This window comes from Periplaneta americana, chromosome 1 (assembly GCF_040183065.1).
Source record: "Periplaneta americana isolate PAMFEO1 chromosome 1, P.americana_PAMFEO1_priV1, whole genome shotgun sequence".
Classification (NCBI taxonomy): Eukaryota; Metazoa; Arthropoda; class Insecta; order Blattodea; family Blattidae; genus Periplaneta; species Periplaneta americana.
In genome coordinates, this window is record NC_091117.1 from 78,090,141 (window position 1) to 78,162,229 (window position 72,089).

The 72,089-nt window shown below is 34.8% G+C and overlaps 2 protein-coding genes across 5 annotated transcripts in view; both read right to left on the reverse strand.

The window, feature by feature from the left end:
- Window positions 1-11,845: 11,845 nt before the first annotated feature.
- On the reverse strand, window positions 11,846-45,605 carry mr (anaphase promoting complex subunit morula). 4 transcript variants are annotated; one of them, XM_069822622.1, is made up of 15 exons: window positions 45,390-45,605; window positions 44,201-44,636; window positions 43,484-43,501; window positions 39,568-39,673; window positions 36,673-36,811; window positions 33,492-33,663; window positions 30,345-30,570; window positions 28,690-28,877; window positions 26,598-26,772; window positions 23,970-24,210; window positions 23,692-23,821; window positions 21,446-21,531; window positions 17,940-18,095; window positions 15,153-15,380; window positions 11,846-14,810 (listed from the first exon to the last, which is right to left on the reverse strand). In XM_069822622.1, exons 1-14 carry the CDS (start codon window positions 45,468-45,470, stop codon window positions 15,174-15,176), a joined length of 2,361 nt encoding a protein of 786 aa, XP_069678723.1. In that variant the 5' UTR covers window positions 45,471-45,605; the 3' UTR covers window positions 11,846-14,810; window positions 15,153-15,173. The 4 variants fall into 4 exon arrangements, with proteins under 4 accessions (XP_069678723.1, XP_069678738.1, XP_069678731.1 ...); XM_069822637.1 differs by lacking the exon at window positions 43,484-43,501; XM_069822630.1 differs by lacking the exon at window positions 11,846-14,810 and having other exon boundaries at window positions 14,948-15,380.
- A 13,817-nt stretch (window positions 45,606-59,422) lies between these two features.
- The window catches only part of LOC138697058 (anoctamin-7-like), a 496,507-nt gene continuing 483,840 nt past the window's right edge, over window positions 59,423-72,089 (reverse strand). The window contains exon 19 of the mRNA XM_069822679.1: window positions 59,423-70,289. Coding sequence (XP_069678780.1) covers window positions 70,245-70,289 — 45 coding nt within the window. The 3' untranslated portion in view covers window positions 59,423-70,244. The remainder of the gene's footprint in view (window positions 70,290-72,089) is intronic.

The following is a 72,089-nucleotide window of genomic DNA, read 5'->3' on the forward strand; positions in this document are numbered from 1 at the left end:
TAATAAAATGTCAACCAATTTAAAAATATTAAAATAACTACAGTACTATGATGTTACATTATTTTATCAGACCGTTGCATGGGGTTTCCCTCTCAGTTGTAACTGCAGATTATTACATTTGGGGTTAAGATAATTTTTAATTTGAAGGAGGAAATTCTAAGCGAAATAAAAGGATATTAAATTGAAAAGAGAGGGACTAAATTAATGCAAATATTCATTCCAGCTTCTTATTTCATAAACCTAGTTGTCTTCTCATTTCTGCTTCGTTAGCAAATTATGCATGCATAGCAAATTATATTTAATTAAATCTGATTGAAGGAGTGGCGGACAGTGGGTTTGAAAGTTGAGGAGGCCAAGACGTGACTCATGAGAGTTTGTATTAAAATATAAGGCCTATGACGTACCTCATTACCAAGTGCAGAATTTATAGGTTTTAAGAAATTAGGATCTGTGTTTCAGGATTTTAAATCTTATGTTTAGGAATTTATATGATTCTACGGGAAAAAAATAAACAACGTACTGTTAATATATTACAATACTCTTAGGGCCGTATTCATAGACATTTTTAGAGCGGGCTTTCGGTGGATGATCACGTTTTTCGTATTCATAAACCAGTGTTAGCAATAGGATATAATATGAATTCTGTACAAGTAACCAGTGGATAAACGGGGCTAGCTTAGTACGCTCGTAGCGCGTGCTGCGAAATGTCTATGAATAGCACCCTAAGAGTTACATTCAAATATCCGTTATTATAGGCCTAACATTATAAATCTAAAAAGTAACCTGATGATTCACGTGGTGATGATGGAATGTTTTATGGAACTATTTACCAATTTTATTACATATGAATAGTCTATTATGTTTACAACACTGTATCTTTATTAAATATTATTACACCCTCAAACCACTCATTTAAGTAGTGTTCCTAATATGAATTATGTCTCTTTATGCCATTTTAAGTCCTAAACTACGAATTAGGTCTTTTTAGATCATATTAAATTTACGAATGTTATTCGTTGCTACATAAAACGAGTAAGAAAAGCAATATTTCGAGAGTAATGAGATAGCAATAAAATTACATAGCCTACTTGTACAGCAAATTCACTCGACGGTCTCCTTTCTTCGCAAAACCTATCAATTAGGCTCACTCACAACATAAATTACTGAACAACTGCTACTAGAAAAAGCTAGAGACAAGTCTGCATTTGTTTCTAAACTCTCGATATATTTAATATACTGTATAAATAAATATATCTCGTAACACAAAAGAACAAAATAACAGGAACACCCGCAAACAAGAAAAAAATCCATCAACATAAAAGAAAACTTTTACGTGGGGAGAGAAAACTAACAACACGTGACTCAATTTTCTAAAGAAGAAAGAGAGAAAGAGAGAGAGAGAGCACTTGCCAATTATACAAGACGAAAACAGCCGTGACTAACAGCTAGCAGTACAGTTCTGTAGCGCTCGGAAAAAGTGGCACAGGTCAAAAATGTTAATTTTACCGGAGACGGAAAAAAAAAACTGTCTTCACACTGGTTTATGTGGATTTGATTTTCTTCTGTATCAATTATTGTAATAGGAGAAATACTTACTGTATGTCTCTTTTCCCAAGCGAGCAGATGTTCCTTAAGTTGTCAATAAATTATTAAAAAATGTTTATGGAAACTGACTTATGCCACTTTTCCCAAGCGCTGCAGAGTTGTCAGCGGCGGGTAGGACGTCTCCAAATCAAGAGGACCTTTCTGGATGCAAGAATTAACATCGACGTAGAAAATTCCGAAACACTTTCTGTAAGTCTCTAGCTGTGATTTCACTGTGTGAGTTTTACAGAGCTGCAATGGTCGCCATGGTAACAGTGAGACCATTGGTCAGAGAGTGAGATTCAAGTAAAATGAGTGAGACAACGAATTTCTTTTATAGGTCTATACTTATCCATTTATTTCATAATTAATCATTAGGAAACCGTAATTTTTTTTATAATGCAAGTAATTTTTATGTAATTTTCATTAGTTTCGTGGAAAACAAGAGAACACAAAATAAATATATTCCAAATGTTGCATTTAATTGTAAATGACACAAAACTCACTCTTTATTGCAATGTGTTTTATTATACTAATGCGTTGCTTTCTTAATATTAGCCAGCACTTACTTCTTTTGATGGTTCGAAGGTGTGGCATGGCTCAGGAATGACCATTTCCATGGTCAAAACAGGTGGTAATGTACCATCCACGTTCAATGGAGGTCTAAAAGCTGTTTCATAGAAAAAAATACGTTCTTCGCCAGCATTAGAAGTTGAATTATCAAAACCAATTTTGCAACCTTAAATAGCCTCTTGTACATTATTTCTCCATTTGCTCGTTTCATCCGAGATGAATATGCCCAAATTACATCCATTCGGTAAATGTACCGACATACTTGCTCATCTTGGACTTTAATACTTTCCCATACATCTTCAGGGATACTGTCTTGTATTAAAATTTTGTAGGCTCTAATCCACAAATGCGTGAAATTTCAGCTCGCGGCGTGTGAGCGTGAGATCGGCCTCGAATCAGTGTGTCTCACGCACAATGCGTGAAACTAGATTTAGCAGGTCTGGTTTTATCTGAGGGGGGATTTAAAACGGAATGTGGCGAAATGAGTTTCCTAATTTTGACGAATGCAATAATTGTACAACATTATAAACGTGTTCTTGTACAAATATATAGGCCTACAACAACATTAAAAAGTAATGAATAAAGAAATATAATATTAAATTTGCAATGATGGGTAGTTTGATATCATGGTCTATGAACAAATGGCTTGCTATAACAATAATAGTGTATTAAATACATTTTCTTTTACTAGTGACGGGTGTTTGACTCTTCGTCATTCACCTACAGGTGCTCAACTTTATATTCGGTCAGACTTTAAATTGAATATTTCAAAACTTTAATAAATTATTTGAAGCTAAATAAATACATTATTACGTATAAAACAAAAATATTTGTACTTCATACAAAGTAAACAATGTAATACATTTTTCCAAATTGAATCTGACATTACAAAAATCAAACTATTTATTCTTTTATCAACATAAACAAAAATATCACAGTCAACTTAATATTCGGTCAAAAGTTTGGAAATCAAAAATATATTTCTTCATAATAACAGCAACAGAAAATTAATATTTTGTTGGGCATCCATTCTGCTGGATAACATGCTGCAACCGTCTGGGCATAGTGATTACAATCCTGCTTGTATATGCTCTATCAATACGACTTCATTCCTCTTCCAGTCGTCTCTTTAACTCTTCTTTTGAAGAAACTGACACTTTTCTTAGTCTTCTGTTCAGTTCATTCCATAAATTTTCAATAGGGTTGCAGTCGGAAGATTGGGGAGGCGTATCGACAACTTTTGGACAGTTACACAGTACCCAATTGTGCACAATATACGACTTATGTTTGGGGTCGTTGTCTTGGTAAAATTTGAATGTATTACGTATTCCCAACTTTTCAGCACGTTTGTGTAAATTTTCTTTCAGGATTTGGAGATACTGTTCCTTGTTCATGTTACTGTCAATGAAGACGAGCTCCCCTATTCCAGCAGCTGACATGCAGCCCTAAACCATAACCTTTCCACCACCATGCTTCACAGTTGGCTGCAAGTTTTCGATTTTCATGTCTTCTTTCACCTTACGCCACACCATCATCCGACCAGCCTGACCAAAAACGCTAAATGGACTTCCGTCTACAAAAATGACGTCATTCCACCATGCTTCATCCTTGTCAATATTGTTGTTTGCAAACTCAAGTCTTTTCTTTGTGTTAACTTCAGATATCAGAGGTTTTTCCCTAGCCACTCTTCCATGGTAACCACTCATACTTAACATTTTTCTAATTGTTTCACGGTGCACAGTCTTTGAAGATTATTTTGCTAGTTGTGGATCATTTATTCGAGGGTTCTTATTAACTTTCCTGATGATCAAACGTACATCTCTGTCTGTTAACTTCCTTGGTTGCCCTCTCTTCGGCACATATTCAATCCTGTCTTCATTCTCATATCTTCTAATTATGTCCCCGGCTGTACTCCTCATATTGAACATTTCGGCGGTCTATCTATGTGTACGTCCCTTCGCATGGTGAAAAATAACAAGCTGTCGTTTTCCAAACTAGTATTCTTGCCTTTGCGCCCCATTATTACAATGATCTTGCAAAATAGGACTACAGGTCTGCAAGTGCTAACACCAAGAAGACAACTGAAGCATACCACTCCCACCACCCTTCACTGTGCAATGCTTGCAGACGACATAGTAAACACAGTGAAAAGGGGACCGTATCACACTGACCGAATATTAAAGTGTATACATTTTTTTTTTTTAATATTTAAAAATACAAATTATATGATATATATTAATTCTGAATCAATAAGTGTTTGCTCAATATTCTTCTATCGTGTGCTTGAATTTATTAATTACACTTTTTTAAGTTCTTTGCACTTACTGACTCAAGTTAGAAAGTAATGAAATTTAAAGCCTGGCCGAATATTAAGTTGAGTACCTGTATATGAAATCAGTTGTGTAGATTAATTTACCGATAGAATCGTTGCTCAGGATGCGCCATAGGAGGCTGTTTACGGTGATGAGATGATGGAGATTTGTTGGGACGCCATAGGGAAACCGGAGCTCCCGGAGAAAACCTGTTACCTGGCCACAGGCTTGCCAAATACAAGGTACGCCAAGGATCGAACCCGGGTCCACAGGATTATAAGTCCATCTCTCTAGCCACTAGACCACTGTAGCGGCTGTATTTGCACGGCAAATCGTTTCATAATACCTATTAACTTAATGGCACAAATTATGCCGTCATAATAGAAATCATGACGTTTTTGGCATGGTAATATTTCTATTTACTTTTTAACTTCGCTCTAGAATATGTCATTAGGAAAGTTCAGTATAACACAGAGGGTTTGAAATTGAACGGGTTACATCAGCTGCTTGTCTCTGTGGATGACGTGAATATATTAGAAGAAAATCGACAAACGATTAGGGAAAACACGGAAATTTTACTTGAAGCAAGTAAAGGGGTAGGTTTGCAAGTAAATCCCGAAAAGACAAAGTATATGATTATGTCTCGTGACCAGAATATTGTACGAAATCGAAATATAAAAATTGGAAATTTATCCTTCGAAGAGGTGGAGAAATTCAGATATCTTGGAGCAACAGTAACAAATATAAATGACACTCGGGAGGAAATTAAACGCAGAATAAATATGGGAAATACCTGTTACTATTCCGTTGAAAAGCTTTTGTCATCTAGTCTGCTGTCAAAAAATCTGAAAGTTAGAATTTATAAAACAGTTATATTACCGGTTGTTCTGTATGCTTGTGAAACTTGGACTCTCACTTTGAGAGAGGAACAGAGATTAAGAGTGTTTGAGAATAAGGTATTTAGGAAAATATTTGGTGCTAAGAGGGATGAAGTTACAGGAGACTGGAGAAAGCTACACAACGCAGAACTGCACGCATTGTATTCTTCACCTGGCATAATTAGGAACATTAAATACAGACGTTTGAGATGGGCATGGCATGTGGCACGTTATGGGCGAATCCAGCAATGCTTATAGAGTGTTAGTTGTGAGGCCGGAGAGAAAAAGACCTTTGAGGAGGCCGAGACGTAGATGGGAGGATAATATAAAAATGGATTTGAGGGAGGTGGGGTATGATGATAGAGACTCGATTAATCTTGCACAGGATAGGGACTAATGGCGGGCTTATGTAGGGCGGCAATGAACCTCCGGGTTCCTTAAAAACCATTTGTAAGTAAGGTAATATTTCTACAGTACTAATACAATTATCATTCATTTTAATTTCCACAATTAGCTAATTTTATCCAATATACGCAATGATTATTTCGATATTTAATTAAATTTAGCTTTATTCACCGAAATAGTGAAGTTTATTTTTACTGCCAGTTATTTATCAGCGCCTGCTTAATTTACGAATACAGTAATAGATCTAAATAAATTATATTACATTCGTATTGCGTTCTGCCATTGTAATGCAATGCTATCGTCTTGTAGCCTATATCTATAATCAGAAGTGGATTGATTTGATTGTCTTAACGAGATCTCGAGCCTTATACTTAGGCCGTTTAGGCCCGCTGTACGCCCTACATGTTATGATTGTCTAACATGTTAGTCTGACCATATCCAAATTACGCGTGGTCTAAGGCAGACCATTCAACACAGCGTTTGCGGGCTAGGGAGCCTGGATACTGTCCTGTGTCTGCCCAGGGAGGACTCCATTCCTCTCTGTGGTGGTGTATGAATGCATGCGAACATCAACTCCTCCCCTCGTCTGTTCGATGATATTCTTCAGGCATTGCTGGATTATGCGTTCCGTCAGTCAGTCAGTCATATGGTTTGTGCTTAACTGTTGTGAACAAGAATGAAGAGAAGTGCGTCGACAGTCGGTTAAGGATTTAACCCCTCTTGGGAGGTACTATATCTTGATTCTTGTTCAATCTGATGACAACAATGTTCAATGTTTAATATGCCATATCAATGTACGGGCAAAAACGTACAGCATAAGCGTCACTTTGAAGTTAAACATTGATACCCACGCATCGGCGAAGAGAGGAAGACATTAATAACGAATCTAAAGGCCGAAATGCAGTCTTCTTACGACGAGATACATATTATATTATCATTTCAACTAATTAAGTACTCTTAAAGGCAATAGGCCTATAATTAAATTATAGTAAGTTTATTTCATATAGAGTGTTAGTTGGGAGGCCGGAGGGAAAAAGACCTTTAGGGAGGCCGAGACGTAGATGGGAAGATATTAAAATGGATTTGAGGGAGGTGGGATATGATGATAGAGAATGGATTGATTTTGCTCAGGATAGGGACCAATGGCGGGCTTATGTGAGGGCGGCAATGAACCTCCGGGTTCCTTAAAAGCCAGTAAGTAAGTAAGTAAGTAAGTTTATTTTGAACTGTTGCCAACAATGTTTTAGAATTATTATAAAAACGTTTGTTAAACTGTTAAAAGGTTTTCTATCCTTTTAACTATGTATGTACTTTTTGTACAGTGACAATGTCATTTTTTTTAAATTTCATTTTCCCTTTCTTTCGCAGCACATTGAGCCAAGTTCCGAAAGAGCTGTCCATGCAAATATCGCCAAAAGTAGCGGCCTTTTACGGATGGAATGTTTGTTAAAGAGTGCATAATTTCAACTTCAGAGATATTGTGTCCTTCCCTGGTGATGTTATTTGAGTCAATAAGTTTCTCTCTACAATCTCTCGCCACGTGCAGGAACTTGAACATTTTTATGACGCCCTTTTCTGTAAAAGTTGAGCAGGCTCCAGTAAAATTTCAAAGAGAACTGATAAGGCTTCAATGTCACACAATTTTGAAAGATAGATATTACAATATTCCAGGCGCCCTCATTGCGTTTTATAAGCATTTGGAACAAAAAGAGTTCCCGCGTATCCACGCATTGACATGCAAGTTAATTTCCATGTTTGACTCTACATACCTTTGCAAACACATATTCTCAGTCCTGAACCTGAATAAGAGTAAAACTAGGTCATGTTTGTCCGATTTGCATTAGAAGCAGTGTTACGCATTCACTCTGCTAAAACAATTTTCCGTGACATAGTAACTAAATTGGTGAAATCAAAGAAATGTCAGGTGACTTCCTAACTACAGGAAAAAAAGGGCAATTTTATTTTGTTGCAATATTTTATAAAGGCTGATTGTTGTAATTTTTGGCGTGTCTCCAGTGGCGGTTCTAGCTGCTTAAAACGGGGGGGGGGGGGATTGGAACAGAAAGCAAAGGATGTCCAAGTGCAAGAACAATTTAAAGATTGGCCAAAGAGTATGCAAAATTAAAAAAAATAAATAAAATAAAATTGTAATTTCGCACTTCTTCACAGAAGCTCCTATACTTCGCATTTTATCGCGGATTAGAAAACCACCGTAAGGTATGAAATTTCCTCTCCAAGGCACAATTACGTGATTACGTCGCATTTGAAAACTTTTCGCATTTATCGCGACTGCTAAAATCTACCATCTCTAATAATTATTATCAACGACAAATATTATGGGGTCAGAAAGACCCCAGATAAGTAGCATGAAATAGTAGAATAGTTAAGTTGTGAGGGTTAATAAATTGTAAAATTTCAATAAAATTCGCTTTATTATTATCTATCACTATCGTCATCCGAAACAATTTCGCGATGGCCTCTAAGTCTATGTACAGCTACTTTCACTTTCCAGAAAACTGTTTCATTTTACTATTGAAGATTTATTTGCAATGGCGGCTCGTGACCAAATTATTTTGCGGGGCACAACTTAAAACACTGATATTGGATTAATTGAACCCATAGGTTCCTCACTACACGAACATAGGCTTGCCATACTGAATAATTGCTGAAAATTTCAATAGCAAAATGTAAATATAAAGAAAGCATATACCGGTACACTAACCTTTCTATTTATAGATGAAGTTCATTCTTCGATCCTCAGTTCGAACAAATACTTCGATAACTCGCTGGTTGAAATTAGGAATCAAACGCACCATTTTACTTTCAATTGAAAGCATTGCTAATGCCGGCTAATGCTGTCAGTCTTTCTTGGCGCGAACTCTGCTGTCGAAATCTAATTGCCTTCCAATTAGTTCACTAACTTTATTCATATTGAAATGAACAAGTACACAAGCACACAACGAACATTAATGTAACTAACTTCACACTTAAAAATAGAATGGAAAAGAATTATTAATAACACTAAAAAAAAAATAGCCTATCATAATTTTGAATATAGCTGAACTCTGTGGCGGCTCGTGAACTTTTGGATTGGGAGAGCTGCAGTAGATTGTGGTACATACAAATTTCACTTCTTGATACCATTACTAATAAGTATGGGACAAAAATAAATGCACTACATACCGAAAAACCAAAACTTCCTGATTTAGTTGGGAGATGTCTGTGGCATCATTTGCTTAAAAAAAAAAAAAAAAAAAAAAAAAAAAAAAAAAAAAAAAAACCGTCGATTTCAGTCTGAATTTCTGATCGGCAGACACTCAACTTGCAATCTACCAGTTCATTCTGAATTGTCTTAGAATTACCTTTAAACACTGGCATGTTCCAAATGATTTTTGAGAGGCTCGTTTAGATTACTCACGGACTGTAGCAACCCACGAAATACACCAGGGTTCTTCGAATCGTTTTTTCATCATGTCCAGTAAGGGGAAGTTCATATTGGCCACAAAATTTGATTCAATCAATATTTTTAAAAATAATTTCACGATTTTTTCTCACTTCTTGATTATGCTTGAGAATGTTTGTTCTGTTCGTTTCACTTAATTGCGCAGCAATATTAGTTTTGCCTAACATAGCCAATGAAACAACATTTTTCAGGTGAGACTGCGAAGATTCGTGCATTTTGCTTTTTAGGGGCAAATGTCCTAAATGTGTCACACCACTCCTAGTCCATGCAGCATCACCACCGAAGAGGAGGCAAGGAAAACAAAATACAGATTTTTTTTTTGTTCACATCCACGTAACCACAAATGCTTAGCGTAAATATCATTGTTATACTTCCTTACATATATGCACTATTTCAGCTGGATGAAGCTGGAGTAAGATTTAAGTCGAGTAACGGACGACCATTTAATTTCACTTCATTACATCAATCTTCTCCGCAAGGGAAAGTTGAGAAAAATAAAATTAATATTCTGTAATTCACACACACTCATGCTTGCAAATTTGCACTGGTTAAGTTACGGTACTAAGACGTCACACCAAAGTAACACTCATATACTTACTGATGGTCAACAATTTTCTAAAACTGGAAAAGAAGTCTCTTTCGTATGTTACGTGCTATATCAAAAGGATTCTACTCGTGCAATCATTTTGAGTTAAGGCAAATATTAGGTTCTGCTGGAGGCTGAATATATACGTAATAATAAGGCAAAAGAGAATATTAATTTCGTTATATTAACTCAATAAGATTCTACAACAATAAGTATGTGAAAAGAAAATAAAAATTTTGTCATTAAGTTTCAAGGGAATAGAGAATCCATTTGACGCAGCATTACAATAGCGGTGTGGGAGGGGAGGAAAGATCTTCCCTTGTAGCCTGGCTCTGCAAGCCACTGCAGCGAAATATGGGTTTTAAACAGCGGCAGTTTCCCTCTGCTTCCCTTCACCTCTCTACCCCCGACCAAGCAAGACACACACCCTGTCCCACCCTGCAAGGACGACTTTGAATGCAGTATATCAATTCCAATACAGTCGACGCGCAAAAAGATTATGCATAAGATAATAGTACATATTCCCGGCCAGATGAAATATAAAGCAATTTACCAATAAAAGCTGTAACAATTCTTATTTTCCTGTCAAAGCAGGGAGTGCTGTAGCTCCGCAGCTCTTATGGACGAGCCGCCCCTGGCTGAACTTCTATATTAACAATGTTAAACGGTTTAATTTTAGTAGCTAAATTAATCGAAAAACATAGTAAAGCATTGCCTCTGACATGAAATATAGCAATTATAGTAACTAATTTAAAAAAAAGTCGCCCTCTGTAGCGCAGTTGGTATAGCGCTGGCCTTCTATGCTCGAGGTTGTGGGTTTGATCCTGGCCCAGGTCGATGGCATTTAAGTGTGTTTAAATGCGACAGGCTCATGTCAGTAGATTTACTGGCATGTAAAAGGACTCCTGTGGGTCAAAAATTTCGGCACACCGACGACGCTGATATAACCTCTGCAGTTGCGAGCGTCGTTAAATAAACCATAATTTGATGCACTGATATCAAATGGTTCGTCTATATTAGAAACATTTGCACTCACCTTTAGGCCACGGAGCTGGGGAGTATCGATGCTTTAATACCACATTGAGGTTTGTCTGCATTTGAAAAATTTGAACTTGCATTTAAGTCACAAAGTTGGGGGGTGGGTTTAAGACATTTTGGTTCACTGGCTTCACATACAGTTTTATCGCACTTGCACTTATCATGGGAAAAAAATTTCAAAATATTACACTGTTTAGGCAAATGCAACTAATATAAGAAAACTACTAGCATCAGTGACTAATCATTTGCTACTGAAAACTGTTGCGAAACGACGAATTCTTTCTGTGATTGTTAGAGTAACTGACAGATATTTTGAATGAAGACAGCATTGTTGGTTGTATAGAAATATCTAAAAATGTTGACTGTGGTGCGCATGTACTGGATACACTATCAGAGACTTTGGTACTATGCATGTTAAAAATATTACGTTTAAACTTCATTTTGTTATATTTTTTAAACAGAATAAATAAACTGTATGTCAAAAATAGTATATCGTTATCTTAATTCCAAAACTTCATATCTCGCTTGGATGTCGATTTTCACTTTTTGCGCGTTTTTTAAAGTATATCACAGATCCATCTACTGACAAAGCAGTGAAGCTTAATTTAAAATACTAGCGCTAATATTGGGCTACATCGAAACCACCTAATTTCTTTCTCTGTGAATACAGTTTCAAAACGCGCAAAAACTGAAAATCGACATCCGAGCGAGTTACGAGGTTTTGGAGTTAAAGTACCGATATATAGAATAAATAAGACTTTAAAATTAATGTGAATTATTAAATTCATGAGTTTGCTTTATATAAAGTAAGTAACCAATATATTCAGAAATAATTAAGGAATTTTAAAATAACTAATTCATTAAAATGGGGATCCCGGTCCTCCCCCCCGGCCCCTGGCTAGAACCGCCTCTGCGTACCTCTCTCTCAGCACTGGTATCCCTCTCTTTCCCACTCACACACTCACTCACACACACACTCTCTCTCTCTCTCTCCTCTCAGGGGCTCACTGACTTCGACACAGCTCCCATGAACCCAGAGCTGCCATGCAGCATCACGGTGGTCTAGGCTAAAACTTAACCGTCGGCTTACTCACCTCTACCTTAATCGATTTGTGAAATGAAAAACGAAAGGCACAAACTAAGTTATACAAGGTGTTTCAAAAGTAATGGTAAAAAATTTAGGAGTTTGGAGTAAAAACGAAGAAAAACAAAAAAAGTTCCAGTAAACATGGTTCCACAAATTAACCGTTTATGAGATAATGCCATTTTGTGCTGATTGGGGCCTGCCAAATACTAAGTACTAATTCCAACAAAAGCAGTGGCAATTTTATTTAGTTTACCAATCACGAGACAATAAAATTCATAATTTTGGCTTCAACACCACAGAAATGTGACAAACATACACAAAATAAACTTTTTTTGTTTGAACAACAGTAAAGTTTATGAATAAACAAGGTAATACAGTATAGTATGAACACGTTACCTGAAGAATTTTACAGCAGGTGTTTAAAATGCTGACCATCCACTTGAATGCATCTCTCTAGTTTTCTCTGCAAAGACACAAGAATACGCTCGAGCAATCCTGGGTCATTCTTCACTTGCTGGAAGACGTCAACAAACCGATGCTGGAATTCTTCAGGTGTGGTGATGTCTGCTGTGTAAACTAGGCTTTCTGCATAACCCCATACACAAACATCCACAACATTTAAATCCAGTGATCTAGGTACAGGTTCTCAGCTACCTATCCACTGTTCACCATATTGTCTGTTTAGATATCATCTCACGCTTAGAAGAAAATGAGATGGGGAGAGTGCAGCATACATGCTAAGCATGAATGTTGCTGCTTTATCTTATCCTGCCAAATAAAAAATTGCATTATATTGTATACGGTTAATTTGCGGAACCATGTTTACTGGAAATATTCTAGGAGCTACCTCAAACTGAGTACACAAAGAACAGCAGGGCAGCTGAGAAGGGGGGGCAAAGGGGGGAGTGCATATGGGCCCGTGAGCAATAAGGGCCCGTCAGATGAAGTGAGTCTGATTACTTCTTATTATCATGATACATACAAGTACTATAAAATTTTGTAAGAACATTTGTTACATAAATTTTGACATATTAACTCTACAATAGTAGAATTAATACAAATTACCACTTCATATGTAAATATTCGATTTTTATATAATACAATATTGTTCCCTGCATTAACGTTCACCGACACGACACTTGAAGGCCCCGGCATTTGCCTGAACTATGTTCCTGTCACTTGTACAGAACATGTACAATTATTTATTGGCTTGTCCTTTTTAACTACCATCGCTGGCCCACCACAATATAGCAATATGCTAGTGGACGCTCCAAAACAGAATTCGCAGGATCACATTTCCTTTTCAGTACATTGTATGTTTAGTGTCGAAACTTTCGTCTTTTCGTTGTCGTTTGTCTAGTAAATTCTGTTCATTAGTGTTACCGGTTATAGTTTAACTGCACAATGGATAAGTACAGGCATAAGTAGGGAGCTGAGAAGCACAAGGAGAGACAGAAAAAATTGGAAGATATTAATTTGGGTGCTAGACTGCGTGAAAAATATTATGAAGACATTTACAAAGAGATCAGTGATGAGCCGAAATATTTAAAATCAGCCTCTAATTTAGGGCCAACTCCACTGAAACCTATGAATCTCCTAAATAGTCTGAGGGAATTAAAACTGGACAGTTTATTTCCAAATATTTGTATAGCCATTAGAATATTCTGTATAATTCCTGTGACAGTTGCTGATGCTGAAAGATCCTTCAGCAAAATGAAGGAAATGTATTTAGATAAACAATGTGTCAAGAACGACTGAGTAACCTTGGCCTCCTTAGTCTGGAGAGCGAACTTGCTAAGTCTTTAAATTTTGATGATATAATTGATGATTTTCATCAGTGAAGTCAAGGAGAGTTGTTTGTTGATGTTGGACTGAAAGTTAAAAATTACAGGTGTTTAGGAATATAATATATTCTGCTAATGTGAAATTTTGCTAAAAGTTTTCAATGTAATAAAAGTGTATCTTTTTAGGTTCGTATCTGTGTATGGGGTTATCTTTTATTTATTTTGCAAATAATTATTATGGTTAGAATAACTGGTAACTTGTAATTGGTACTTTTTTCAACGAATTCTAAATTCTAACTTTTTTTTTCCGAGTACAGTATTGCATAGGGACCCATAAATTCTGTCAGCAGCCCTGAAGAATGGTGTAATTAAAATTCCACTCGTTGTGAGGAGACTGCCAGTAAATGCGTCCTGGACCCTATTTCACGAAGTGACGAGTGTGACAAAGTGACAGGTGATGGAGGAATAAGGGACAGGTAAGTATGGTTTGCATTTCACAAACATTTTCGTAGGAGTTGTCAGTATTCATAACCTGAGTGACAAGTACACAAGTTGAAGCATAGCAAGGGAGGAAAGCTTCCCAGTCCACATTTTCCTTCCCTTCACGCGCAGGTAGGTTTCACAAGATATCGAATGCCCCATATTTTGGCGAAATGAGATCAAGGATTCGCCAAGGATTACCTGTGACATTTGCCTTGTAGTTGGAGAAAAAACAAAATATCACCAGGTAAATAGTTCAAGTGGGATTCAAATCCATGCTCCTGTGCAGCCTCAAATCAGAAAATCAGCTCCCTACTTGTAAGCTAGGCTGCTGGCACTAAGGTTTTTCATACAGCCACACTGTATCATATAGGCAGATAAAATATTTGTTTAATTTGCTTTGGCAGAGTGTACACAATTACCGATAATAAAATGGTTAGAGAATCAGTTCTACTCTCTAGAAGAAGTACATTTCGTCGTATCACTGCAAACAACAACAACAGCAACAACAACCACCACCACCACCGCCACACCTGCTGCCACCACTATCATCCTCATCACAATTACTGTTCCTTGATGCAACACTTATTCACTTCATCAATCTGGTTCACCACAGGCATCTAAAACAGTAAAGCCAACTAAATATGTGACACATTGACCCTACAGACATATGTTTAGGATAGAGCATCATGGTCTATGTTGTCAGTAGTTAATGGGAACATACTGTAAGAGTAAATAATATATTCTAGGAGATAAATTAAGTTAAATTCATATTAATTTTTATTTACTATGATAAACCTTAAATATAGCTTACATGCTTGCAAATAAGTTACTTTCTTATACATTATATACATAAATTAATACTATTCTCACACCATATTAAAACAATATACAAAACAAGGTTTATATTCCAGTAAACCCCACAATACAAAGCTTGCATACAAAATCACGACATAACTTACCAAGTTGAGATTAAGTAACATTCAAGACTTTGGAAGACGGTAGAAACCTCCACTGAATAAGAGCTTGTGCTCTCTAACCTTCCTGTCCAGGAAGTGACGCAGTTCTTGAAGACTACACTCAACAGCTGTTGGCCCTTGAGATGCGAACATCTTCAACATTTGATGTATTCGTTCCAGTGGCATTGAGTCCAGATTTGTTAGCATTCCAACAATATATGACCAGAAAACCTAAAAACAAAGTTTGCCAGAATATAGCTTTTAGTGACAACTTTGTATGTAGACTGCTGAGTGGGACATCTGAAGATTGAAGTGAAGTTATGCAGCCCTGAAATCAGTGGCGGCTCCTGCATATTTCTTAAGAGGAGGAAAGAAGTTAACAGCGCAAAATGACACCTTTTTGAGAGAAACATGCTACAAATTAGCCTACATGCATACATGTAAGACCAGGTAGTGTTAGGGTTGGCCTTCCATTTTGTATAGAACTAATCTGTTTTTGTAAACTGGGTTTCCTAAATTGTCCAAAATGTAATATGTTTTCACTTTCATTCATTGTTGAATAATTGCACAAATTAACAATTACAAGGAAATTCACAACCTCGGAGCATTTTTCATGCACACTACAGCATCACAGGTAACTGGAACCATTTTACGGAAATGGGAATGAGAAATAATCTATTAGGAAAGTGAGAACACTGCACCTACCCATGTGGTCTGTGGCAAATGTACATTTTACAAGTTCAGTGTCACATGCTTTTGAAGAATGTCAGTTCTTGTAAAGTCATACTACCATTATTGTTCAAAGCTGTGGTGTCCGATTAATTTTTTATGTTAAAAATAATGTAGTTTGGAGTACTTTCAATTTCAAATATATTTGTACAAAACTGACAACTTGGTTGTTGTCCTGTATAGTAGATAATGAATGGAGGTGAATTTCTGGGGCCAAAAAGATCTGCGATACTAATGTAGAACTATTTCCTCTTTGTTTTATATAAATCCAATTTCAACTTTCAGATATCCTCGAAAGTTTCAAACCATGAATAGTAGCTTATATAAAGTGCAATGAATGATATATTTTGATTTATAATTTTAAAAAAGTTTATATGGTGTCTTTCATAGCTTTGTGTTAAAACTGTTTTTATTGTGTCTCCTCCTAGCTGACGTGTTTCAGTCTGGTTGAATGCAGTATCGTTAGATGGCAGCGGTAGCAAGCTTGCTGCAAGACTAGTCGGTTTCTATTTCCTGCCCATGCGCTGATACAGAGGAGGATCTTCTCCCTATCTGTTCATTTACTTGCTTTAAAACTCTGCTTCTTTCTCTGGCGGTTAGCATGCTGTTATCTATGTGTGTTAACTGCAGTAAAGAAACAATCTCGCATCCTTCTCACAGTTTTCTAGCAGCACATGAATGTGTGTCGTTTAAAACTCAATCAACCGAGGTTTTCTTATAGCTATGAACTTAAAAATTATCGAATCTTCCTCGAATTTCAAAGCATATATTTCATTTGGTATTTACTTTCAAAAGAAGAAAAATGTGAGGAGGACATTCCTCCCTTCCCTACCCTGAGGAACCACCACTGCTTGAAATTGATGTCACTCTAGGTACACTATATAGGTATATACAAATTGGCTGGTTCATAACAAAAAGTATCCTACCTTCTGTTTCACTTCAAGAAATGAAGCCAGGTATTACATTTGTACATTACAGTAAACAGTTGTCTCATACTTAGTTTTTTTTTTTTTAAGTTTATCGTAAAGGTATCCTTACAGTTACAGAGTCTGAACTTGTACTAAAGTATTAACTAAATGTATTGTAAATTCTTTCAGTATTCTGCTTAACAGTGATGTATCAATGCTTGCCAAACAGACTCCAGTAGTGGCTGATACACGTAAAAATAGTCATGAGTAGACTTCGGATTTTAGGTAAAAACCTATTTTAATCCTTAAAAGATAGGTTCATAAAAACTTGCAAGTACACGTTTCATATAAAACTATGCCTAAAATTGGTATTTTAATAAGCACCTAAAAATGCCTATTTTGGCGACAAAGCCTATTTTGACCTATTAAGTATATTTTTCTCTAATAGGTCAAAACATTTATTTTTGTTTCGAAAATTTGTATTTTAAATTCCAAATGTGTTCCTGGTTCTGTTGGAAATAAAGTACGGGATAAACTTGAGCAAGTTCTGCAGAGAAACATACAACTGAAGGACCTGTGTACTGCCTCAGATATCCTAGCAGGGAAGAACACGGATTTACAATGTAACATTCCTGTCCAACTAATGTCAGAATTGAAATACACTCCTGTTACTTCAATGAATGTCGAGCATTCATTTTCAGCATACAAATTTGTGTTGAGTGACAGACAGCATTGCATTTTAGTTGAAAATTTAGAAAAAGTATTAATGATTTATATAAGCTAATTATGGACATTAACAGATAAGGCTTGGTAAAAATTGATTATATTTGACTTGTTTGTGTACTCAATTTATGTATAAAACTTATTTTTCACATTTAAATGTTTAGTTTATGTATAATTAGTTAGATATTTGTTGTTCCTGTACTTTTAGTAGTAGTGGTGTAATGGTGTATAAGCATTTAAAATTATTGAATTCTAGAAATGAATTCCTGATGATATGGAACATGTTTTCAAAGAAAACATTTTTTGTTAGAGCCTATTTTCAATTCTTTAGAGACTATTTCCTATACTTTTAAGCCTATTTCAGGCACCTACAATTACATTTTAATGACCTAAAAATCCGTACCCTAGTCATGAGATCTCAAATGTCTACCTGTAACTCTTCTTCTCTTTGGTCATGAGCAGATGCCATGGCACTTTCAGTCTCTTCATCTTCACAGACCATGTCAGCAGGCACTGGGCACTTGGAACGGGTGGCACTCTCTTCAACCAGAAGAAATGAATCAGTTGAAACCTCCCGCAGCAAGCCCTGTAATACAAGTCATGTGCTGGTTAAGAAACTCAAATATACCATACTGGTCCAAATCTAGTACGATTTTTTTTTTGCATAAAAACAGCCATATCAAAAAACCACACACATGTTATAACCACAGCCTAGAGGGTACCATTTGCTAAACAGCTTTCCACACAGGCAACCTGACAGGTCAAAGTGGAATTTCCTCCTCTTCCAATGGCACAGCCCTTAATTTGCCGTTATTAGCCATGACATTATGATAGGGTTCATAGATATTGCTAGTGCTGACCACTTAGTGCACTATCCAGAGTGCACCACAGGTGGAGAATCCATATTACATTCGTAATGAATGATGAATAATTTTATTGTTGAAATGTCACAGGGAAAACAGAGTATCCAGAGAAAACCCCTGTGCTGGCTGGACCACGGGCTTGCTCAACATAAGTTATAAATTCATGATAAAACGTGGAATTTGAACCTGGGTCCCCTGGTCCCCTGGCTTATAAGCCCCTTGCTCTAGTACTGAGTCACTATGGCAGTTTCAAAGTGGAATTTGTGGTAACATAGTGCTTGGTGGTAGGCTGTCACAAGGCACTTCTGTTTCCCCTATTGGTATTTCACCACTGGTCCATTAATAATAATAATAATAATAATAATAATAATAATAATAATAATAATAATAATAATACTAAATAATAATCACGTACTATTTAGTTTGCATTCCAGATGAACAAGGGCAATGCCTATGATGGCAAAAAACTACAGCATCTGTGTGTCACTAATAGATGGGGGCATTTGCTTGAAAGACATAGAGTCCCTCGATAATAATTGAATGTAAGAGTTCAGACAATGAACACACTTCTTCTGATTGGTTACATCCAACCATGACCTCCATTCACATACAATTAGTAAACCTAAGTACACATATGATAAAAATAAATTGGGTTGATGAAAAAGTAAATTCCTCATTATATCTAATGACTAGACTCTAGAGAGCCACCGATGTAGCTCAGTTGGCTAAAGAGTTGTGCTGGGGCGAGGGTTCGATTCGCACTTGGACTGATTACCTGGTTGGGTTTTTCCCCAACCATAATGCAAATGTCATGTTATCTTTGGCGAATTCTCGGCCTCATCTTGCCAAATATCATCTCACTATCACCAATTCCATCGACGCTAAATAATGTCGTAGTTGATACAGCGTCGTTAAATAAACAAGTAAAAAAAAAACTCAATGAGAGTTGAGATGTTGATCCTGTTAACAATTACAATATGTAACTATTTTATAGCACTGAAAATGGAAAAACAAATCCCTTTGGAGAAGTTTCAACAAACTGGGGTTCCTCTACATTGATCTCTTATTATGAGAGAACTTCTGAGAATCACTTCCTTGAATGATGGATCAGTAGAGATGACCCTATCGCCTAGCAGAGGCCACTACATTTGATTTCTATAGACTTTCTCATCTGGGATTATTTAAAAAATATAGTTTACAAAAAAATCTATTATGAATCTTCGTAAACTGTATTAACGTAATCATAAATGCCATAACCACAACTATGCACATGATCAAATTCATTACATTTGGACAATTGTCACAATGATAAAATGCATATATTCTACGTAATCTGCAGCAAATAGTAAATATCTCTAATCGCTGACAAGTTGTTGCAGTTTAATTTTATAATATTATTTTATATACCCCCTTTTTACGAATCTCTGAGGGATTACTTCCCCCCCCCCCTTTAACAGGGGATTCACATTAAATGGGAAGGAAAGACTAAAATAACCAGTACTAACATTTGTGTCATATACCAAATATTAAAATTATTTAATCAGGCCTTACTTACTTACTTACTTACTTACAAATGGCTTTTAAGGAACCCGGAGGTTCACTGCCGCCCTCACATAAGCCCGCCATTGGTCCCTATCCTGTGCAAGATTAATCCAGTCCCTATCATCATACTCGACCTCCCTCAAATCCATTTTAATATTATCCTCCCATCTATGTCTCGGCCTCCCCAAAGGTCTTTTTCCCTCTGGCTTGCTGTGGTCGTGCCAGAAAATCAATCCCATTCTGAGGCTTATTGTATGGATCCATCTTGAATCTTGCGTACACTACTTTTAACACTTAAGTATAAATGATTGATTAAATGGCAAACTTACTAGTGTTAAATTTTATAAGCATGTGTGGCTTACAGCTGTTTCGGTGTATCCTTCTCTGATGATGGTGTGAAGGATAAACTGAAACAGCTGTAAGCCACGCGTGCTTATAAAATTTAACACTAGTAAGTTTGCCATTTAATCAATCATTTATTGTACGGATTCGTAACAAGTTGTTTTTTAAGGTGATGGGTTGTTAGCCCTTTGCCCAACCCCCAAGCTGGAGGACCACCCCTTATCGGCTGTCCAAGACTGCTTATTCAATATATTCGCAACTACCCTCCATATCTGGAGGGCGTCTCCTCTATCCGCAACCTGAGGACATGCCATGCCGTGGTGATAGCAACCCACAATACATGGAGTTAATCAGGCCTACAATTATTATTTACAATACATTTCATTATAATACTTTCTAACTCTTCAAATGGTGATGCACAATGTTTTTCTGTTGGTTGAACCCGAACCACACTGAAACTTGGCATTGAAAATTTCTTTTTTCTTCTTCATTATTTCCAATATTATTTATTATTATTTTATTTCCATTATTTCCAACAATGAAGTAGTTTGCAAATCATGCCTTTTAGCCATAATTATGCGACAGAGATATTTTGAGGATTAACCTCGACATCCTTTATTACTTTCACTTTGCATTCTATAGTTAATTTCTTCTATTTAGTCGCCATTATAATGATGCATAACAGCACAAACTAACAAAATAACTTGGAAACAGGATCCACACAACTCGTGAGAACAAAGCAAGCAAAGCAACCACTCTGTGAAAGCAACACAAAGCAAGACTATAAAGAATAATGCCAGTGTGGTGCCACATTACTGTCAATTGAAGGCATTATAAAATTTGCTGGTACAATAAATTATTGAAAGCCGATTTGATATTTCAGGCTTCATTATCACAAAATCCACTTGAAAAGTATTCTGTAAAAGCAGGAATTATTACATTATTCTTATGGTAATTTGACTGGAACTTAATAGATTATTCCTTTAAAACGAGAACATTAAAACGGGGTTTTACTGTACATGCTGTGTAATCCCACGTAACTCATATATAAATTGACTACATTAAAGTACCTATATTTTCAGGTTTTTATCAGATTGAGAGAGAGAGAAAAAAAAAAGAAGAGACAGAAAGATGCAAGCAACACAGATATAAATGAAAGAAGAAAGCAAGAAAGGAAGAGTGACCATACCTGAGACTGCCAGAAAGCTATCTTCCTCCTCAAAACTGTAGCGGGAACGTGCATTAACTGACTAAGTTCTTCAATTGTCCACTGATCTGCAACACAATTTAAATATATTCTGAGCATTAAATACGACTTATCAATTATTATTAATCTAAGCTGCAGATTCATGTATTTGAAGTTATTCTATTCCTACGTTGTTAACCTCGAAATTTCATTCTTTTTTTATTGTTCCAGTAACAGCAGAAATTCGATTATATTTTTTTTCGGTTATTTAACTATGCTATATCAACTACTAGGTTACTCAGCATCGATGAAATTAGTGATAGTGAGATGGTATTGGCGAAATGAGATTGAGGATTCGCCATATATTGCCTAACATTCATCCTACGATTGTAAAAACATCGGAAAAAACCCAACCAGGTAACCAGCCATTGCGCGAATTGAATTCACGCTCAAGCACAGCTCAAGATCAGCAGGCAAACAAGCTACTGCCTGAGCTATGCTAGTGGCCTATCATTGTTAGTTCATCTAGGGCCCTTCAATAGAACTGCAATAAAAAGGTTGAGACAAGTGGCCTACTTGCTTGGAGTTCATATAGATTTTTCCCACAACCTAAATTGACTTGCAAGGACACAGAACACACACTCACGTATATTTTAGATGTTTTTCCCCCTCTTTTTATCCTTATTTCATACAATTAATTTGAAAAAGACTTAATTCTAGAAGTCGCACCTAAAAATCCTAATCCAATTATTTCATACCTATAAGATGCTAAGTGACCATTTCAATGCTTTTTGATAGGTACACAAGCTTCTTGGCTAGTTTGTTTATTGGTTCCATTCATTGAATGTTTACTTGTTCACTTACTGTATTTACTAATTTATTTAGGCTATTTGTTGAAGAAAAAGCTGTTGATTACGACAACAAAAACTCCAGTTTTTCTTTATTATTTTTTTAAGTCTTCAGCATGTTTTAACTAAATAAAGAAGGTACATATCTGAAAACCTCTGTAATATTTCGTTGTGTAGTTCCATTAAAAAGTGTAAAATGACTAGTTTGATTGCTGTAATTAATTCACAGTGAAGAAATGTCAGTTGTCCAAAAAGTATTAGGGCCTAAATGATTACTATACAATTGAAGTGCTTTCAGGTTGTGCAAAAAGTGATGTGTGAACTGATTTTAAGATGTCATAAACTGAAGCAACATTTTCCTCCTTTGAAATGAAATGTAAAATCTTTAATAGCATTTTTACAAACCTATAGCTCTCAAAACATTTGACTTTTTTAACTTAAAAAGTCGAAGATTAATAATGACTAACAATTCCCTACAGTGGATACCGTCTCATTGCGGCATTGCAGGGAATGTAATGGCAGATTCGCTGGCTAAGAAGGGAATGCATATTCTCCAAACTTTTCCCTGCACAATCCCATACTCCAGAGCAGCTGTAAACATTCGACACAGTCAGAGAAGCTTTCCGAGTTAATTTGGAGGATCAGATAAAAGATAAACTTTGGAAGAAATCTTTATTAACCGCACTCCCAGAATAGCCTAGAACAGCTGTTGCTTTATTTCGTACTGAAACAGGGCATGACTGCCTAGGTAGCAACCTTCATCGCCTAGGTATCCTACCAGGCCCATATTGTATCCTTTGCAATACCTTGAACGACATGGACGCTGATCACATCAAAATTTTCTCATCACTCTCAGCTAACAGTTTTGTGGACAGATACTGGGAGGCCAGAGAAAAAGTTATGAATTTCTAAACTATTTACTTTTAAGATGCACTCTTGCAATTGTCTTTATATATTCTCCGTTTCTTTTGCTTTTGGTCATTGTAAGGTTAATCACATTTGTCAATTATCTCTGAATTAAATAAATAAATAACAAACACAAAGCCTACTAACATTTAGCAAATTATCTGAATGTAAATTCTATAGAATAAATTTTCTACAATAACTACTGAATTTAATGGTACACGTCTAAATTAGATAATGTTTGCAGATGAAACATCCAATATGACAGCATATACACTCTTTAACTAATCCTTCATTACTACTATTAATAATAATAATAATAATAATAATAATAATAATAATAATAATAATAATAATAATAATAATAATAATAATAATAATATAATAATAATAATAATAATATATTATTATTATTATTATTATTATTATTATTATTATTATTATTATTATTATTATTATTATTATTTTCAACCTGTAAACAGAATCTGCTATGCTTACTTTTTGTCTGGAAATGCCAAATAATAGTGGCATGAATTGGAGATACAGTCAAATTAATTTTTCTGTCTTTCAGCTCAATATCAAGGTTCACTGACCCAAGATGCGGCTTCCAGCACAGTGTTCGGTTACCCTGAAATGTTAACACATACTTATACATACAATATCTGAATAAGTACCGATGATCAAGAAGCAATGATTACAATAGAAATTGATAAAAAGGAAAGATAATATATAACAGAATTAACTAACTCCCATGCAAAACTCTGCACAAATATTACCTTCAAGGTTTCAAAGGCTTTAGTATAAATCTGAAGGTGCTCCTTTACAAAGCTGGGTAACTCAAGAGTTTCCTCTTTGAACGGCGGCCAAAACTGTGCTGATAATATCATCGCTGTGGATGGGAACTGCTGTCTGTCGAGATTGAAATTTGGATCTGAATGTAGGTGAGTATTTATTCTCTTTGAATCATACACATCCTTCAACATCACTTCACAATAATGAAGTTGCGATTCTCCAAACCTGAACAAAAAATCACAGATTCTTACTAACAACATTGAACCTTCAAAACATAAGACACAATAGGCCTAACATATAATCTTCCAATTAAGAAAATTTCCTTCAAAAGAAGCTAATACAATTTGATGCCAAAATAATGTAATTTTATATACCATACTTACTTGTGTAACAGACACCACCACATAATGTATGTACCCTAATTTTTGACAGTATATGTAGGGGGGGAAAAAAGAAAATCCATGCATAATGTACGCATTACATTTTGAATTACTACCCGTGGTAATATACAATCGTAATGTTGAATGCACTTTTCATGTTTAAATTTTTAAACAAAGAGTTTATTTATTACGATTGGTTCTTTTTAAAATGCAAAAAATGGATTGTGATTAGTTCTTTTTAATAGTTTAAAAACTTTCAAAGTGCTATGAGCAGCATTAATGTCGATAGTAGTCTCTTTTAGTGTTGCTTGCTTCAATTGGATTTTCTGTGCTACATTTATTATTCATTTCGTATGTTACACACTTTACATTATTACTGTTCATAAGCATTTGATATATTGACACTTTTGAAGTCATACAGTCGATTATTTTCAATACTACTTGAATGTCTGATATCGAAATCAGCTGTGATTATCACGTGAGATGTCAGGTAGTTATGATTTTTTTCCTTAACATTTTTTTCTCGCATATAATACCCACTCTGGATTTTTAACCCAAATATTCTGGAAAAAAATGCGTCTCTTATACATATGGTATAAAAAATTTCAATTTATGCTAAATTTGTTATATAAATAAAATGAACATTCCTTCAAGAAAAATTGAAAATGGTACTATGAGAATTACAGCATTTGTGAAATAATCATCTTATTCATTCTTAAGTTATAAATTGAAACTAGCAGTCCAAAGCTGCTCTCATAGACTAGTTTTCGAAATACAATGGAGGTGACATTTCTCTTCATCTTTGTTCAGCTCAAGTGCCTTAAAATGCTTACTAAGTTTCAAAGCATCTGACACTACTACGAAAATATTGGTGAAATTGTGTCTTATTCAGCTCTGAAATTGCCTTTTTCACAGAATTTTAAACTCTAACGAGTTTGTATCTAGTTCATAGTCTGAATTTCAAAGTCCTGAAGTCTCTGTTATAAAATGGTCATTGATTGAAAGTGGCAAAAGATCTTTTTTTTTTTTTTTTTTGAACAGATACTAAAACCCAGTATAGGTGCTCAAGGAAACTGTCAAACAAAACTGCACATGCAAGTCATGAAGTAAGTTGTTGGAAAAATGGGGTATCCACACAGTTCAGTGTTCGTTATGTCTTTGTCCTCAGTTATGACCAATCCACCATGGAGTAAGGTATGATGCTTTGTATTTTTGCGACTTGTTTCACTGTAAAAAAAAAAAAAAAAAAAAAAAAAAAAAAAAAAAAAAAAAAAAAAGTGAACCCACCAAGTGGTTACAGCAATCTAGTTGGCCCAGGGAATGGCTTTTGAAAAAGCATCATTATTCCCATGTGAAATTAAGACGAGACTTAAGTTCACATTTTTTTTTAGAAATGACCTAGAGCTCTTTCATACAGCAACTAAATTCTTTCATATACCACAGATGTATTACGATGTCTATTTGCACTTCAATTTCAAAGAAAGCAACGTTAAATATCATGTTTATTCGTGTATAACTCGCACTTTTTTTACCGAAAATACGGGGAAAAAATCGTGTGTGTGTTATATGCGGAGATTTTTTATGTAGGAAAGGTTTTATAAAGAAACAAAGCATTTAAGACATATTACGCTTATTTATTCTTATATCCACATACAACTAACAGATCTAATATGATGCCTGGCATTCTCACCTTATTCATTGTCACTGCTGCTAACTTTCGAGCTATTCTCACCTAAAATGCATCACGTTCATTGTTGTCATTAACCCATACTCCATCACATCTGCACTCTCATCAAGCACATTTGTGATGACTGTTTTAAAAAAAACTGATGTGGGAATTTTAAACTTAATGTACTTACGATATGTCCATCTGCCAAGAAATTAATGCGAGATGTACAGCGACATCAAAAACTTTTCCTTACATTTTTATTGTACATTGTTTTTTGACTATACCATGCAGGCTTTGCGTAATGGTAAGTTTTAGTTGCCATGGTAATATTTTACACTGCATAGGTACAATCAGGACATAGTTAAAAATGCAAGAAAAAAGTTTTTGATGTCACTTTATATGCAGGGATTTTTTTTCTGTAATTTCACACTGTACGAGATATACACGAATAAATATGGTATTTTATTATCCTTGACTGAGTTTGAACTGGCAATATTTGAATCTAATAACGAGCATGGCAATCATTCAACCACTAGGAATAACATTTATGTGCATGTCTTCACCTGAGCTTTAGAAGTTCAAGGTATCGAATCTCTTTCTCTGTGTTGTAGCTGAACTGTGATAAGAGTCGATCAGCAAGAAGTGTGCGATACTCGTTCACGAACAGCTCCTTGCTTCCATATACATTCACCAACATGGAAATTATATCAGACGTTCGTCGACTCTTTGATGTCTTAGCTGCAACAACACAAAACCAGCAATTCATTTGTGCTCTCACATTAACACTATAACATGGTTAAATCGAGCATGTGGCTCAGTGGTAAAACATTGAATTTGCATTTTGGAGTTACAAGGCTCAAATTTCAGGACTGGCCAATCTAAATGGGGGTTTGTAGTGGTTTCCTTGATTATAAAAAACTAGGAATCTAGTTATTACAGAGATAAGTGCTGGATTTCTTCCTATTTTCACAACAAATCTACAGATATGTTTTGCTAGACTTCATTTCTTACAGATTATACACGACTGACGTCTGTAAATATGACCACAAGATGGCATGTGATTCGCAGACTTAGGGCTGGTATTATAAACGCCATTTAAACCTTACATTCAGTTTAAACTGAAGTTTTTCGTTCTGATTCGTATTATATATCTTAACTACCAGTTAATCTTGAGTTAACTTGAATGGCAGTCCTCTGCCATTTAACTGCAGTTCAAGGTTCAATAATGCAAGATGGTGGTTCCCACAATACCCCACACATGGATATTGCAGATGTTTTCCAAGAACTTATGGACGACAATAAGTGAGTGATCAATATTACTGAATGACCACGGCGGCCAGAATTTTTCGAAATAGAGTGCACCACTTTGAAATATAAATGCATATAAGTTTTAAAACAGATTGAGGCTTTCGAAGCAGACGGTGCTAACCTTCAGAATTAGGCTTATAGTCCTAACCTTGTTTCGAAAAATTGAAACTCGGATACAACATGCAACAGAAAAATGAGGAAGTGTAAAAATATGTGTTTTAGGGATTGAATTTAAAGATTATTTGAAAAGATAAATGATATCTTCTTTACTTTTGAAAACATTCTGTTGAATCTCTGCATTAATTACTAGTTGCGCTGTGCTATTTTTCCTCTGGATGTCCTAGGCATACTGAAAAGATGGAAGATTTCGAAGGTGTCCATAAATCTACTATAAACCTATTGAGCATTGTACTGTGTGTGGCAGAGTTAAGTCTGAGAATCATACTGAAGTACACAGTAGTATAGATTTTTTTTATGAGACTCTCTCTGATATTGAAGAACAAAGATGTTTCTTAATGAAGATTCTCCACGAGCGTCGGCTATTTTAAATCAATAATGTAATTAAATGGCTGCATCGTCTTCTTTTCTTTCCTAGCAGTAATACCAATTGTATTCCACTACAGTTTAACTTAACCGAGAATCTGTAATATGGCATGTTGAGTTAAAGTCATGGTTAGGTTTAACCTAGGTTTAACATAATCTTTAGATTAACTGTATTTATAAAACTAGACCTTACTCATAGATAATGGAATCGAATTGTGAAAAAAAATACATAACCTAAAATGTGGGGAAAATAATATTTTACCATCTCCAAATGTTTCTGAACATGCAAAAACAGCGAATTTGGGATTTATTGAAAAACTTCGCGAATTGGACCAATTTAACGAAAAAACATTCACGAGATTGCGTGTTTTCAGTTTTTTTCTTGTCATAGAAACATGGAGTAAGAGCAACGGTGAACAAAGAAGAGTTCGAGCTGGTACTGTGGACAGGTCCCTAGCATAGCTCAGTTGGTGTCAGCATTCAATGCATTGAGCTGAAGACCTGGGTTTGATCCCCAGAGGTGGAGCGAAAATTTTATCCTAAAATAACATATAATATAACAGATAAAAATCTGTATAAATAAAAATATCATGTAGGCCTAACTAATAAAATATCACAGATCAGTTCATTAGATACTAACAATCTTTAAAAATATTTTCAAAAGAGTTTACAGATTTAAAAACTCTCATAATGCATTTTGATAAAAATTTAATTTGTAAGCTGCTAAAACATAAAAAGGTACTGTATTAAACACTGAGATTAAATCTCAAGCACAATATATGACAGTTACAAATGAAAGCTTACAGGGATCAGCATCAACAGGGTCAGGATTCCAAGTTTCCCAGTTCGTCATGTCCTCGTCTGATGGAGTACATTCATCCAATTGTAAAGCTTCACCCCTCACTAATTCATCAGCCAGTTCACTTGGTCCCTCTTCTGTCAAACTGCTCACAACACACCGCACAGTGTCATCACGCCAACGCAAATACTGCCTGTAACATATTCCATCTCAAAATATGTCAAAGTAAAGAATGACTTTCAGCTACACCACATTTGTGTTAACTTTCAGGCTGCTCAGTTTTAAGGAATCTATTAAGCAGCAATAATAATTCTTTAAAACTGTCTCTGGACAACTACAGAGATTATTCAAAGATGACATAAGGGTAGACAAATATGGAGCTATGGTGAAATGTTAGGGAAACCAAAATACTCAAAGAAAACCTGCCAACTGGAAATGAATCTTAACAGACTTTCTGATAAAGAATATAAAAGAAATTATATTTATGTGGGAATGATGTACATGAAATATAATAATTTTAGTACCAGTCTGTTTGTGTACAGCAATTTCTATAGATGTTGTATTATATCTCTGCCGGTGACTGACCATTGAGTCTCAAGTGGCTTAACTTGGTCAAGGCAAAATAAAATGTATATGTTTGGCTTCATTTCAATGCTCTGGTCACTGCTTGCCTAAACGTAAGGTGACAGTTTAGAGATACATTAGTACAACCTTTTGCTACTTCTCTTTTCCATCACCACAAACTGTGACATTGCACAAAGCCAGAGATATAATACGAGATCTGTATTAAACTATTGCACCAGTAGTCTACCTATGAGTTAATTTATGTGGAAATAATATATATGAAATTTATTTTTTATTTATTTTTATTATTTAAATTTAAATATACAGAATACAGAATATAATTACAACATAAATAGAAATAAAATAATACAATCAATATAGAAAAGAAGATACAATAATATTAACAAAATTGGAGGACCGAATGAGCAGTGCTCGTGTTCGATCGCAGTTCAGATATATTATTAATAGGCCTATGAGAGAATATACAAAATAAAATAAAATAGGAACTAAAATTAAAATTACAGCTGCAATGAAATTATATAATATAATATCAACATAGAGAAGAATAATATCGTACGTGAATAAAGAACAACAATATATGAAAAAATATATATTCCAAAATTATAGAATACAAATATAATATAGGCTGATTAATTCATACCCACAGACTATAAATTTATTTAATAAAATTGAAGACATTAACATGGTTCTAATTTTCTTGTTATATGTTAGTGGGTTATATGTTAGAAGTTCTGGGTATAATTTAGCTAAAGAATTATACAACCGAGGGCCAAAATTAATGCTATGCTTTAGACCAGCAGAAGTGAAACATTTAGGTTCTACTAATGTTGAATTATTATTTCGTCTTGTGTCATGATTACGTGCCTGTAATATAAACTTATTACGATTTTTATGATAAAATTTTAACAGAATACATTTATAAATTTGTTCAATATTAAATACATTAAATTCAGAATAAATTACTTACTGTATAAAGAGAAAGTATGAGCACCTTCGTAACACTAATTCTTTGTGTAAGAAGCTATGATATGAAGGAAGGAACATAAACATTTCACTGTTATCAGAATACACATACCTGACAGGTTGTGTCACAGTTTCCAGAAGCACTCCTGTTGGATCTAATTGCCGCAGAGCCCTAATGGCTGCTACATATGCAGTCAGCACATCTGGAGTGTTAACTCCTGGATGCAACAATCGTGTTTCAAGTGCCCGCTGCAACTTCTGTGTCAGATACAATCTCAAATCTGTCTTCTGCAAACAAATCCGAAGGTCTTCTACAGCTGGCTGAGAGTCTGGATATTCTGTGACAAACAATTGATTTAAATAATTAAACTATTACTAAACTAATTCCACTTCTAGTAAAATCTTGTATGATGTATTTGCTGGTATATTACAAATTTACAGTATTTCAAATATAAAGTAATATGTAGCTCTACTTTTATCAAATAACTAATCTAACTAAGAAAAAATGACTTTTAATCTTCTTCGTCAAAACCCAGAAATTTATCTCCATAGCTAGACGAAGAGTCACTTGAAACCTCTTCTAAATCACAATCTAAGTCCTCATACAACAAACTGTCCACTGTACTATCCAGTGCAATACTGATGCCACACTTCTTTAAATGATTTATCAACTGTCTCAGTTTTCACAGCATTCCATGAAGCTTTAACCCAGTCACAAATTCAGTATTGGTGTATAAAACGCACAGTTCTTTTTTAAAGAAAAAAAAAAAATGCGTCTTATATGCGACCAAACAAGGTAATTTTCGAAAACGAACTTGCTGTCTTGTTTCCTCATTTCTCTAAATGGAATTAAAGAGTGGGAGTTCTGCTTTGTGAATATTCTTATTGGGCTTTTGACTATCACTGAATATGGGTACATTACATTCATAAGCAAAATGGACCTTCCACATTTGGTAGCAGAAAAAAAGACGCGAGTGGAGGAGAGGTGAATACAAATTAGTTGTGCGAAAATGGAGAAAAACTGCATAAGAATCAGTGAATAGAGATTATAAAGAATGGACACTGAGCGAATTTTCCTGTGTTTTGTTTCTCTGTGCGCCGGTGTTTAGTTCCACTTTCAAGAGCTAGAGGTTAGTGTAATCGAGCATACGCTAAGATAATAATTGAGTATAGAGTTGAGACACAGGATCCAAACATTGCCTACCTTATTGCATAATCCAGTAACGCTTTGCTTCAAATAAATTCAAGTTAACAGCTTTTCCTTATTTCTCAGTGACAAACTAGTTGTAATAATAATTTTTTATGTTTTATTTATAATAAATTATATTATAAAATAATATAATACATTATAAAATTATGTATCAAATTCGTTTATAATATACGTATATGGTTTTACTTCTCATAAGAGTTTTGTTTTTCCATTTTCAGTGCCATCAAATCATTACATATTTTAATTGTTGTTTGGGTCAACGTCTCAACTTTCATTATAAAGGAACTCTAGAGTCTAAACATTACAATTAATGACGGATTTATTATTTTATGGATCCAATTTATTTTATTTGAGTACATAGTGTACCTAGATGTACCGGTATTAATTATATGTGTTATATTTCTGCTATGTCGACTGCTAGCTGGTCTGATGTCAGCGCCAACTCCTGGGAGAAAGCAGAATCTCACGCTCTAGCTGGCTTGAAGGTCATTGAAATCAGTCCGGCTACATCAAAGGTACAGATGCGAAGTGTCCATTCTTTATAATCCCTATTCGCTGTAAGAATGGCGTAAAAACAGAAGAAAAAGGGACTTCACATTCCAATATGGCAAAAATGGCCTATTATTCGTAATTATAAAGTTTTTATACCTGAACTACCATTACTGCTATGCTATCTACGAATAAGTTAGTGTTGTCTGTAAAATACCAAACAGAAGATGACATACTATAAATAAAATCCAAGTTCTTTCTAGTGACATTTAAATCACCTCAATTGACAACAGAATGTTTGCTGTATTGCGTCACCCAATGTCTGTAATTTTCATATGTGCAGAAAATATACTTCGGATTTTATTTCATCTAAATTGTTATAGTTGTGACATCTATAGAGCAATGAAGGAGTTTTAATAAGTTCAGTATGCTTACTTAGTTTCTATAGCATAATTTAAGACCATTGATATCACGCCCTCCCCTTCAAAAGAAAAGTTCCACAAGCTTTCATGGCTGATTAAGGAGTTTTATGGCAGATTTGAACGGTAATAAAATACGGAATTCAGAAAGCTATTATAATGTAATATAACTGAATTATAATCAAACTCTTCAGATTATTCCCTATGTAGTAAATAAAATTTCTCCACAGCTATAAATAAACCAATTAATCTCAATCCGAACTTCTACATTCAACAGCTATTCTCTCCATTAACAACTACAGTGCATGCATTTTATCTCTCCATGCTTACACATGGAACCTGAATCGGCAGCAAGTAGCTGCATATGCTGCCATTTGAAGACATGCATAGTTGTTGATGAGGCGGTTATCTTATTGTGTGCTATATTAAGTTAGTTTCAGAGCAGTACACCTGTTATTGTGTGCAGTGTTTAGTTGAGTTTCACAATATTACATCTGTCATGTGCAGTGTTGAGCTTCATTGTCTGCTTATGTCAGGTGCTTGAGTCATGGTTCTGAGATTTAATATAGAACAAAGAATTTTCATGTGCTGTAACTTTTGAAAAAAAAAAAAAAAAAATTAATCCCCTGCTCAAAGTCGAAGAGAATTTCAAGAATGTTTTCCTGGGGTTAATCCACCTGAGAGGACTACTGTTCATAAAATAGTCAATAGTAAACTGCATACGAGTTAAACTTTTGATTATGATAATTCACAAATTAAAGCAGCTACCTCTCAGAGCAAATTGTCAGCTTCTTCTGGATAAATCATATAACAATGGATATTATACTGGAATTGTTATATGCCATTACACTTGACTACTACTAGTCATCCCACTCACTGCCACACACACCAGTTAAATGTTAGTGAATCAATTTTAGATAATAATCTGTTATAAACAAATGCTACAGGAACAAAGTACACTTCTTTGGTTCAAACATTCTTTGGCTTTAAATTGAGTCGTAAGTTACGTATATTGGAGAAATAATGACAAACATCAGATGCCACAAAAATATAGCCTGTTTCTCTCCTATAGCAGCCTCTTGTCAATAGCTTAATCCGTAACACTAAATTATTAATTGGTACTTGTTGAAATGAAACTCACCAATAATAATATTAAAGAGTTGCTCTATCCGTGTGCGGGTGTAGGTCTCATAGAGGAAATGGGATATTTTCTGCTGATATTTCTTTATAGAAGAATGTTTTGATGCATCTGGTGACACTGCATTGCCAATGTACACATGATTCAACCAGCCCATTACAACAGTGTTTAGCCACTGCAAAATAAATCAGTTGTTGAAACAGTTGCTTATATTAAAAATGAGTAGGCCTATATATATTAGTACTAACCTTTATCCTGTTCGAAATTACCAAGCTCAAGAAAGAGAAAACAGCACTGAATATCCTCAGAGAATTAACGAACAATGAGAGTGTATTGAGTTAGTATGCAGTAATAGTATGTCACTATTCCATTATGATCCAAATATTGATTATGTTCATTTGAATGGTATTCAAGTAAAATGACTAAAATATGCAATAAATGCAATGCAAAAAAAAAAAAAAAAGATAATGAGAGAAACAGATTATAGTAAAAACCCATTTTAATGTTTTTAAAGAATAATCTATTAAGTCCCAGCCAAATTACCATAAGAATTATGTAATTAATTCCCGATTTTAAGGAAATCCGGTTTAAGGAAAGTCCTGCTTTTTCACTTTTCAAGTGATTTTGTGATAATGAAGCTCGAAATATCAACTCGACTTTCAATAATCAATAGTAACGGCATATTCGATAGAGCACCTCAATTGATAGTAAAGTGGCACCATGAGGTGGTGTTAGTCTTTATCATTCTTTATGGTCTAGCTTTGCATTGCTTTCACAGAGTGGTTGCTTTGCTTGTTTTGTACTCTCGAGTTTTGTGGATACAGTTTCCAATTTTTTTTGTTAGTTTATGTTGTTTATGCATTGTTATAATGGTGATTGGAAGAAATTAACTCTAGGATAGAAAGAGAAATCACATATGGAAAAAAGAGCATGGTTTGCTAACTATTTCATTATGGGAATAATGAAGAAGAATAAATTTTCAATGCAAGTTTCAGTGTGGCCTTGGTGTGGCCTTAGTTCAACCAAACAGAAAAAACATTCGTGCCACACCACTTGAAGAGTTAGAAAATATTGTAATGAAATTTATTGTAAATAATAATTGAAGGTCTAATTAAATGGTTATAATAAAGTTTGGTATATATTATAACACACATGTTAGTAATACTTATTGTAGTCTTTCCTTCCCATTTTATGTAAACCTCCTTTCGAGAAAAACCCCTATTTAAGAAAAAAAAAATTATCCTCCAAACATTCGTTAAAAAGGGGTTCTACTATATGTTGCGCCGCTGAAAAAGTTGTTCTTTCTGAGATTCAAAAGACCCACAACCACTAAAAAACTTACTTATAGGAGAACATCCATTACCAACACACTTTTTAAATAATATAAGGTAGTACAACATCTTATTCCAAGTGGCATCGTTTGGTGCAAAGAAATACACAAAGTCAATTTTATGCCAACATTTAGGGTGGTATTCATAGACATTTCGCAGCACGCGCTACGAGCGTACTAAGTACTAAGCTAGCCCCGGCTATCCACTGGTTACTAGTACAGAATTCAAATCATATCCTATCGCTGACACTGGTTTATGAATACGAAAAACGCTGATCATCCACCGAAAGCCCACACTAAAAATGTCTATGAATACGGCCCTTAAAGTTCAAGCATAGGCTTATCATTTAATTGGAAGTCTTCTTCCAGCTAGAAGTAACAACCCTCAGTTCTTACAAGTATATTTTGTTTCAGACGCTGACCAATTGAAAGGGTGAGAATGATATAGTCCTAAGTCACTCAGACAAAATTTTACAGGAGAGTGTATTGAAGGTTTAGAGTCTAATGCTATTACACTAGTTTCCAAGTTTGAAAGCGACAAACAAGAAGTAGTTCTATAGGCGAGGAGTGAGTGCGGGCTAGAGGGGTAGCTTGTACAGCTTTGCAACACTGAGCGAGAACGTAACTTTTCACTGGCATTTACAATAGAAAAATTCGCCTGCTAGAAACAAACTGGCAATACAATGCCAACCGAGCGCGGTTCGATATTCTCTTGTTCGCTGGGACAATGTTGCCAAGCCATGGTGTCATGTCTTAGATGTAATTGCTTTCGTGTTCTGTATCATTGCTGCTGTTATTGCGAGTGTAGAAGTGTTACTAACACTGTGAATAAAAGATGCATGTAATCTCCTGAGTGCTTCAACATGAAAAGGAAGTGAAGAATATAAGACGGTGGAAACAGAAATTATCTATGTGGCAACCGAGCCTCTACTGACAGCAACATGATATCACTTCCTGGTTAGTCGCTTTATAAGGTGGAAACTAGTATAGGTGCAGTATCATAATTTCTTTGGTGTATACTTACGTCATTTGTTGAGTAATTTTTATAATATTTTCATAGTTTCTTCCCCGTATGTGTAAGAAATGAACTCGCATAAAAAAACTTTTTGTTAAAAGTGTGGCTTTGGACTATTTCATTCTCACCCCTTCAATTGTCTATTGGGATCACAAGACAGTAATTACAGCAGTACCAACCACCACCACCCCCACCGCCGCCGCCACCACCACCACCATGAAGGAATTAGGCACTTGTGTCTATTCCGGCTTCAAAGGATTGTTGCAACCATCTTCATTTGGGCATCCCAGGCTTCTCTGTCCCTTCACTATGGATTTTAATACTTTGCTGGTGATATTACTCTCAAAGTATTTATTGATATGTTCCTCCCATCTACTTCTGCATTCTATAACGTTTTATTAAATGAGAAAATGTTTAGTCCTTCTTGACATATTAATTTCTCTTTCTATCCATTAATCTATATCCTCCCACAGATAGCAAAAACTTCATTTTCACTGCTGGATTAGTTTACAATCATGTTGTGTTAAGTGTCCAGGTTTCACATGCATTTAACAATGTATGAACATCCATCACTTTATAAACCAGACCTATTTTAGACAAGATCAAAATGCTTACATATTTTACTAACTGATCGCCACTCCGATTAGGATAAAATAGATATGGATCGAACACACCTTGCACAAGCACCAAGGATGCTGTGGAGAGGCAGACGTTTCTTCACTCCACCTCTGAGGTTATCTAACTTTGGTGGAATTGTTGATTGATAGTTACACAGTTCGCCACATGGTTTTATCTAACATTCTTCTTACAAATTTATTCAGACAAAAAAGTATATTTACCGACTCCAATGAAGATATGTGAGATGTATCAAAGCTTCCTTTGCATGACTCTTGCACATGATTTTCTACTCTTATGTGAATCAGGGACGTAATAACTTCTCCAGCAAGTCTTTCCAGAAGGTCCAATTCAATGAGTTTCCTTAAAAAAAAAGTGAATAGGCTATATAAAAGAAAATCAATATCTAAGGTATCTACTGAAGATCAATTTTCTATCAGTTCAGTGACACACTATCAACTGACATAGTTACAAGTGAGTGAGTTTGGAAGCAAATATTATACAGAAAATATTACAAAATTTCAAAGACTTATTCCATGTTTGATGATGATGATGATGTTTATGATTACACACAGTGATGCACTCATTAAGAGGCTTTAAACTTTTCGCAATAAAGTAATTATTTATTCTTAGTTTGGAATGAAAATATATATATAGGCTACACACATACCTCCTCCCACCTCTTTGACATGTGGAATATGAAGTGTTGGTCTCTTGGGAAAGTCTCTTTTAATTATTTTGACAGTGATGCCTGCAATCACTTTTTACATCCTATGTCATGAGATCATACAGCTTCTGGCTTCCTGAATGTTGACTGGCAAGACTTCGTACTGTTCTGTTATTATTACCCATAGATACAACATTTTAGAGGTACAGTTCAATCTAACAAAAGTTTTCAAAATACCCTTTGCTATGCTTTAAATGAGATCTTTGTCAATAAAAAACAAAAGACACATTCTGTACAAATAGTACATAATAGCTTTGTCATGCAACAGTCAAGTTAATCATAACTAGAGCAGGGACAAGTCACTATTAGAGGAAGAGTCCAAATCAGTAGGAGGTGAAGGAGATACATTTTACACAGTTCAAATTTTTAAATTGTTTTATTTAACGACGCTCGCAACTGAAGTTATATCAGTATCACTGGTACGTTGGAATTTTGTCCCACAGGAGTTCTTTTACATGCCAGTAAATCTACTGAAATGAGCCTGTCCCATTTAAGCACACTTAAATCCCATCGACCTGGGCCAAGATCGAACCCGCAACCTCGGGCACAGAAGGCCACCACTCTACTGACTGCGCCAACCAGGCCGACTATACAGTTCAAGATATTATGTGTATACAACATTTTAATTCTAAACTAAAAACAAATAATGATTTATTTGGGAGTTCTAGTGAGTGGATCAATCTATATTATGAAGAGAAGAAGGAAAAGAAGAGATGAGGTGGAGAAGAGGGGAGGTGCTGGTGATCCTGATAATTACAGATCAGATTTTAGGTAAAAACCAATTTTATTTCTAGACAGATAATGCTAATTTTATACAGCGTAAAAATGCCTAATTTGATGGTAGAATCTACTGTCCATCCGAGTGGTTATGTCGCAAGACCATTGAAATTAGGAAATCACATGACAGTTACTTAACGAGGTCCTTTACTTTAAATTATTTTAAACAGTTGTATAATATTACGCAGAAGTTCAATTCCGAACAGAAAATGTTTTCAGGAAATAGCTGACTGTCCAGCCACGGACCTTTACAGAGGGACCAGAAAAAAATGGGTGGGGGAAATTGAGATCTGACATAACCACTTGGACAGTCAGTAGTTTAGCGTATTGTACCTTAAAACACAGTATGTATCAAAATAAACAGTACTAAAATTATTGCTTGGCTCCTGTGCATGCTTGCCTAGCAACAAGTATTTATTTATTTACCACAGAAGAAAAGTAAAGAAGGTAAACTTGCGAATTCTAAATGAGGTAGCAGAAGAAGTGGATAGCTTCAAATACTTGGGGTGTACTATAAGGAGAAACATCAGTGGCGTAGCCAGCGGGTCAGCCAGGTGGGCCCAGGCCCACCCCAAAAAATGCGAATTTTTGCGTTTTTTTAATGGAAAATACTCAACATTAAAACTAAACCATGGAGCCAGAGCAATAGTTGCAGTCGATAGCATTAAGGTAAGAAGTCAAAAATGCGTTCATTCTTCAAGAACCAATTTAACTGTGTTGGATTGGCCTAAAAAATTGTCTGGCAGTGATAGAAAGAAGAAAGCTGTGGAGGCTACTGAATTGTTACATCAGCTAGGAAAATTTGACAGCTTATTTTATTTAGTATGTTTAGATGATATTCTTGCAAATTCATTATCGGAAGCACCTCAGTCTTCAAAAATGGATATTAGTAAATGTTCGTCCTTCATTAAAGTAATGATATAAAACTTTTCAAAGCTCTGAAACGAAGAAAAATTCGACAATCATGTCAAGCACAAGGCTTTGTAATCTAGCAATTCTATCTATTGAGAGGGAGAAAAGTTGGGATTTATTGAAGGATCCATCATCAGCGATTGACAGATTCATTGGTAGGAAATCTCGACAGCTCCAGTTCACCTTATGAAGTGTTTGTACAGATATGACTAGCATGATTGTTTATCATAATGTTGCATGTTATTAAATAACACTTCCGAGAATGAGTTTCAAGAGAGTTGATGGCAGCAGCATGTCAGGAGATGGGTCAGGTACTTTCTAACCAAAAATATTAATCTGGCCCACCCAAAATAATTAGTCTGGCTACACCACTGAGTAACATGAGCCTCTGCCAGGAAGTCAAAAGGAGAATAGCAATGGCAAAGGAAGCTTTTAATAGAAAAAGGCGCATCTTCACTGTCAGTGAACATGGAATTTTGTTTTACAAAGATATATTTATGTTCCAGTTTATGGGAATATCCCAGGAAAAATCCTCTGCAACATCTGCTTTGTCCATCACAACCTAGCCACGGACCGAACCCCGGCCACCTGGATATATGATTAGATGCTAAACATAATAAGCTGTAGTAATTAAATGATAGGAGAGAGAGATACAAATCAGATAGTTTAAATTCTTTCACACAGCAGTTTGAAGAGGAATCACCTGTTGGTCTCGTGAAAAACCTGCAGAATGGACTGGCACTGACACTGCTCCATTTCGTGCCCGCAACCACCACATTGCACCCCATCTTCTAAAGATTCGTCTTGGTCTATAGGAACAGACACAAGTATAAATTATTGTGGATAGAAATGTAATGTGTCAGTTTTATTTCTGTTTCACTAAGCAGCACTTACTCCCACAGCTGTGTTATAAGTATAGTCCAGATTTATATGCAAAATCCATACTGCACATGCAAACTCATTTAACATATGCAAATATGTTTTTTTCGATTATCGAAATATATTTGTTAGTGGATATGATTGCATATTTTAAGATTTATTTACACTGCATGCATATTTTCCTATTTCAGTATAAAAATTGCATATTCTGGACATATTCTGACATATAATATTTTATTTTGTAATACGAAAATTATATATTCAGCAATTCTCCTAAGCAAAGTTAATCATTGAATTACTGCTAAATTTTTCAGTACAAAAATCTGCTTTCTGATAGGAATAGGAGTGTCACCATTGAAAACATGATGGCATTTATTTCCTGCAATTCTCAGCTTTAATGTGAGTAAATGATATACATTTTTTACTTAAATAATATGGTCAAACTCTAGTTATTTGTTTAACTGTGTTTCATTGCAATGTACAATGTTTTACACAACTTTCAACAAATTGTGCATGCAATTAGGTTTAAACACCTGCCATCTTGTTACTCCATTTAAAAGTAAAAACATTTACGAACTGTTATTTTTCGAACTTACAGTATATTGCATATTATAGTGTATATTTTAAGATTTTATAAGCGTATTTGCATGCATATTTCAAGCTTTATAAATGCATATAAATTCGGATTCTAGTTATGAATTTCCTTACATGTTCATGCAATAACATAAAATCGGACAATTGAGCTCACACAGCAGACAGCCCTACGTGACTTCAAAAATAAATTTTCTGGCAGTAGGATTTGCGGTCAGAACAGTGACAAGAAATCACGGATCTTCCCCCACCTATCAAACGAACTACATTTACCCTGATCATGAATCGAATGACAATGGCAACAAGTTTAGTGGCAGAAGAATTCATGAAGGGCCTACACAAGAGAAGAAGCAGATGACAACTGACCTTGGTAAGGACAGCATAGCAGTGCCAGAAGCAGAGTCATGGAAAACAAAATGGGCACATGTTGAGCTCCGGCATTGTGTCAATAATTGGAAAAGGTGATTAAGATTGAAGTGAAGTCAATATACTGTAAGTTTGTCAACAGAAGGGTCCTAAGACAAGGTGATTAAGACTGAAGTGAAATTAACATACTGTAAGTTTGTCAACAGAAGGAGGTTCCCAAGACAGTCAGAGTATGAAATGTGGTTTCAACAACACAAGCCTCAGTCCATGAAAAATCACATTGATAGTGCTGTTAGTAAGGAGTGCGAAGGAACGAGAGAGATTTTCAAATGTTCACTGAACAGATCACTCCAATATCTAGAGTATAGTATTGGTAATGGTGACGCTAAAATTAAAAAAAAAAATTTAAATTACGGTTTATTTAATGACGCTTGCAACTGCAGAGGTTATATCAGCATCGCTGGTGTGCCGAAATTTTGTCCCGCAGCAGTTCTTTTACATGACAGTAAATCTACTGACATGAGCCTGTAGCATTTAAACACACTTAAATACCAAATCGAACCTGCAACCTCAAGCATAGAGGGCCAGCGCTATACCAACTATGCTACCGAGACCAACAACTTCTTTAAACGTTCATGATCTTCTGTCATATGGCCCAGACACTGAGATAAAGGTGAATGTGTGGGGCATGTACAGAAAAGAATGAATACTAAGCCCAGGAACTTAAAAAAAAGAAAAAAAGAAAAAATTTCAGGCAAATGTGAAATAGAACCCACTTATGTTTTGACTTCTCAAATTCAGGGACACTACAAGTTCAATTACTCTAAAGGGGAATTTGGAGATTTCAGTTACGTTGGAAATCCTGGCATGTTGATGGAATGGGTACTTTGAGTTTTTCAAGTGTTTCCTAGAAAACATCTCTACTGTCTTCTTACTATGTCTAGGCATATTGGTTCAGATGTAGTTACAAAAATATTAATGGAAGGAGAAAAGTCGTGCATAATATGATGAACTACGAAGATTTTTATTAAATATAAAAATTTTACCAAAATATTATGAAATATGACAATTTTTCTGGCATTAATTGCATTCTATAAATTGTGAAACGTGAAAAATCCTTCTTCCCGTAAGTTACTGCTGCCAGGAAGGTTTATAACAGTGATTATCAACCGAAGACTACAGCCCCCTAGGGTCCAAGGAGCAGAAATAATGGGAGACCAGTGAACAAAATAATAATAATTTTTAAGAGTTGTTCCATGAAAATTTGAACCTCCGACTATTCTGCATTAAATAAAAACACAATTAAATCATTTTCTTTTTAAATTGATACCAAATTTCATATTACTATGTTCTATATTCTACTCTACATCTTAACCAGAGGGCCTAAAGTAATGTGAGGGCCTCATGATCAAAAAGGTTGAGAAACACTGATTTAGGATATGACATCTCATACTGTTCTACAGAACTTCAATGCAGTTTCCTTTCTCACTTTTAAAATTAATGTCCTTTTCATTGCTCCTATTAACTTGTTGAAATTCTGTATCTAGGCCTATATCAATAAAGTGTTCATATGAAATTATACGTTGTTGTTATTTTCTAATGCCAGGCGTTTGACAATAAAGTCATTTGACCTATTGCACTCCAATATTTTTCAAAGATATTATCATGGTCAGCCAATGAAGCAGAAATTTTGAGGTGCTCCGAATCCATTTCTTGGTTTGAGTTGCACAATGGGCAGTTAGGGGACTGATATATTCCAATTACTGTATATGAAATTATATAACTAAGGTAGTTAAACTGATTTAGTAATGAGGAGATTTTTAAGTATAGTAGAATCTCTCATATCTAGCATCTATGGGACAAGACCAATGCCAGATAACTGATTTTGTCAGTTAACTGAAAAATAACTTCATAGACTAGATTATTTAAATACATATTATTGGTGCCCACGTGCAGAGGTGCCACCATCTAGCATCTGCTGTTTCCAAACCTACCTACATTGCTATTTCGGGAGCTTTAGGGACTGGCTGTGAATTACCTGTTCTGCCATTTGTCGAGCATGTAATATTCACGTAACAGCTGTCTGTATGCACAAAAGTGGCACATAACATCGGCATTTTGTGATAGGCCTAACGTCACAATCTGTATATGTATATACTGCGCATCTACAATGCATTCAATTTAAAAGAGGACCACACACTGAAAATTACATAACTATATTTACCGTAAAATGGGATGAATCTGATACAGTGTCATGAAACTGATCTATTATGTTTTTTTTTTAAACAAAGGACAATGCATAGATATTGCTGGTAATTTGAAAGCACTGTTGACACCCATGTTCCTAAGAAAGATAATTTCCAGGAACAACTGATATTTAAATCATGTGCAACTGTGTTCAGTAGCAAGAAAGATTGTAGAGATGTGCTATATTTTTGTACTAAAAATTCTTGTATAAAAAAAACTTGACTGTACTTCACTACATATTTTGTTAATACAGTAAGTAACACAATATTTAATTTCATAGAACTCCCTTAAGGGTTAGTGTAAAATATTAGGGATAAATTAATTATTTTAATTTTTATTTTATGCCCTTTTTAATGTCATATTGTAGTTTTGGAAGGTAACTCCGATCATGGCAATACATTTGGTATTAATTCTGTCACTAAATTATGCTCCATTACCTAATTTTTCGCTGTGTTATAGGTTAAATTCAACAATGCGAGTACATGCAAATAAGCTAAGACCAATAAGAAACTGCAATTACACCCAGTGTAGCCTACCTTTCAATGTGGTGAAAGCTGTAAAAACAAGGAAAATTAAGCATTAGAAAGGTTTCGGAAGAATATGGGGTGCCTTACACGAAAATAAGTAATCTCCCCTCCCCCCACTCCAATGCCACCAGGTTGTCTGTTTTTTCTCCTAGCAGTGGCTTATATAATTATGTAACCCACTTCTGAGGTTGAGGCACCTGCTATGATAGGATGACCGTGTGGTGCCAGGAGAGGTCTTAAATCTAAACTTAACCTAATTTCCAGATCATGGACGAACACACGAACAATTTCCTTTCAGGAAATATTCCTGTGTTCTAAGGGGGAATCGAACCCGAGATCTCACGAACTGAAGCCAGAAGCTCTGACCACTAGACCATCAGGTTGGTCTGAAATGATTAGCCTAAATTATCGGAAGAACAATTGTTTGTATGCATCTGAAGTCTGACTAATGTAATATGTAGCTAGTCGACGATGTATGTAATGGAGAGGAAAAGGAACTGGCTACTCTATCCCATTATTTCCTGGCATAGTTGCTTCATAAGTGGTACCTTCTTGAGGTTCAGATCTGTCTTCAGACAGTTGATTAAACATCAACACAATATGGCACATCCCTAATCATAAATTCAAAATACCTGAATATTTAGGGCACAGACAGACATTATTTTGTACAGGTAAGTGAAATAAGTAAACATAAAAATTAGAAGAAATAAATTTCAAAATTCTTACCAATATCAGATTTATCTGTGTTACAGAACACTTTGAAAGAAACTTTATAGAAGTCTTCAGTGATAATTTGATGTGTTAATGGAAGCTGAGAATGTAATGTCGAAGTAACAATCACTTTGAATGTCCCGAGCAAGGTCTCTTCACCGTAAATCACACGATGACTTCCAGAATTACGGCGTAATTTTTCCAGTTTTTCTAATACAGGCAGAAAATTTGCTAGAGAAGAATAGAGATAATCGACAGCATCCTTAAAACGTTCAAAACCATCACTTTCATCTTCTCTCGTAGAAAATCTGCTCCAAAATTCTGGGGCAATCTTCTGTCGCATAATCTGTTCAATACGATAAATGATAGTATCCTCTATGAATGTGTTCAGCTTCAGTTCGTTTATTTCTTCAAGAAGATGATCATCTCCATGGCAATAACCTTTAGGTTCCTAAAAGAAAATTAATTTGGTTCTAATAAATCAAATAAATTAGGCCTACTACATTAGATAACAAAACATGTTTTATTCTGATTTCTAAAATCTGTTGAGCATCTGCAGTTATTGGAACGTAAAATGAATGACTGAAACCGGATGGTCTATGGCGAGTCCTTGGCATCAACACCTTTGATTTGATTACCCCCTTTGATTTGATTACCTGGTTGGGTTTTTCCGAGGTTTCCCCCACCGAAAAGGCAAATGCCGGGTAATATTTTGGCGAATCCTCGGACCTCATTTCATCTCACTACATCTCGCCAAAATGTAAAAAAATTGTACAACATTGTAAAAATTGTAGAAAATTACTAAATTGTAAAACTATAAAAATTTGTAAAAATTGTAATTGTAATATTGTAAAATGTTGACATGTTCCACATCTTAAAGCTTCATTGCTCATGTAAGATCTATGGAATAAAATGAATGAATGAAATGAAATGAAATGAAAATGAATGAAACAACCCCAGTCAAACAACAAGGGAGAGATGGGGCGGAGGGAAACCCCGAGCCGAAATCCCCTGTCAAACCCAATATTCCTAACCTCAATTATTTACTATTAGACTTTAATCACCAAAAAATGTGACCCATAAATCGTCAACTAACCAACAAATGGAGTTACAATTTTAATGTACTTTAAATAAAGCGTTATTTTGTAAGGCTCACTAATTACAGTCAACATTTCGTATATTAAATAAGGTAAAACATTCATACCTTGCTGGAGAGTATGGGAAACGCAATACAAATTTTATCCCATACACCGGCAGTGGAGAAGCCAACGGATGGCGATGCCATAACTATTTAATAGGAATGCTTGCTATTGATAATTTATAAATGTATTACCATCCACATTCGAACAAGACTTCACCCTCTTGCATAACAAATTCAATACACAATTAGACAAAGATTGAATGCAACGCGAAGCCCTGATCGATCAAGGCTCCAGTGTTGCCAACCCGATTCCTAAAAATCCGCTAATGTACAATGCAGAAACCGCTAAATTACTATATTGTTAATGTAAAATATGATTTTACCGCTGTGAGTGTTAAAAACCCCGCTAAATCCCTAAATGAGCAATACAAATCTAATACATTTTACCCGCTAAACTAACTATGAAAAACGCTAGATATAGCGGAAAAACCCCTGAATTGGCGACACTGCAAGGCTCGAAGTGATTTCTATCGACTGCGATTAATCGATGATAGTGACAACAAAACCAACCAGGAGAAGAGATTGCCGGGACGCCGGGAGATGCCGCGCCACTGCCGCGCTCTAACGAGACAAACGAAAGTGAAGTCACCAACACCTCTCTGTGATGGCGGATGGTTTCAAATATTTTTAAAGAACCTTCAAACTTCATTGTGGCTCCAAGGCAAAATGTGATGTCTTTCTGTCGATTTTCTAGTGTTTTCTCTACTATTATAGTGTCAAATCTGGTGTCTAATTCACCCATGAATTAAATGACAATATTTTGAGCATAGTAGTAGCCTACAGAATTATAACTACAATTTGGGATACGTAAATCCAGGTCTTTCGGAATTACGAAGCTTGATGCCTATGCTATAGCTCTGTCCACTTATAGTTAAAAAAATAGTCTTACTTCAATTTTCCACATAGTGCCCTAGTAGACAGACGCACTACTCCCATTATTTCCACAGCTTCCCGGAAGAAGGGTAGTCTAACCTCTGCAAATCACTAATTAATCGACTGCTTGACTTCATTACTATTGGATGAAAATTTCTTCTCACGCAGATGTTCTTTGAGTTTTGGGAATATTCTGAAGTCGCTGGATGACTGAAATGTATTATGGCTACATGCCAAGTTGCAAGTCTGTACCAGTACATGTCAGTGTTGGCTTGTAGCAAGTGTTCGAGTGGCCGGAGGTAATTCGTCAGTAGAGAAATATAGCCTTTCGAGCAAAGATTGTGATTAAACACCTGCAAAAGAAGGGAATATCTCCAATCTCAAATTCACCAAGATATGACGGGTAGTTTGGGAGAATCTACTGTATCTTATGGTGTAGTAAAAAGGTGGTGTCGAATGTTTAAATGTTGGAGAACTTCGTGTGAGGATGAACATGGTGGCAGCCCTTCCAGAACCATCACAACACAGAAAATATCAATAAAGTGCATGATTTAGTGCTACAAGATCGATGAGTCACTGTCAGGGATATAGTAGAGGAAACAGGCTTCTTATAATATCATAGTGTGCACAATATTTTGGTGTACGAATTGGGCATTAAAAAAATAACTGCACGGTGGGTGCCTCGAATGTTGACACGGACGCAAAAACGACAAAGAGCAGTGCTCTGCGAGTAGCATTTAACAACTTTTAGAGCAAAAAAAACTCTTGAACGATATGTGACTATGAATGGGACATGGGTTCATCACTATGACTTTGAAAGAAAAATTCAAAGTATGGAGTGGAAACATAATGGTTCACCGACCCCTAAAAATTCAAGTGCAGCCATCAGCAGGCAAAGTTTTGCTCTGTTTTTTGGGATGCTCAAGGTGTTACTTTGACAGAAAGGAGCCACAACAATAGGCCTTTATTATTCAAATTTAATTGAAAAATTGCGGGATGCTATCAAAGAGAAACGTGGCAAATTGAGACGGAAGGTTCTTTTCCATCAATACAAATGCTCCAAGTCACATGTCCTTCGTTGCAATGGCTGCATTTTCAACAGCAGGATTTGAATTATTACTGGATCATGTTCCATCATGTATATAAAATTTGGATTGAGTAAGGAATATTTCCCTAGTCATTCGTTCTGGACCTTTCGCCCGTTATGTTAATTAGTAGGGCTCGGATTTATATGACCTAAAAAGCTTGAAAAAATGCACTTATGCCCTAAAAATACCAAAATATGACATAAAAACTTGGAAATATGGCGCAAAATAAATTAAATATTGTCCAAAAATTATTTAGAAAACTTTTAATTACCATTCTACAAAATTGTTTTTATGACTATTATCTCCTTGTATTGGCCATAGTGAACTGTTCAGTCTAGAAAAATAGAAGGAAGAAAAGAAGGATGAAAAATGTCCAGCGTCAGTTTTCTGCGTGACTGCGTCGTTAAAGACATAATAAACATGACGAAATATGCTGAAAAGAAATGTGAAAATAATTGAATAGCTTAATATCAAAGATGGACATCTGTCGTCTCCATAGTTTTGATCTAGAGGCAATTTTTTAATTCACAGTGTTCCTTGTAATATTTAACACAATTTATTTTATAAATATAGTGTCAGAGTTTGCATATGGTTTCACTATAACTGGAAAGAGCATGAAAAATTGTATGAAAAACACAGCTATCTAAATTTCGATTGAGGTCAGATGTCCGTCTTTGATATTAAGCTACTCAATTCAAGTTTGCAGCCATTTAAATATGGCAACGCAGAACTCAACATACAAGGCGGACCAAAGAAACGCGAGATTTTAATTTTGTTGTTGGTAGTACACGAATTATTTTAGTAGGCTTGTCACTGTTCAGCCTGATTGTTGCAATTATTAAACATTGAGCACTGGACTGATAAGCAAGAAGATTTGCTGTAATATCTTACGTATTATCTAAATCAGTGATGTCAATGAGAGCGCAAGCGTGCCTTATCGCCCGTATGCGCTGTTCAGAGCGCGTACGGCACGCAGATGCAAGTCACTGGTGAACTCAAGGGTTGTACACAAGACATTGAGGAGAAGTTGTTCAGTAAGTTTTAGGCTGACTGGACTCTTGACTTCTTATTAGTGAAAAAGGAGTTAACGTTCTTTGTCTGATATATGGAAAGCATTTAGTTACAAAGAGAAGCAATGTAAAACGCCTGAAATTTTTAATTGATGTACATAATGATGTAGGCCCTATTGAAATTTTGTTGTTTCATTGACATTAAATAGTAATAAATATATATTTAATGTACTGTAGAGATTCTTTCTCACTGCATTGCATTTAAGTTTACAGAATAAAGTACGAAAAGAGTACGATGCTAATAGCATGTATTGTTACGAATTCTGTCCAAAAAATTGTCAAGATACGTCATCCACAAATTTTCAGTTTGACAATCGATGGCTCAGAACGAGACTGTTACAACTCAAAAATAGAGATTTTTCAGTAGAGCCATTTAAAGTTTTCCATTCTATATGGCAAATCAGAGAATCATGGCACAACAATGTGCATTGATGTCCCACTAGGAAATTTGTAGAGTTTTAACACTTTCACATAGCATAGTTCTCAATTCAAGTGTTCGAATGATGGTAATAATTCAAAAAGTGAATTTTTTGAGTTGTAACAGATTCGTTCTGAGCCATTGCAATGTTCCTTACCATTGCGATGTCCTTTGGTTAAGCCAGAAAAAGTTCTGTGAACAGGGCCAAGTTGGAAGTCGCTTTGCCGGGTAATATATCCAGGGTACGAATATTTGCGGCGCAAATTATTTATATATTTGGCAGTAAGCACGTATGTGAGCACTGAGCACTTATGAACCTCACAAAACCAAGACTAAGATCTAGATTATCAGATAATACGTCATGTTTCAGGAAACATAATTTCGCCGGGCATAAGAGAGTTGGTGTTGGCAAAAACAAGAAAAAAAATTCTATATTAGACGAGAAGTCAGAAATTTGTTTCTACGAATGTGCTGTCCATATAATAAGTACATTATTAAGTATGTAACAGTTACATAGCAATTAATTAGGTAGACCACATTACTGTATCCAAAACCGCTAAGATAAAAAATTATACTATGTTTATTATTTGTTGCAGGCCTATTATTTCATTTTTCCATATATACAATGTCCTGTAATTTATTTAACTTTTGTATTGGTAAGTTTAAAACAGGAAAACGGTGTTTTTATACTAGTTATATAAATTATTATATAAAAATTGATTATATTCTAGCTATTATCTGATAATTATATAAAAATTAATTACATTCTAGCTATTTGGCCTATCTGAAACTATATAACTTAAGGACAAGCTATGTTTATTATTTATTGTAGCTTACTATTTTATAATTCATTGCATTTATTAGAGAGGTACACTCTACAAAACATGTTCTGATTTCTTGTTGTCTTGTATGAATGTAACACGTTATCCATTATTTAAAAACCGTTTAATTCATCGTGCAGTGATAGGGCAATAGAGTTTACTTTGCTCACCCCTTTTTATTCACTGCTGCTGTCTGCAGAATAGATTCAGTGCAAGCAGTGCGCGCTTCATTGCACGCAGAACCGTCTACGTGCTCTTGACCTTGACATCGCTGATCTAAATGGTCAAGTCCACACTTGTGGAGTAACGGTTAGCGCGTCTGCCCGCTAAACCAGGTGGCTTGGGTCGGGGCAAGTTACCTGGTTGAGGTTTTTTCCGGGGGTTTCCCTCAACCCAATATGAACAAATACTGGGTAACTTTCAGTGCTGGACCCCGGATTCATTTCACCGGCATTATCACATTAATCTCATTCAGACGCTAAATAACCTAAGATGTTGATAAAGCGTCGTAAAATAACCTAAAATAAAAATAAAAATAAATGGTCAATGCACAGAAGCTGCTCGTAGGGAGTTTCGCGTCTCGTCGCCACTTTCAACTCCGTCGTCATGATTCTGTGTCCTCTTCACATGCTATTAAAATCTGGTTCGCAATTTAGAAGAAACAGGCTCAGTACTAAAGAATCAACCTCCAGGTAAAGAAAAAACTGTTCGTACTCATGAAAATATTGAGACTGTTGCGTAAGTGAGTAGTCTCGACGCGTTCAATCCGGAGACATGCTCTGGCACTTAACATGAACCGGTATAGGTAGACGAGGAATACTGAATAAAGATTTAAAATTTCACCCATACAAATTGCAAATTATGGATGTATTGAATCATCAGGACTTAAATAATCGCGTCAGTTTTTGTGAAAGATTTTTGAATGAAATCGAAAATGATGAAGATGGTCTTTCCAACTTATGGATGTCTGATGAAGCCACTTTTATTTAAACAGCTAATTTTCTATATTATGCACAGGATAATCCAGTAAAATTCATGAGCGGTCCCTACATTCAGAGAAGGTAATCGCTTGCGTTTGGAGTGCTGTCTCTTTTGAAGGAATAAATTATTGGTCCATATTTCCTTTTAGGATTTAATGGTCGTCGTTATGTGATAATGATTCAACCTTTTTAAAGTGGTTAATTGAGAAGAAGAAATTTTCGTCTCAACAGATCAACTTGGGTTCAATAAGGCGGTACAACAGCACATATTGCAGCCGTCTCTATGACGAAAATGCGAAATTTGCTTGGGAATCATGTCATATCGAGAAATGGAGACATTCCCTAGACTGCACGATCCCCAGATTTAAGTGAATGTTATTTCTTTTTATAGGAGTATCAAGTAGGCTAAGTTATACGCAAACAGAGAGCGAAACATTGAACACCTGAAGACAACAATTCGTGAAGAAATGTCAAACATCACAGTCGAAGAGTTGCAAAGTGTAATGAGAAATTTCAAAGAGCGATTACAAGAATGTATGCACGTTGGAGGAGGACATTTGCAGGATGTCATTTTCAAAAGTAGTTGTTACATGCAAATGGCATACTATGTTTTATTTTTCATACAATAACAGTTAATTTAATACTATATCTAACGTTTCATTTCACTATTTAAGAATCTCTCGTTTTTTTTGCCCATTCTGTATGAATAAGAGAGAGCTGATTAATTTTTACGAAAAACGAAAATGTGATTTTCGAGTGAAAATTACAAAATTTTGCCCGTCATCCCCCTTAAGGGAGACCATCGGATGAAGTTGCCTTAAGAGGTACAGTTAGAACTAATTGATTTAATAAATGATACAGAGTTAAAAGGAAATAATTATGACACCATTAACTTTTACAAAGCCTTAAATCCTGTTCAATAAAAAAAAAAAAATATGCTTTTCTACCACAGGCGGAGATAGAACGATTTCCTTGGGTGTGGAGCACAATAGGATGATAATGTAAGTTAATTCATAAAGATGCTACATGTATGTATTATCATGAGCTTAAGAATGCTCTAAAACGCATAAAAAAGACAAATACATAACTTTTTCTGACATCAACCTTCGTATGTTTGGTGAGAGGTTATTTGCAGCAGAAAATCTAAGCAGAGTCTGCAGATTATTGTCCAACAACCTGGATCTTAAACCTACTCTTGGTTAGAGATAAAAATAAAGTTGTTTTCATGAGTATGATCTGCCGAAGATGAACATAATTTGTGCAATAAATTTACGAAGATCTTTTTTAAATTTGAATAATTTAAAAATCATTCCTCTGATCATAATGAAACTTACATTAAAGAATACTTATAGCAAGAGAATGAAATGTACAAAATATTAAGTACATATCATAAAAACTGTATAAAACAGAAATTTCACCCATCACCCCTTAATTGATTAAAGTTCCAACTGATATGTACATTTATTAACAGGCAGTACGTCTCACTTGACGATATGTGTCAGAGGAAGAACAATTGTTTGTATACATCTGAAGTCTTATTAGTGTAACATGTAGCTAATTGGCGATGTATGCAATGGAGGGGGAAAGGAACTGGCCACCCCACTCCAGTATCTCCTGGCCTAGTTGCCTCATAAGTGGTGTCTTGTTGGTATCAATTGTGAGGTTCAGACCTGTCTTCGGACAGTTGATTAAATAAAAACCCCTCAATATCTTTTTATGTTTGTTTCATGGTGGCTTTCATAATGCCATTTATTGCTTCATTTTTAATCAAATGACAATACACGACGTGTACTATTGAGAAGAACAACAATGTACTCCTAATTTCAATTAATGTTCACAAAGCACTATGTGCAGAACAAAACTGTCAGTTCTCAGTTCACAGTTCGTTCGCCTTGGCTAGTTCTTCTAGCTCATTGTTCAAATTCACTGCACATCGAACTCAGGTCTTCCGAACTACGTCGCATTTGCCTGGACACCGCCACAGTTGCGGACTCACTCAAGTTCACTGAACGTCAAACCCAGGTTTCCCAGATGCAGTTCACTACACCCCTGTCTTCCAGATTCGGTTCACTGCACGTCGAACTGAAGTCTTCGAGATGCGGTCCCCTGTACGTCGAACTCAGGTTCCCCTTGCTCGCTGCTGTCCAAGACAAGACTTGAAGACTGACTGTTCTCTCTGTCGGCCACTCACGGTGTTATTTATTACACCACATGTTCTGGAATCTTCGATTCGCGTGGATTTTAGACTCTTCGAGAGAAATACTCTTCTCGATGCTGCCTTTGCTCTCTCCGCTCCGCGCCGTCACCGTAGTTCTCCTCCCCTCGCTCCGTACCGCGCTACAGCTCATACCGAAGCTCGAGTTTCCGTTTCCCCGCGCCTTCCTTCTCGCTAGATGCGCGCGCAACTCCCTGAGGCAACCAGACCAATCCATCATGGCGCCACAATATTATACACGTTGTATGACTTACGTAATTCATTCAGATCACTTCTGATAAGTCCTGACTACTCCCTCTCTTTTAATTTAATAATATCAACACTGCTTTAATTTATCTCTGTTTGCAAATAAAGTCAGTCCTTCTCTCTTTCTACGCTGCAAAATACAATCCCACTCGTCCCTAGACAATCCGACGGTCGGGGAATGATACGGAATGGAGATATAAGACGAAATTATGTTGATGCCTAATGTGGGGAAACGGGAGAACTTCGAGAAAATCCCAACTACGAACCTATTCACTACAAGCGTCATCACGGATCTTTTCCATGAAGAATCCCAGGCCTGATCCGAACTCTAATTAGGACCATTCACGTGACGGGCAGACACCGTAGGAACTTACGCTACATAATTTAATTTTAATTATAGTATCGCTTTATATACATTCGTAAATTTCTTTAAGTTCGATTTCAAGCAAGTGTGTTTGCGTGTAACAATATTACGTATAGAAATATTACCGTGTCTAAAATCATGAGAACATCATTTCAAAATGTGTGTGACAACAAGTTTTCATGACTCAAGGGATACATGCGTGTGTAAACTGTGTGCCCAACCGTGCGACAGATACCATATCACGAGATGTCCAGCAAGAATATGCTCCATCAGTGAACTTGTAAAGGACATATAAATCAATGCACATTGTGCGCAATTTATTTCTATTATTATTAAATCATGAGATTATACACATTGAATGATTTTATGCAATTCCTTTAAACCATCTTTGATCAGTCCTCAACACTCCCCTAACTTCCAGGTTCCCCACTGATATTCCCCTCTTGCTAGGGCCGGTAGCTAAGTCCCGTGCAATAGGAGATTATTATACCAAAATTATTTATATATCTACATACAGGGTATAACGGGTATAAGTGCCATTATTTTAACTGATGATTATTCATGTCATAAGGAAGAAAAAATATCCTTATAATCTTTTTCTAATCGTAATATTTAACTAATTATTAAAGTTTACAATATTAGACGTTTGACAACGTTGCTGGATGGGGAGGAGAGGGTTTACAGGTACACAGTACAGCTCAAGCGGGTAGAGACATACCGGTACAAACAGATGCAGAGGCGAACCAGCACAACTGTTGTTTACATAAAACGAGCAGCAAATACAAACTTTCAATCTCATTAAGAGAACATAATGGTAAATTTCCATTTTATTTAACAATATTGCTCCATTTTTTTAATTGTACGTTAAAAAAAAAAAAGAAACAATAATGGTTTACTGCACAAAATCACACGAACATTTTTCTAATGCAAAATTTTTAATCTCCCGCTTCCGTAAAGCAGTATCATTTTTTAAAGAAATTTCTCGTCGTGTGATTTTCGAAAAGGGTTAAGAGACTCCCAGTTTCTAATACACATTGAGAAACTGCTACAAAAGTTCGCCGATTAGGTTACCTTCTTTGCGGAAAACGTTGACTGTACTTACATCCTTCTTGCCGCACTTGAATTACGAAAACTTTCTCCATAAATTAATAACATATGATATTCCTGAATTGTGAATGACATTGTAAGTTCTTTATCGAATTGGCCTACCTGTACTGAACTTCCATCCACTCGGCAGGAGACCTATGGACAGGGAGCGTGAACTCAGCTGATCTGTACTTCTATGCAGACTGCTGTCAGCAGCATGAATCCTGCTAAACATGTTGCCACGTCTCTCACGCCAGAATATTAACACATTTAAGCATGCATTATTTAATTTCACGAAAACGTAATAAAACACACAAATAACTTAACTCTGCCAGGTTAAATAAAGCCAATATTATTATTATTATTATTATTATTATTATTATTATTATTATTATTATTATTATTATTAATTTATTTAAACTAATATTAACTCTCTGCTAGATATACTTGCTGATGTAAATATTTTCGTAATTTTACTCACGATATAAGCAATATAACGCAATTAAAATAAGAAAAAATTTTTTTTTTCTGGGAAAACTATAAAGTTTTGACCCTATGGTGTATGAACATTTTTTGATCCTGTAAACCAGACCTACAGAACTGTAGCTCCTGAGAGTGACTGCCTTTTACCCCTTCTTACCCCACCCACCTTTTCTACCAGTGCGGTCATGGCGTTATAGTTACGGTCGGCTGCATTAAATTCATTCTCGCGGCGGCAGGTATACAATACGCTATCAAGAATTACAAATGAACAGATAATAAAATCCTTAGAAACATACCTTTAGGAAGTATGAGAAATATGAATGAAGGAAATAAATATGTTAAAAGGTATGTAAAATAAATTTTAAAATGTATGTGTGCATATAATGTAAGAAGGTCTACCTATGTATATATCATCCTATTACTAGTAAAGCCGATTAAGTCCACTTTTTGTATAAAATAAGTTAAATACAGTCCCCGACTTGTCTTTCCGTGCTCTGTATTCTATTAAAATGAAATAAGTCCGAAATATTGCATGCAAGCAACAAACCAATTACTTTATTTGAAGAATTTATTATGATTTTTCGTGCATTAAAAAAGTTTTAATTTCTGGTTTTACAAAACTTGCAATACTAGTCTTAACTGGTTTTACTAGTAATAGGACGATAAATAAATTGTACCTTGATGAGTGAGTGATAGCTATATGACCGTATGTCAATGCTGTCATTCAACACTGTAACGTACACCAGATAAATAAAATAAATAAATAAATAAATAAATAAATAAATAAATAAATAAATAAATAAATAAATAAATAAATAAATAAATAAATAAATAAATAAATAAATAAATAAGTAAATAAGTAAATAAGTAAATAAGTAAATAAGTAAATAAGTAAATGAGTGAATGAGTGAATGAGTGAATGAATGAATAAATGAATAAATGAATAAATGAATAAATAAATAAATAAATGAATAAATGAATGAATGAATAAATAAATAAATAAATGAATAAATGAATGAATGAATAAATAAATGAATGAATGAATGAATAAGTAAATAAGTAAATAATTAAGTAATTAAGTAAGTAAATAAATAAGTAAATAAATAAATAAGTAAATATGTAAATAAGTAAATAAGTAAATAAATAAGTAAATAAATAATAAATAAATAAATAAATAAATAAATAAATAAGTAAATAAGAAATAAATAAATATAAATAAATAAATACACAATACGCGTACTGCAGTTTAAAGAGAACTCGAACATGGCAAAATCTAAATCGGTGAAGAAATACTACTTCCAAACGAAATGGGAATATTATTATTTTGTTGTTTACTGTGTCCCATCCAATTTATTTCTACTCGTCATTTCAATATTAAACCACATTTCAACAAAGTCCATATTAAGAATTATGGAATGCACAAACTTTCGGATAAGTTCATTATTACGAACTGTATATTGATTATTTATTTATATACTGTTAAATTAAGGACTTCACTCGTTGTGTTCATTTTGAATTGAAATTTATAGCGACTTTCATGGTTCATTACTTATATGCTATACATTTATGTTTCCGTAGGTGATGATAGGAGGAAAGTTTTCGAAAACCTAAAGCATGTTAGCTGGAAAGAAATCTCAAAGAAACTACCGACAGGAAATCTAGCATAATTGTAAACCTTGAAACGAGATAACGCATTATAAATGCAATGAATTTATTACAATCCTTTTTGAAAACTACATCCCGCCACTGATGGACCTTTGTACGGGCAGAGAATGTAAACAACTCTACGCGGAAGTCTATCATCCCCAATGGAAGTGGAAGTGAGGCTGACGTCATATTTCCCCTACTTACGGGTTCTGCAGGCCTGCTGTAGACCGTCCCCGACGACTGTGAAAAGGACGGCACTTATACCCCTTACAACCTGTATATCTGTTTGCCCATCCGTCCCTCTGTCCTTACGTCCGTCTGTCCGTCTGTCCGTCCGCTTCTCTGTCCGTTTGTCTATCCGTCCGTGTGTCTGTCCGTCCGTCTGTCGCTACAATATAAAAATAACTAAAATAAAATTTATGAATAATATGACTAATTTCCGAGAGCAGGAAGAGAACATATCATACCATACCATATGAAGCTGGGTAATCTGACTACCCCAGGCGGTTTTTAAACAATATTACTAACAAGAATAGAAAACTATAAGTACACAATGCATTGTTGTAATGTGAGAAGATTATTCAACAAACCCACGAAGCCAGAAATGGCTGTTGTAGCGCACATTTTTTTTATACAGTAATATTAAGGACCGTTTTTGCAAAACTTGCTAACTGAAAAAAACTAAATTTTACAGGAGAGACAAAACACTGTAGTAAGCAAGTTTTGCTGTAACTCTTACTTATAGCAGAAAGCAAGTTAAAAAAAACGATCACACTTTGACACACTACAATGAAGAGAAATAATCCAATTTTACTAAGACGCCTTTTACATCATGTAGAGGCCTGCCTTATGTTAACGAATCCATCAAAATCTCAATTTTGCAAATTTTGCAGTTAGCAAGTTTTGAAAAAACGGTCCTCTATTACACCTGGGGTAGCGAGGGTTAAGGTGAACGTGCGGGGGTGCTGTGGGAGCTTCGTCTCCATTTTGAACGCAGTGATTGCTTTCGACCTCAACCCGCTAGATGGCTAGACATTCGAACTAACTATTCTCACTACTTACTTTGCAAGGCTAGTACACTTCTCAAAAATATCTTCACGCTTTATAGTCTTATCAATAAATCCAAGCATATTTACCACAGACACTTACCGACTGCACATATTAAGAACTAAAGTTAAGAATTTTATTCACAATAGTAATATTTTCCGGACATTCGATTACGAGTTACGGTTGCCGGTAGGCCTATGTATTTTCGTAATAATTAAGAAATTTTAGAATAAAATTTAGAAGCAAGAAGTGACCTATTGCATACCGATCCATTTCGAATAGCCTACTGGCTAGAAAATGAATACTGATTCAGTGTGTACTGAATTACAGATAAGAAAAATATTGAAGTAAATAAATATTTGATGCGAAATATATTACTCCGCTGTTATACATAACGTGATTTGTCATCTTATTGGAGCGCGTGAACTCTTCACGTGCGATCGGTACAGTCTGTTAATATGGAAATTAGTTTCGGTTACTATGAAGACAGGCATTGGATTCTCTAAAGTAATGCATTTGTATAAGCCTAACACCTTGTTGATGATTATTCCGATTTTTTCACACAAAAAAGATGTGAATGTAAATAAACATTTGATAATTATATGAAAACTGTAGGCTATTACGCAGTCGTCTTAATGCTGCTGCCTATGCAGGATTCACGACGCACAGATTCCGATCTCAAGAGTGGCAAGTGGCAAGTGGTTCTGTTAACTGTTCAGTGTATTTATGTTTATATGCGTGAGAGATATCTTTGTAGGATTACGAAAGAGGGAAACAAGTCTCGGCAGGCATTACATGCAAAAATATGGTATAGGTTATGTTAGGTCGTGACGCAGGTTCTAGTTGCATGAAATGCAACAGTACGGCGTAAAGGATACCCGCCTACCCGTAACAGTAACATTAATTTTGTGAGAATGGATTTGTGATAAACTCATATCTGCACTCTGAACGTATCACGAATCTCGGTTCATCATGTTAACATATTTCAACTTTGTCTAAACTATCAGTAACGGTCAACATTCCCATAAGAAAATTCGAACTAATTTCTAGTGCGTACGTCATCACTAACCAACAGGGGAACACACATGATTTGGTACGATGGTATGGAAGGTGATAGAAGTCCACTCTTTTTTACCTCAGGATTTCTTTTATCTGGAATTCAGTATAGTAGCCTACATAAAAATTACGCACTTTGTATAATCCATGGTTGAGACGTTCCCTGGAATAAGAATGTAACGTACGTTTTCAGTTTCCAGCATTTAATTTTTTTCAAATTAGACCCTTTTTTACATGTTTCTGCGTTGCAAGAGCTTCTACTCAAGGATAAAATATGAGTTAACTGTCCAATTTTGTGAACATAATAATCTAATTAATGTAAATAATAAACTAAATGACTATTTTTGCAGATACGAGGAAATGCGAAATAGTACCGGCACAGTCTATTGTTTCTAGTACCCTCAACAACTACAACTCAAGCTTCGTGACTGTATATACTAGACTGTGGTTATACGATATCTAAATTTATTGTTTAATGCTCTGTATCTTAAATTCAAGGTTTTGTAGTTAAGTTCTTGTTCCAGAGAATGCCTCAATTTTTATGTAGTATGTCTGTGGATTCACGAAGATGGTAATATTTTGTATATCTAAAGAGTGTTAACTGGACAAGTGGAACCTTATCTCAGAAAATAAAGTAGAAACTGATGCGGCATGTTTATATTTTTGTGGTACTTTAAATACTTTGTACATGATTTAGGCCATAATGAAAAATTACATATGTTGCTCAAAATGCATGCTTCATTCAAATGGACAAGTAACAGGAATAACACTTCTTCCTCTCCATGTTTAGAGAGAGAAAGCTTTTTAAGTGTATTGCTTAATCAGAAAGAAGTATCAGGTGTTGAGCGCATTACGTGTATAATTTGTCACCAATCGGTTTAGTACAGTTTGGCTCAAGCACTCTTAAACCCGATTCTCATTCTGCAGCAATATTTAGTTGATTAATTTCCTATATATGTTATTGAAAGATAGCTAATTTCTCATTCTATTATTCTTCATTCTCTGTGGCATACTTTCATATATAAATATAATATAAAAATAAAATTTAGAAAGCTTACACTTTTAGACAGGCGCTTATATTTCACATTTATAGGAGACTCAAGAGCATTAAAGTAAACGTTTGATGATTCCGTAGCAAATCAAAGGTAATCAAGATATACTAACTACCAAATATGAGAGGTAACAAGAGTTTTCAAGGAAAAGACCTTTGTTCATTTCTTGGGGGGGGGGTAATGTCTCGATTGAGAGCTTGTAGATATACCTGTAAGTGACGTTCTTCATACTTGCACTTAACCCTTAAATTGGCAATGTATCCTATAGGATACAACAGGTTAATAGGCTATATGCTATAATTTTTAACAGAACAATAGAAAAAAATTGGTAGGAAAATTAAAATTTCACAATATTGTACAAAATATAAAAATATGTACATTGCGATAGTTGTTTTATTTACGGTCCGACAAGGTTTAATAAACTAGTGTGAGAAATAAAGCTTTGCCAAATTAAGGGTTAAATATGTTCATTTTAATATTTAAAAATCCCGAATTGTTTTTCAGCAATATCAGATACGACAATTAATTTAGATATAATATTCAACTTCCACACTCTTGGTATGTCATATGAACTGGAAAAAAGAAAACATAGAACTATTCTGCTCAATACTGAAAATTACATTCTACTTTAAAACCAAAGAAAAATAAGTTTGTGCTCCATCATATTTTTTCCTCAATCTATAACGTCCTAATTTTTTTTTAATAAATATTAGTTTAGAGTTAAAATTGACTTTAGAAATTGCTTAAATGTCATTTTACAACAAGTGAAAAATTCAATTATCAGAATGTCTTCACTACCAGAAAATCTATTCACTAGACTATCAGTAGACACACAGACACATTCTCACACACCATCTTATGCTCAGATTTCAAAACAGCATTATGTCAAGTACTGACACCTTCTAATCTACATTTAAATTTGGTGTTTCGTCTATTTCAACTACAAATAAGCTTTTTCTCTTTAAATATGGATATAATTCTTTACTAAAGGCTTTAACTTTGTTGCTATATAAAAGTGGACGTGTAATTGTATTATTTTGTGCCACTCGATATGTCTGCTCTAATTGCTTAGTTGGAAGAGAAATCTAGCCCTTTCTTAAACAGAAGCTAGATGTAACATTTCGAAATACCTAACAAGAAAACACAAAACATCTCACAGCCGAGACTGACACCATATTGCTTCTCAAAAGATTAATGATCTTATACTCGTATTTCATTGCAGCAAAGGTACTTCATGTTATAATGTACTCATTTCAAGTATCATTCACCATTATCTTTCCCTTGACAATTTGTAAAAGTTTGCACAAACGTTCCTCCTCATTTAACAGGTCCCGCCGATATTAGTATCTGTGATAGCAATACAATTGTCAGTGCTTTTTTGTATTTGTATTTGTATAGTCGCTTTAATTCGCGACTGTCTGTAACTTACTGTTGGAAATGCGTTGTTATACTGTGTCCATTATTCCATGGTAATTGGAGTTCAATCTGACATACGTCTTTATTTAACTGAAAATTAATTATATTTAGTAGAGAAAAACCACGTAAAAATTTTGATCAGATTAATTGGCACCTGGGATGGAACCTAAGATCTCCCGAATGCGAGTGTAGTGCGTTACCATTGAACCACCTCGCTCGGTAATGCCTCTTTTATATTTGTGTTCAACTAATACTCTAATACTACATTTCTCTTAAAGTACAAGACGAGTCGAAAGTCCCAGGACACTTTTTTTTGTTAAGTTTATTTATACACGCTTAACAACTGTGGTCATATCGCGAGTTTAGGATCTATGGGTATACCAATAGGTCGTTTTCGCTATTGTTGAGTTCCTGTTTCTATTGTGTGTTGTAGATGGCTTGTGTTCATGCAAATGGTTATATATTTTGATTTATGTTTAAGATATTGGTGATTAAGGCGGTGAGGTATATACATTTCCAATCTGGCATTTGCCTTTGTGACTAAGGGAAACCATGAAAAACCCCAGTCAGATTAGTCGGCCACGGAGTTCGAATCCTGGACCTCCTGAATGCGATATCAAACACTACTCTCTGAGTCAACTCGCTCCGTAAGAAACCATTTTGTTTTGAAGACGGAAGAGAAAATTAAAGATCTGAGTACCCATGAAAGAAATGGGCGAGAGGTCAAATTTTGCTAGTACTTCCGGAACATGGGTGTCATCTTGGATCAAGGTCACATTTTAAAATGGGAACGGAGTCAAATGTCATATCAAATGAGACAAATGTTCACTCCGAAATACATTACCGTAATAAGATTTGATACACTATCTGTTGCGACTCAAAAGTTATTACGACAGCAATATGAAATTACCGGTGATGTTTCAGGCAAGCGGAATTGCATTGACGGAAGAAAAAAGGATTTAGATGATCCTCGTGTCTGGGAAACGCCACTGCCGTATCATAACCGCGGATTTCAGCGACCGACATCCAGTAAGACCATCAATTTCACACAACATTATCGCATCCCTGATATCCAAATTTAGATCAAATGGGAATGTTCAATAAAGACAAGCCACGTAACAGTCGGCCGAAAACTGTAACGAACTAGGGAACTTCAACACTGGTCTTGTAACCATTTATTAAAAGTCCAAAACGAGGCACACGACGTTTCTCAGAAGATAGTGGTAGCAGCCATTCATCCATTGTATGGATTCTTCATACCAAAAAATGGCACTTGTTCAAGGTTCAGAGAGATCGTGTGCTGCGTTTTGGACTCTCGACAAATGATACCAAGACCAGTTTCAGTGTTGAGGTTTCTTCGTTGTTTGCAGTTTTCTGCCTACCGCTACGTGGCTTACTTTGAACTGACCCAGTTGCTCTAAATTTACGAGTATATTTAAGGGATTCGAAAGTGTGTGAAATTGCTGGTCTTTCTGGATATCGATTGTTGAAATCCGCGTCTATGATACGGCAGTTGAGTTCCTCAGACATCAATCCTCTTCTCTTTCATCAGTTAAATCTTCACATCACCGATAATTTCAAATTTCTGTGCTAATAATTTTTGAACCATAACGCATATGACAAATCTGATTACTGCAATGAATTCCTCAGTAAATTATTATCTTATGTGAAATAACCCCCTCCCACTTTAACATATGATCTTAAAGATGACTGCCATGTTCCGAAAATAACAGTGAAAGTTCGCCATTTCACTCATTCTTTCCTAGGATACTCAGATCTTTATCTTTATCTTTATCTTCCTTCTCTGAAAATAAAATATGTTCTGGGATTCGTTATACTCATCTGGTAGTTTATAAACTGTCAGTTATTCTTCGCAAATATTTAAAAATATGTGAAGAAAATTTTCTGATCAGGAATATGACGTGTAAAATTAAAACAGAATATGTATACAGCTATCTAACTAGTTTCCTGATCATACAGGTGACAACAGTTACACCCAATGATGTTTGCTCATCTTTCTCTAACACTTTTCCAAGTTCCACAAGGTAATTTCAATTCGTAAATTATAAATTGAATATTATATGCTTTAAATTTTATTTGTTATAAGAACAATTCACTTTATATTTTTAATGCGACTCATTATCAATTTCATTCTATGTCTTCATAAAATTTGGACCGTCAATCGTGATAGAATTTTGGGAGAGAACTTTGCAGTAAAAGGGTTGAAATTAAATTACGGAATTAGATTATAAATTTGATCTGCAGTTTAGTACCGGTGAATTTGCAAGTAGTCTTAATATTTCATATACGATATTATTTTTTCATTCTATTTGTTGAATTTCATCATCATGCGAAAGATCACTTGCAATTATAATATTTTACATTATCGACTGATTAAAAAGGTATTCCCTTAAAGAAATACTAATTTAAGTTTCTGTTTTCTATAATTAAATTTATGAAGCAATCTTTGGTAAACATTAATATAGGCCAGTCTCGCCTGCTATTACATTTCATTCCAGTAAGTATTAATTACACCTAAAAAGAAGATATTCGTACCTCCGTAATACAGTCTTATTGTGTTCAAGTTAAATATGTTGAAGATCATGCTATGAATCTGAAAATAATACAAAATGCTAACAACACATAATAATATATGTAGGGTACTAAGTGAAACACAATAAAGATGTGGGATACAATAGGTAAGATATGTTGCTAAGATACTATTATGTAACAATGTAATCAACCTACTAGCATTCAATAATCACAGACGAGTTTTATATCATAAACATTTTTTCTTAACCTTCTATCCCACAGGAAGAACGAACTACACGAACAATTACAAAAATAAAACAGTAACAATCAATCCTGTATTGTCTGCAGAGATTAGCTGAGGTTTGTACACAACATGAATAACAATCTGTTGGTTACATTCATTCAATTTGGAATTTAAAACACAGATGAGCCACCAACTGACCGTTTTTAACTACAGAATTAAAAATAGATCCTTGGCGCATTGAAATGACCAATGTTGCCTAAACATGAAATGATTTCACTTCAAATTAAGAACATCTCGCGAATGTTTACTGTAGCAGAATTAATGTTTCTTTCGACTTCTGGTAGATCGCTCTCCGCGTGGCTTAAGGCTCATTCACAACGAAAATTAACATAACGTAAGCGTTAACTTAAGAATATAAACGTTACGGTAAAATCAAGAAGTCATACCATCATTCACGATGGGAACATAAACATAACAGCAAACATACTTGGTAACCATGGAAACATGACAACGACGCCATTTCCTCATATTCTGTCGTATACTTCAGCGCTCCACGATTGTGTTCTGTTTGCAAATCACGTAAGCATAAGCATGAAAGTTTGGAGTTCGCAAACTTTCATGTTAACGTCTTACGGTAATGTTTATGTCAATGTTTATGTGAATCATTGTGAATGATCCCATTTGGTAGCCTGGGCGAAAACTTCTGTGTTTATGATACGGTTATGTTTAATTTTCATTGTGAATGGGTCTTTACGGTCGCTAACCGCGAGGGTTACGGGTTGTCATGGCAACCAAGGTTAACCTTGGAAATAGCCAATCACCGTTTGACGCCCCCTGCTCTCTTCGCACAAGCTTGCGGATAATGCTGCTGCATGGCTAACGATCTATTAGAAGTCGAAATAAACGTTAATTTTACTAGAGTTGGACCAGAACAAGACGATTTTAAGCACTGTTATTAGAGTGCATTGTGCATACGTAGTAAATATAAATTTAAAATTGCACTTATTAGTACACAGTAATGTATGAAGAGTGTTTGTAATTGTAAGGTTTAAGAAAAGTTAACATATGCACTTTCACTAATATCGGCCTTCACTGCGATAAAATTTGAAATTATTACAGAAATAATGGTCCAACATGTAAACAACACATAATGTTATATTTGCTTATTTTACAAATGTTAATTGCAACACTGGGTAATTATTTTTTCTCCGATCAGAGCATGCTCATCAGTGAAGTGCAGAAAAGAAACATTAACACGCAAAAATGTGTTACATACAACACAACATTGGAACTAGCATGCACTGAATGTGATTATCACAGAACAGCAGCCTGGCAGAGGGCTGACAAAACCAAGATCCGAGCTCATCACAAGTCCTTTATATCACATCAATATCTCAGCAGCAACAGTTATTTATAATAATATACAGTATGCAGTCTGCAGCACTGATTGTAACAGTCAATTTCAACACTTTCGGTTGTTAGCTACGCCGCATTCTTTTGTGGCTTCCAGTAATGCAAATCGAGTTAAAAGTAAAAATCAATCTTATTGTTGGTTTAATAGGAGAGGTACATCTTTCCAATTATTGTACAGTACAAATTTAGTGTACTACACTTAAAACATTCATATCTCAGTATCTTTCAGTCCTGGTGCAATTAAATTCGGCGATTTGCAATACATTTCTTCTGCTTTATTATACATTTTTAATATTTTCAAGCAACTATTTTTAATTAATAGTAATTAATTTCTAAAATTTTTGGTAAAAATTCTGAAATTATAAAGAATTTCCCTGATATTTTCCATTATCTATGATTTTTTTAAATTACTTTTCATTAAAATGTTTGTAACAACTACATGAACAACATAATTTAAAATATTTACCTAATCTCTTGGAAAAATATTTTTATTCAATTTTTATAGAATGCAATATTATTTAAAAATTTTCATGACTCATAGGCCTATTATTTTTTAAAATATGAATAACAAATTTATTCTAGAGCTAAAAATATAGTTTATATTGTTAAAATGTGAGAAATTTACATGCATGCAAAATTTCATTAAAATACTTGTATCTTAAAAAGGTTTTTGAATTATCAGGGAAGACAAATGTAAATTTCAACGAAGAATAAAGAGTAAATTTAAAGGGATAAGGAAGCGACAAGGGGAAAGTTGGATGGCATATCTTAAACACTATTAGTGATGTCTAAGACACAGGGAAGTATATTCTATAAAAAATATAAAATGAAAACGGTCTTTTTTGAGCATTTGAGCTAATCATATCGGGTTGAATTATATGCATTGTGTGATAGGAGGAATCCACTAGTTTAGCGTACAACGTTAATTATGAGATTAGTATAATATATGTTATTTATAGTACGCTTAAGTTTCTCCAAATGCAAATGTTTAAAACGGTAGGTCTATATTGGTTTCTGTACTGAATAACAATTGAAGATTGTTATTTTGAACATTTTTTCTGATGTCTTAAGAGATTATACAACGAATTTATTCCAATTTTTTAATGAAGCATTGCCCAATTGATGAATACCTCTTTATTTCCGAATTTCTTCGACTAATTTACTCACTGTATTCTTCATAGGACTACTCCATTACATAAAAGGAAATAAATATTGTTAGTAAAGCTCAGCTGTAATATATATGGTTGTCTGTAACTGGTAAAGCTTTTGTACATGCGCCGAATTAATATACTCCACATTTTCGCTCGGTGATAGTTCGTCTGGTTTTAGTTTCTAACACAGACAAAACAAATACTTACATATCACAAATGTTTTGGATTTTTTGAAAGTTTAAAGCATGTTTGAACATTTGTATTATACAAAAATTCAATGTAATGTTACTGCAATTTTAAAAATAATGCGATTTCTGATGTTAGGTTATTTATGTACATATAGATATGAATATTATACGTTTTAAATATAATTTTATTTGGATTAAAATTCAAATTTATTCCATTATGAAGTGGTGATTCAATAAAAATATAGAACAACATTTTGTTCTTTTTCGTGAATATAAAATGTTTTAAAACATTACCGGCACCGCTACTTACAAAGGAATAAATTAGTAAAAATCTGAGAAATATTGTCACAAAATTTCTAATTACCGGTAATAGGAAGGAGTACATTCTAAGGTTTCATGTGACAAAATTATTTTAAATTCTGAATGTTAAGAGAAAGCAGTAATATGAATATTGGAGGTCATAAAGTTGTTTTATGAAAGCATTTGAAGTTCAAAACTGAGTTATTTCTTTACTTGAGGCCACTTTTTATTATTACTGGTATATTAATTGTTTTTAAACTAAACAAGTACCTAATAAAGCAAAAAAACTTATTCCATTCTCATAATTTTTATTTATGCTTGCTTCAAAACTTTAATAGCGGATAGAAAGATCTCATTTACTTGACATAATAAGTAGCCTGCTATCCAGACAGAAAAGGGTAGGCTAAAGAATGCATTTGTTCCTGGTTATGAAAAAGAATAACATCGCCAAATATGATCGCCATACAGTATCTTATTTGTTGTGATGTTTATTAACAATTTTCGCAATCCTTTTAAAATGTTAGGTGCAAATATTTTAATGTAGTGTCTAAGAGAGTTTATTTACACGATGTTATCCTATTTTACCCTGTTACTTTACGTATGCAGAATAATTATAAACATAAGACACATAGGACTGCGCAAAATTTAACTGAAATGACGTCCTTGAACTAGTTCATACATTTTAATTAATAATAATAATAATAATAATAATAATAATAATAATAATAATAATAATAATAATAATAATAATAAAGAATATATAGCCTATGTTCTTATAGAATAAATTTTGAATACTAATATATGACAATGATAACAAATCAAAATTTCATTTCCAGTTTCGGCATGGGACTCCCGGTTCTATTTTCTTCTAGAAGAATGTCATGTTTAGAATCTTTGTTCCCCTTAAAATCCACATTGGCACCGACCAGGTTAGGATCTCTGAATCTTTGAACTTAAGGCAAGCATCCATTAAGTTTTGTATTATTTATATATTTATTACATAAAATTACCGATTCTGTCTGTGAGAATTTAATAGAAATATGAATGAAAATGAAATTTTCTTCTTTTTCTTTTTAAGGCGATGCTCTACTGAAAATAGTCGAATTTTGACAAATTGTATTATATTTTATTTTTGCGCTAAAAATGTACGTTTTATTTTATCTCAATATCGTAATTATAAGCATATGTTTATGTAATTTGTTAATGCATGAGTTATGTGTAACCAAAACTTTAAATTTAATTATAAATATATATATATATATATATATATTATATTATATATATTACGTTTTCAACGACAAGTATTCATTTTCTTTGTCAGTGGTTAAAGTTAGAATGATGAAACGCATACTTATTCATTAATATCTTTGTTGTGAAATGGAGCATTTGACTGGCTGTATTCAGCATAGTTTTGTTGCTAGAAAATTATAAGTAAAGCAGTATTATTTTTTATTAATATTTGAACAATGAAGAAATATATATTTTTTTTACAAATGAACAAATTAGAGCAGGGATTTACTAATGCTCCATTGCTCAATGTGCATTGTTACCTTGAAGGAAAATGAGATTTTTGAAAAAAAAAAAAAAAAAAAAAAAAAAAAAAAGGAAAAGGTTTTTTTTTTTTTTTTCAGAAATAGGATTTTCACTAAGGAAATTTAAACAAGGAGAAAAAATTAAGTTACATTTTTTTAAGTGTTTATGATGAAAGATTGAAATTTACAATGTGTGATTATAATATTGATATGCATATTCAGTAAAAATTTCAACACTCCAGCTAAAAAGTATGGATTTTAGAAATTTCAGTAGCTCATCGCGTTAATGTATAATCATGATGTCAAAGATGTGAAGACAGCTAATTCCTTTAGTGAATCTCACAACCACATGCGTTTCTTTCGTTCACTGATACGTATATATCGACACAGGTATACTCTATTAAAAGTTAAAACAAACAAGTATTTGTGTTTGAGGTCATAAAAGAACTGAAGATGCATAAAATTCCTTTTCACCAGGAAAGTGATTTAATAAAAATATAGTTTTCATAAAATTGATTGTGCACGACTTTGAATTGAAACTATGTTTATGCTGGCTCCAAAGTGCAAATTTAGATATATAAATATCTCTCTTTAAAAATAGACTGTATTTTGAAAAATATAAATTAGCCAACGTTCTACTTGAATCTTGGTTTATGTCTCACCTCTGCCTTCTCGGACACACATAGAAATATGAGCAAGTGAGCCCCACAATGGCAAGCAACGTCATGCATACAGTCAAGTTTAAAAGTGTAATTGCTCTGTCGGTTCACCCTGGGTTCATATCCCTCTCTCTGAGATAAAACGGTGAATAGTAAAGACTGCTTTCGATGGAATATACTTTTTTGTCACATTATCTAATAGTAATACAGCCTTTACTTTGTCAAACTTATTTTCATTAAAATATATGGTCTCATGGGTTGGGAGTTACATTATGTTATGGTGATTTTCCCTTACGTATAGTCAATTCACCATTTGAAATGGAAGACATATAGTACAACACTGAGATAGAAACTCCTAAAACATAAGAATAAGTACAATACTATGTTACTGAGAATACACAACGCAATAAATAAATATGTGCTTGAATAATGTAACATGTTCTCCATTTAGAATAGTTGCGAAGATATGATTGAGCTCATTCCAGATATATGAGATTATCATTCTACATTTTATTTTGTACTCGTATATTCATTCTCAAAACAACAAAGTTTTTTTTTGATAACTGTTAACACTGACATACACATATATACATTCTTATTAGAGGATCTTGCCGTCCTCTATTGAATATTGCGTAATTAATGATTTTGTGTAGTCATCACGTAGATACTTATTAATCGGATCGGGTCTCAGCATAGCTCAGATGGTAAGAGCACTCAGATCGCCAAGTTGAGTGTCTTGGGTTCGATTCCCGGTGCCGGAACGAATTTTTCTCCATTAATAAGCATGTACATGATGACTATACAAAGTCATTGCTTATACAATATTCAATAGAGGACGGCGAGGTTCTATAATAAAAAAGTTTTATTTTTCTCAAAATAATATGGTTACTTGGTTAGTTTACAATGCTCAGCCGTTTGGCAATGGAACCATCAGCCATCTTGAAGCCCAGTCATACTGTTAAGTACGGTAGTTCAGTTCAATCTGAAGAGTCCCTTGATCCACTCGTGTCACCTGGTTTGGGCTAAATGGACAACATAAAATATTAACATAAAGCAACACAAAGTGAAGTTCGTTATATTGCTACACTTATGTTTTAGTCACAATAACGTTCTTGGGAAATGCCAATTAATGTACGTACCAAGAGTGCTAATGTATTCATTTCCATACATAAAACACGTGAGAATGAATTAATTAGTAAAACGAATTCGTACTTACTAAAATTTTTTTTAATGTATGTGTCCGGCTTAAACGTATAACATTTCATTATTTTATTACTTGAAAAGTATTATTGATATTTACACTCGGTTTGCTTCTACGGGTAGGGTAACTCAAAATGTCTTTACTTACCTAATACATCTCGATATGCGCACCATTTGTGTATTGCAACATTGCAGCCGGAACATTTGCGACAGCTGCAACAATGCGATGGCGCAGATCTGGTTGTGTTTGTTAACCTTCCCGGAAGTATGGAATGTAGCCTCGTCCGAAAAACAAACGATATCGAAGAATGTCTCATTTTTATCAATTTTTGCCAGAATTGTCTCCGCGAATGCCCTCCGTCGCGGCTTGTCTTCAGGTTTGATTTGATGACGAATCTGAAGTTTGTACGGCCATAGGTGCAATCTTTTATGGACGACATCATGTACTGTCGAACGAGGTAAATTTAGCTCCCTACTTGCTCTTCGGATTGATTTACGGGGGCTCCGCTGGAAAGACGTACGGATTAATTCGACATCAGCCCACTGGAACAGCACTCTTGATGTGGTGGCCCGACTTTGAAACCAAACTTCCAGTTTCAAGAAGACATCTGTCCTATTTCATGATTGTTACGTACGTTGGAACATCGTCAGTTGATCGCAGTTGATATTCACGTCGAAATTGATGTTGTACCTGCTTAACAGATTTCAACTCCGCGAGAGAAAGCACACAGAATGCCTTTTGCTATGGAGTCAACATTGTTACTGACGCTAATTGGCTATTTCCGCGAACGACGTAGTTTACGCATGCGATGTACACTCCCGCCATGCAAACACAGGAAACATTTTGAGTTACCCTATCCGTAGAAGCAAACCGAGTATAAATATCAACACTAGATTTCAAGTAATAAAACAATGGAATGTTATACGTTTAAGCAGGGCACACTGTATTAAGTGCTGTTGTAGAATGAACTACCTTAATAATTTTATAATAAACGTTTATTCTCTGGAGTTAAATATCTTATACATTCGACCGATGTTCGAAGTTTATTATCTTTTGTTAAAAATATATCATTCAACACTACTAATTTAGATTTTAATCTGAGGGACATTTTGTATTAAAAAGTTTTCCTGTCATTCTTCATAAAGTAAGAAACTGATAAAATTTTGAAATATATTTAATTAATTTATTTTACGAGGTTTCATCAACTGCGATGATTATCTAGTTGTCTGGGAGGGGAATACTGAGGAAGGACACATTATGACGCAACTCAACTGAGAGTAGAAAAGAAGACCGAGGATGGAAAAAGAATTATCTTTTGTGGACCTCTGGAAAAATAATTAAGGAAGATACTAGTGAAGTGCTTTGTGTTGAATGTGGCATTGTATGGGACAGGAACATGGTAATTATGACGAAGTGAAGAGAAGCGAATAAAAGTGTTTGAAATGTGGATATGGAGAAGAATAGAGCATGTGAAGTGGACAGACAGAATAACAAATGAAGCTATGTTGGAAAGAGTGGATGAAGGAAGAATAATGCTGAAACTGACCAGGAAGAGAAAAAGGAATTGGTTGGGTCACTGGCTGAGAAGAAATTGGCTACTAAAGGATGCACTGGAAGGAAT

Bases quoted from the DNA above. Each gene is read 5' to 3' on its own strand.
- mr (XM_069822622.1), bottom strand. From the start codon at position 45,470: ATGGCATCGCCATCCGTTGGCTTCTCCACTGCCGGTGTATGGGATAAA. The intron at 44,637-45,389 runs GTATGAATGTTT...ATTTTCTTTTAG, and splicing joins TTCCCATACTCTCCAGCAAG to GAACCTAAAGGTTATTGCCA. The intron at 23,822-23,969 runs GTAATATTTGTG...TTAACATTTCAG, and splicing joins AAGCCTTTGAAACCTTGAAG to GGTAACCGAACACTGTGCTG.